This window comes from Malania oleifera, chromosome 5, assembly GCF_029873635.1.
Source record: "Malania oleifera isolate guangnan ecotype guangnan chromosome 5, ASM2987363v1, whole genome shotgun sequence".
Taxonomy (NCBI): domain Eukaryota; kingdom Viridiplantae; phylum Streptophyta; class Magnoliopsida; order Santalales; family Ximeniaceae; genus Malania; species Malania oleifera.
Window position 1 is genome coordinate 4519796 of NC_080421.1, and position 72089 is coordinate 4591884.

Here is a 72089-nt window from a genome sequence, read left to right on the forward strand (position 1 = left end):
TCTTCACTAACCACAAGAGCCTCAGGTATTTCTTCACACAGAAGGAGTTGAATATGAGGTAGAGACGGTGGCTTGAATTGATTAAGGACTACGATTGCACGATCGATTATCACCCAGGGAAAGCTAATGTGGTAGCTGATGCGTCGAGTCGGAAGTTAGAACCTGCGGTTGTGTCGGTAGTTGTAGCTCAGCATCATATCAGACGGGATCTGGAGAGTTCAGGTATAGAGTTGGTGCATGGTGATCATCAGGCTTTCTTTGCTAGTTTGGTGGTCCAGCTGACTTTATTTGAGCGTATAAAAGTCGCGCATGCTAGTGATGCAGAGTTGGCAGAGGTTATGGAAAAGGTACGACAGGGACTAGCTAGAGAATTCAACATCTCTGCAGAGGTGTGTTGAGGTTTGGGACTAGGTTGTGTGTTCCAAATGATGATGAGATCATAAGGACGATTCTAGAGGAGGCACATCATTCTTTGTATACGGTACATCCTAGTAGCACAAAGATGTATCGGGACTTGCGCGATACCTTCTGGTGGTCGGGTATGAAGAGGCAGAATTCTTAGTTCATGGAGCAGTGTCTGACGTGTCAACAGGTGAAAGCTAAACATCAGAGGCTGGCAAGGCCGTTGTAGCCTTTGCCTATTCCAGTGTAGAAATGGGAGCATATTTCCATGGATTTCGTAACCGGGTTGCCGCCAGCACTTCACGGGTAGAATGTTATTTAGGTGATCGTGGACAAATTGATGAAATCTGCACATTTCATATCGATGAAGATTAGTTATCCTTTGAGTAGGCTAGCAGATACGTATGTGCATGAGATTGTGAGAATGCACGGGGTACCGATGTCCATTGTGTCAGATCGAGATCCGAGGTTTACTTCTCGATTATGTGCGAGCTTACAGAAAATATTGGGGATGAAGCTTACTTTCAATACAGCGTTCCACCCCCAAACTGATGGACAGTCGGAGAGGACGATTCAAATCTTGGAAAATATGTTGTGAGCTTGTGTGTTAGACTTTGGTGGTAGCTAGATACAATTTATGTCACTAGTAGAGTTCGCTTATAATAACAGCTTTCAGACTAGTATCGGGATGACACCATTCGAGGCTTTGTATGGTCGGAGGTGTCGATCTCCTTTATGTTGGGATGAGGTTGGTAAACATCAGGTGTTAGAGTCGGTAGAAGAGTTATGCAGATGTTCGCCGCCATGATTTAGAGTTTGAGGTGGGGGTAAGGTATTTTTGCGTATCGCTCCGATGAAATGGGTGATGAGGTTTGGAAGGAAGGGCAAGCTGAGCCCGAGATATATCGGACCATTCGAGATTCTTGAGCGAGTGGGTTCGGTAGCCTACAGAATTGCATTACCCCCAACACTCTTGAGGGTCCATGATGTGTTTCACGTATCCATGTTGAGAAAGTACGTGCTGGATCCATCACATGTTATCAGCTATGATGAGTTGGAAATTGGGGATACTTTAGCGTATGAGGAGATACCTGTGCAGGTTCTAGACCGTAAAGTTCAAAAGCTTCGTACCAAAGAGATACCGTTAGTGAAGGTATTGTGGCGAGACCACGAGGTTGAGGAAGCTTCTTAGAAACTGGAAACGGAAATACGCCAGAAGTATCCATAGTTGTTTTGAGTACTTGTTTGTTATCTTACTTTGGGTTGGGATAGGTGGTTAATCGTCAGGAGTGTGTGTATTGTGAACTCTTGAGACGGTTGTATATGAACCACGATATTCCTTCGCCATAAGTGAGGGTATGTATGTGTATGTGTATGATAGGGCTACGCTGTAGTAGTCGCCAGTTATCTTTGGAGTTGTATGTATGAGTTTGTGAATGAGAGATGGCAAATTTTTAGGATGAAATTTTTGTAAGGAGGGGAGATTGTAAGAACCCGAACATGATATATGGGTTTAAATAAATAAGAGAGGGGCAAATGGGGAATTTAGCAGGATTCGTCAACGAAGCCTGTGTAAGCCTCATCAACGAAGTTCAAAGGCTCGTCGACGAGGAGAAGCCGAGGGGTTTCAAAAAAATCGGAGTTCCTAGACTCGTCGACGAGGTCTTGGTCTCGTCGACGAGAAGACTATAGAGCCTCGTCGACGAGGACGCAATTCGACGACGAGAAGTGTCTGGGTCAAAGGGCTATAAATAGAAGTTTTCATTACTTCCAAGCTAAGAAAATTAAATCATATCTCTCTCTCTCTCTAGAACTCTCCCTACTCTCTATCTCTCTAGATTCCTTCGTCGTTCGTCGCGAGAATCGTGAATCTGAAGTTACCACGAGGATCGTGAAAGGATTCTCTACAAGTTCTATGGATCGGAATCCCGTTCCGGAGATTTTCAGGTTTTGGCGTAAAATCAAGGTAAGACTCAGTTTTCAATTATAATCCAGTAGTTTTGTAGAGAATAGTGTTGTGAGTATCTTCTGTACTGTTGATTGTAGGTTTTGGAACTCGGTTACCTTTTTAGGGGCCTTAGAGTTCGGGATTGGCTATTCAGGGAAAAGGTAAGGGGAATTATGTTTATATCGATTATTTTTGAAATTGGACTCTGTAGAACTGAAGTCACGGTCCTGTGTGTGTTTTAGCTACTCATTTGGGGAGATCTAACGAGGGAAAACTATGGGTTTTTCATGATTACAGTTTTGGGAAAGAGGGGGGCGACGGGCTGCATCCATGGTTGTGTTGAAAACCGAATGTATATGTCGATTTATACTGTGTTATAGGGATGGTCGTGCCTTGACTTGTTTTAAACTGTATGTGTTTGAAAAACCATGATTTTAGATTACCAAATGAGTGTGATTTGTTAAGTTATATAAGCATGCATGTGTGTGTGATTGGTTTAAATGCTAGTAGGAACGCGATTTTGAATTGTTCCAGGTACTGAGAGTGTACGGCTCTATATTCGAGGGCATATGGAATCGCTGGCCATAGGTCAGCATAGGTTCGGCTCTATATTCGAGGGCATGAGCCTATTCCGGCAGATCAGGCCGAAGGGTGTAGATCCACCAGTTTAGCGCCGGTACAATGCCATAGGAGTCGGGGACTAGCCATGTGTCAGTAGCGCCGTGTTACGCGGGTTAGCTACAGGCCAACGCCTTATGTCACAGGCCGACTTCAGGCCGATGGGTGTGACGACACCGAGATTGCTGATCATGTGTTTGTGTGCTTGTATGCACTGTGTAAAATTAGTACTGGAATTGCTTTTAACTGCGTGTATGTTGCATTATGATAACACTCAAATGCCACACACTGATATAACTTGTGTTCTTCCTTACTGAGAGGTGTCTCACCCCTACTGTACGTACATTTTTATTGGTCCTTCGAGTAACCAGAACTAGCGTCCTGGTGTAGGGAGCGTAGTGGCTGATGTACTGTGGTTAGCGCTTGGGTAAGCACTAGGACTATATTTTGATGGGTTGTCATTTTGGGATGTGTTGGACACCCAGTTGTACATTGTATGATAGAGCCTGTTCTACTCTTGTATAGACTCTGGTATGGTACTGCATGTATGTATATAGAATTACAGTATTTTCGCTGCGTATATGATTGTGTTTGGATGTGTTTAGGGTGCCTAGGAACCCCACGGGGCCGGACCCTCATCCTTTGTATTGTATCTTTGGATGTTTTATTGGATACAGGGACAAGTTAGATTACATTTTCACCCTTGGGTCCCATTTCCAGGTTCGGTACGTGACAAAAACATGCTTTATACGTAAAATAACCATAACATAATATTTTTCATGTAAAATAATATTCATGCCACGCAATGCTGAATACACCGTACATTCCATTCTAAAATTATAATTTCTAGCATTTAATACATATATATGTACATTTATACATCATAATAGTATTTTTCCAAATCTGCATTTTCTCAATAATACACAAAAATAATACATGCTTTCCTAAACATAATTCTTCTAATTAATAATAATTTTCATTGAAAATGATTGCTTTAGTTTATTCCCTTACCTGTCACTGAGAAGAAACCCACTAAAATACCGATCCTGCACTCGCAAGGTTCCCCGAGTAACACCCTGAAACCAACAATTCTCATAACTAAACTTCGGTATTTTTCCGTGTATAACATTTCCTATAACTATGGAAAACCCAAATTCTGAATAAAATGTCTTACCTTAAACTAGGGATGAACTTCAACTCAAACCCACCAACGATCTGCTCCGATAGTTATGCAGATAACTTTTCAGGAGCATCGTGGTGGCTTCAGATCATCGAACCGGCGTAAATCTGGCTCGAGATCATAAAGAGAACGTAGGAGGGACGTAGAGGAGAGAGAGAGAGAGAGAGAGAGAGAGAGAGAGAGGAGTGTTTGCGCAAGAATTCGGCCAAAAATAAAGTTTTTACCTATTTATACACTGGCCTTCGTTGACGAGCCACGTCACTTCGTCGACAAGGTCAAGAAGGAACTTCGTCGATGAGTGCTCTTCTTCGTCGACGAAATTCAGAGCTATACAAAATGGCCTCTCGGTATTTTCTCGTCGACAAGACACACCCTCGTCGACGAGCCCTATATACAACGTCGTCGACGAACGCGAAGGCTGCTGCCTCCTTCAGTTACTGTTTCTATTTTCCCCTTTCTCTATTATTTAAATATCTTTATTCTTCGGGTCATTACATTCACCCTGTGCTTGAAATTTGAAAGTCAAAATTGCATATGGATCACTCTCGTCTGTCACAGGCAAAGGAAATATCCGACTCTCTGACTCTATCGCACTAGAGTCTGTTCTTCATGTTCCTAATTTATCATGCAACTTACTATCCATTAGCTAGTTGACTAAAAATTCCAATTTTTATGCTAAATTTCTTCCCTCTCATTGTGTTTTTCAGGACCTATCATCGAGAAGACGATTGGCAATGCTAAAGAGTGTGAGGGACTCTACTACTTTAAGGAGGTTAATGTGGGTGGACAATGTAAAACTACTATTTGTGATTCTGCAGCTATTTCTAGTGATAGTGAATTTTTTTTATGGCATTCTAGGATGGGACATCCAAATTTTAAATATTTAAGACATTTATTTCCATCCATTTTTTCAAATAAAACGTTTTCTTAATTTTAGTGTGAGATTTGTGAACTTGCAAAATACCAGCGTAATTTCTTTCCAAAATCCACATACAAATCATCCAAACCCTTTACTTTGATTCACAGTGATTTATGGGGGCCCTCACACTCTCTGAATCGCACTCACACGAGATGATTTGTTACTTTTATTGATGATCATACTCATATTTGTTGGGTTTACTTGTTGAAAGATAAATTTCCATGATTCAAACACAATTCCAAACTCACATCCAAATTTTGCGTACTAATAATGGTATGGAATATTTCAATGCCATCTTGGGACATTATCTTCAAGAAAATGGAATTGTTTATCAAATCTCGTTTGTGGATACCCCTTAACAAAATGGGGTTACTGAACGTAAAAACAGACATACACTTGAAGTAGTTTGAGCATTGATGTTCACTACAAATATGAAAAACTATTTTTGGGGCGATGCCATTTTAAAACCTACATATCTCATTAATTGAATGTCGAGTCGAGTCCTTTCTTTTGCGACTCCTCACTAGAAATTCCAAGAATATTTCCCCAACTCTCGACTCCACTCCAATCTCGCTTTGAAAATCTTTGGCTGTAATGCATTTATTCATGTTCATGCTCACAATAGGGATAAATTGGAACCTCGTGCCATTAAATGTGCCTTTATTGGTTACTCTCCTACTCAAAAAGGCTAAAAATGTTATAACCCTGACTCCCAAAGAATGTTTGTTAGCCTTGATGTCACGTTCTTTGAAACCACTCCTTATTTCCAAAAGCCCTCTCTTCAGGGGGGGACGTGGAGTGAAGATCGGTTCTTTGATTTCTCTACTACTGAATTTGTGACATCTACTGAGTCTCCCACTACATCATTCACTGACCCATCTTCTAAGTCTCCCATTGCATCATTTCCTAACCTGTCATATGCAAATGATCACTTATCAAGAGGAGATGCGAAAAACAAACTAATAAGGAAACACTTGTTTACTCAAGAAAGCCAAAAACAAAGAATAAGGAGAATCTCATACCCGAGGCACCAAAAGAGTTGGAACCGGTGATAGCTCCGATCAACCATGAGTCCACACCCAGTCCCAGTCAGGTAATCAATGGCCATGAGCTTTCTTCTGATGAGTCTACACCTGATTTAGCTCCGAACAACCATGAGTCCACACCTAGTCCCAGTCAGGTAATCAATGGCCATGAGCTTTCTTCTTACAAGTCTACACCTGATGACATAAATTTACCCATTGCAGTTAGAAAATAAACTAGGTCGTGTACTCTTTATCTCTAGTCAATACATGTCTTATAAAAGCCTGTCTATAGGATATCATGCTTTTACCCCTAACCTTGATAGGATGAAAATTCCAAAGAATTTTTAAGAAGCCTTGAAAATTCTTGAATGGAGAGAGGCTGTCATGGAGAAAATGTGGGCCCTAGAGAAAAATGAAACTTGGGACGTTATGAATTTTTCGAGAGAGAAGAAGCCAGTTGGTTGTAAATGGATCTTCACAGTGAAATATAAAACTGATGGGACAATTGAATGATATAAAACCAGACTCATTGCAAAAAGATTTACACAAACTTATGGCATTGACTACACGAAGGCATTTGCACCAGTAGCAAAATTGAATATAGTTTGGGTCCCTTTGTCCTTAGCAGCTAACTTAGATTGGCCACTATAGCAACTCGACATTAAGAATGCATTTCTAAATGACAAGTTAGAAGAAGAAGTCTACATGACGATACCACCAGGTTTCAGTAAGAAAGGTAAAGAAAACAAAGTATGTAAACTCAAGAAGTGCTTGTAAGGACTCAAGCAATCTCCTAGAGCATGGTTCGACAAATTTGCAAAAGTGATTAAAAATCAGGGATATTAACAAGGGCAATCAGATCACACTATGTTCTTCCATTAGTCTGAAAGTGGTAAGAAAACAATTCTGATAGTATATGTTGATGATATAATCCTAACATGAGATGATATAGTGGAGATGTAAAGGTTAAAGAAAGTCCTAGCTGCTGAGTTTGAAGTTAGAGACCTGCGAAAAATACGGTACTTCTTGGGAATGGAAATTGTTAGATCAAAAAAAGGTATCAATGTCTCTCGGCGAAAGTATATCCTTGATCTCCTAACCGAAACTGGCATGCTTAGTTGCAAACCTAATAAAACTCCGATTGAAGCCGTGAAAAGGATTGAAGAATGTGGAATACCAGTTGAAAAAGAAAGGTATCAAAGATTGGTTGGTAAACTAATCTACCTATCGCATACCAGACCCAACATTGCATTTGCGATAAGTGTGGTAAGTCAACACATGCATTCACCGAAAAAAACTCACCTAGATGTTGTGTATAAGATCCTCAGGTACCTCAAGGGTTCTCTGGGCAAAGGACTTTTCTTCAAGAAATGTGAAAGCAAGGAAGTAAAGATCTTCACAGATGCGGATTGGGCAGGATCAGCGGAAGACGGAAGGTCTACCATTGGATATTGTACCTTTGTATGGGGAAATTTGGTAACTTGGAGGAGCAAAAAACAGAATGTAGTGGTTCGAAGCAGCGCTGAAGCTAAATTCAAGACAATTGCACAAGGAATATGTGAAGGACATATTATGGTTACAGAAACTCTTGGAAGAATTACAAATTCTGGTGAAATTCCCTATCAAACTCTACTGTGACAACAAAGCAGCCATAAGTATCTCTCTTAATCCAATTCAACATGACAGGACTAAGCATGTGGAAGTGGACCGACATTTTATCAAAGAGAAGATTAAAGAAGGAATCATTTATATGACTTATGTACCTACCAAGGAACAAACTCCAGACATCTTTACTAAAGGGTTAGCATGGCAGAATTTTGATGATTTCATTGGCAAGTTGGATATGATCAATATCTATGATCTAATTTGAGGGGGAGTGTTGAAATCCAGAGTATCATTGGGTACATTGAGTAAATTAGGAGAGTAGGTAAATATAGAAGATTACATTATTGAGAGTGATTCTGTGGGGAGATTGCTTCCATATTTAGAACCTTCGATTGTATTATATATTGTAAATTGGGATGTAAAAAATATTGAATTCAAGAAATACAGAAATTACATTCTATTTTCACCAAACACCCTAATCTTGGACATAACAACTCCCTTCATTGACCCTAAAATAACTTGGATTATGACTTTTATAATGCTTGGAAGATTCTAAGCTAACTCTTTGAATGTTATTGAATCGGCAATTTTGGGTGATACTCAAAAGTTGCTTCATCTTAATTCGATTTCAATCTCTACATGTAGAGGTATATTCGAATTGAGTCAAGTCGACACAGTAAAATACTCAAATTTCACTTGACTCAAAAATGTTAAGCTTGAAACTCGACTTAAACTCGATCGATCTCAAATTGTTAAATTTGAACTCGACTCAACGACAAGTTCATAAAACTTGTACTCAACTTGATTAAGTTCGACTAGATTATAAATTAGTATTAAATATATATGAAAAAATATATTTTGTAAATATTATATATATATATATATATATATATATAATATTATATGACATATATAATATAAAAATAATAAAATTAAAAAAGCTCAATTAGGCTTACTAAACTTAAACCCGACTCATTAAAATACTCAAGTAATTTAAATTCAACTCAACTCAAGTAGAATCAAGTTGAGTCGAATTAGGAGGTGAGTAATCTTGACTCACACTGCATGTTTAGCTAATACAATTGAGAATATGTTCACATATTCTTTAAGGATAAAATTCCCAATATGGTTTTACCCTCTCCAATTATAAAGTTGGGATTCTATGCACTTGTGTGTTGTTGTTAGATGCATTTCGTAATTAAAATAGTGTTCTTTAAACTGTGTTTGAGCATCTTTTCAGCAGGGAACAAAACACAAAAAGAAGAGGAAAAAGAAAAAGCAAACAAGTAGGAATGATTTTGAACCATTTTGATGTAACCCTACACGCATCTATGGATCCACAAAAGTAAGCCCTAAAACGGCTACTTCACTTTCATAATTATCTCCAGATTTCTATCAATTTCTAATTTATATTACCAAAGAACACACAACAGCCTAGTTGTGCGTGTATACTCCAAATAAAAAAATACAATTTAAATAAATAACGAAGCCTTAACCTCACGGTAAGAATTGAAGTTGTGATATCATAAAAGGTAGACCAAACGTGACTCGCTACATATGTTTCTTTGAACTTATGGGCAGGTTTATATCCATATAAAGTTGAAAGGTTTACGAAACATACGGAATCGTTTTCCAAACAGCTAGTGAAATTATTATATCATAATTCAGGAAAATTTTGAACAAACAAACAGGAGAGGCTTTGGTCAGGATGAACAGGCTCCTGCAGATGCATGCACAAACAGAACTATGGGTGCAACAAAAGGAAGTATGGTAATAAAGTTAGTGTAAGATTTGAAAAATGGCATAAAATATCGGGACCAAACTAGTAGATAAAATTGCTATGCTTGCCACAGTGACCTCAACCAGATTAATCGGCGAGCACCTCTGATTGTCATAAAAGCAATTGCATTCTTATCGTCTTTGAGGACATTAACAGCCTTCACAAACTCTGAGTCATCCAACTCCTCGATTTTCTGCAGCTCCTCCAAGCACTTTTGGTACAATGTTTTCTCATTTAATCCATTGTTTTGCACAGCTTTGAACTTGGCTGATGAGAATATCTCGTGCAGGGCATGCTCTATTTTGTCTCCGATTTCGTAAGCCCTTCTCTTGTGATCAAAAGTGGTTGGAGCAATAGATTTGCGCTTCTTAGGTTGCATGTCATTTGTATGGAATATTGAATCGGAATCAAGGGCACCGTCAACTACTTGAGTTGGTAGGTTGGTGGGTTCTGAAGATCGCACCGTTTCTGTGTTGCTATTTCCCTCTTCGGGTGCTATAAGCACTCCACTTGGAAATTGGTATTTGCCGGTAGCTCTTTCTCCTACAACAAACATTTTACCAATTGCTACAAAAAATTTAAAAAGAAACACCCACTGGGAAAAAAAAATCACCAAAAAACTGCAAAAGAACCACTCAAGAAAAAAGAAGTAAAATTACCTTCAAATATAATGGACATCTGCTTATAAAGAGGAAAACTCTTGCGTCGGAATGGTCTTGCTTCGCATCTTACCTACAATGACACATTTTAAGCTTCTTCCAATGTATTTGAAACAGAAGTGATACAAGAATTATACATACCGCAATATAGCTGTCCCAAACTTTATCGTCAGCTGCAACCATCTGTCGAGTTTCATCCCAGCGGAAACCAGTGTGGCTGAGTAGGGTTTTAACAACACCATAATCTTTCTTCATCACATTATAGCGGTTTTTTATTTGGTTCTCTTCCAGATTCATACCAAACTTCTTATTAAAATCGCGCGTAACAGATCTATATACTTCATTTTTAAATTCATTATATGCAGTTCTTCCACAATTGTGTTGCTCAATAAAAAGTTCAACCAAATAAGCATCACGAGTTGGCGTCCATTCTGCCTTGTGTCGACCATGGTGTCCTTCTTGTGCAGCAGACATTTGCCTTTTGCTCCCTGATTAGGATAAACAAATTTCAAAAACAAAGGCATTATTTTTAGACCATAAAATGACCAACTCCAAAACATCATACACAAGAAGTAAATAAAATAGGATATGAGCATAAAGAGATCCATTCATCATTATATATTGCTTAAGAATCCAATTCTTCCTCCAACATCACTAACCAAGAAACAAGATATATGCCCGAATTTTTCTTGTTATTGAATTCTCGACTCTTGTTTCATTATCCACTTTTGTGTCCTAGTACATATAGTTTGCAGATTAACCACTTATTTGCGCTGATTTAGATTTGAAGAAAACAGTACCATACCACAATGGTCAGTGCCCACATCCACAGGGGAGTGGGACATAAACTGATTAAAGCAGTATGCCAAAGACCCTCCAAAGTGCTAAACAATAGCCTAAATCACATGCCCATGTTCAACACGCAATGCAAGCAAACAACCAATTCCAACCCATTCATTAGAATATCCATCCATATTTTCATCACAAGTGATGAACCATAAAACTAGATATAACATTTCAACCAAATCAATGAGCATTACCAACAAAGATGAGATATATACGATAACAAAAAATTCTAGCCGCTGATAAAGCATTAGTCAGTGAGGTGTACTCAGTAACCATTAAACTAGTTTCAGTGTTGGGCTCAGGACCACCCAACTGCCAGAACACAAAAACAAGGAACTGCAAGAAAGTATTAAAAACTGCCCAAAAAACAAAAAAGGAACACTCACCTCCAACTTGTTAAACCCATAGAACACTTTCCCATCAAGACAATAAATCCATGCTACTTTCAATGTCAAAAGCCAGAAGGCAACTATGGAACCAAGTCATATAAGTGTTGAGAGAAATTTGAGAAGACACAAAGTAAACACCTCGATCCCCAGACTCAACATTTAGTTTTCTCACTTCTTGTGAAAAACAAATTGCACAGCGGAATATATAGGATCAAACACACACAGCACTAAATGATAAAAATACAGAAACAATCCACAACAATTATATGAAAACAATAACAAGAGATACAAGAAATTACGTGGTTCGACAATACCTACATCCTCGAGAGCAAACAGCAACAATTTCACTATCTTCTTGTCCAAAAGACATAAACAATACATCAACCATTTTTTTTTTTAACATATACATCACAATCAACGTATATAAAAAGTTCCCGAAGGTTTTCCCTCCAAACCCCAACCAACTTAATGTCCCTCATTCAAAATTCAAAATCTGCGCTCGGTTTCCTGAGCCAAACCATCGAGGGTTTCAAACAAAATGTAAATTCTCTCAGACACTGCCCCAAATCGTTGACGGTTAGAGCCTTACTACAGACGATTTCCCCTACTACTACTTGATTTCCTTCATTTTTTCCCTTTGTGCATGCTTTCCACTCAGTATGTGAGTCATATATCACAACAATCTCCACCTTAGCGAACATACGCCCCTTAGAAGAAACTGAAAACATAAAACCGTTGCTCCACCTTGACCTTGGGACATTAGGTTGGGACCATCTCCCTTCTAGCATTTGGAAACAAAAACCAAGTCCAAGCAAGGCTTCAGCTTGCCTGTGGCAACTTCAGTTTCTACCATAAACCTCGATTCAGTTGGAGATGTAACAACCTGAAACTGCGCCCTAGGCTTCCAACAAGTAGGCCTTCCCACAACAGTAAACACAAAACTTGCGGTAAACCTTCTATCATCAAAGCCCCCCTGCATGGTCTGCATCAACATACCTCACAACTGACGGACTACTCTGTTGCCTGCTGAAACACCCCATTGCACCAGCATAGGGAACCTTTGACATATCCCTAACATCACCATCCATCCTTGGTTACTGAGTGGTAGACAATTTACATTGATTCTCCACAAAACCACCTTGAGATGACAAACAAATTCTCCCTGCAGTTCTGTCCACAAAGTCACCCTGAGATAACACCAATCTCCTTGCAGCTTCCTCCTTGCGAATCTTCAAACCAAGACTCTTCTTGGTTGTACCGAAAATTTTCATGTTAAAACCTTTCAACAAAGATCTCAACTGATTAGCCTTAGTCAAAGTCTTTCCAACCAATAACATGTTATCCACAAACAACGAAAACATCACCCCTTTGCATCCTATCACCTTCTTCCCCACTGGAAGCTCCACCAACTCTCACATCTGGTTCATATACAATGACTTCATTTCCTCCACCATAACACTCATCCATTTATTTTTCCCTTTGCTATATATTGCAACTTGAAAAATAGTAGGAACCTTGCTGCTGGTAGTAATGAATGCATAGAACACCAGAACATCAAATGTCTACCTAAATGGTGGCCTGATAATGCATCTGGACCCGTTGCTTTCTTGCTGATCTCCTGAATTAAAACTCCCTGCAATATGAACCATGTCATCTCTGCCCTAAGTTTCTAACTCCGCCTGCATCACATGTTCATTGTTGTTGCAGTTTTCTAACATCTGCTTCTCTTCCTTTACCTAAGTACGCTACACCATGGCTTTTACACCAAAAACCATATCTCCACTAATCACCACCTTGTTTGTCATTGGATCACCCAACTTGAACCCACCTTTCTTATACCCCAGAAAGATGTACTGTCCGAACATAACACCAAACCTAAATCTCACCTCACTAGAAACGTGCACCTATGGACATCCACTCAAACCAGAGTCGTCTACCGCAAAACTTGCCCACAATTCTCCTGCAACTCTCCCATCTAGTGATACCTTTGGCAATCAGTTAAACGAGAAACACGTCATACTCACTGACTTAACCAAGAAGTTCCTTGCAAGCCCTGCATACAACCTGCCCTACTCACAAAACTCCTTGAACAAAACCAGTGTACTCAATACCAATGTCAAACCTAAAGATCCCTCTCTCGGTCTGGTTTTCCACCTCAGCCACAAGTTAAATCTGGCAAACACCTCTGACTTGTGTCGCATGAGAACCAAGACACTTCGTGATAAACCCAAAAAATACATACATCTAACCCTCGATGCTACCATCACCGATCCCCAAACATTTAAATATATGTAGTCATCTATATGCCTTAACCACATATGTCACAAAACATCTGACTTAGATTCTACAGCTGCAGCTCCACCCACAACTGTGATACCCTGCAGTGCATAGATATTTCTCGCTACCTTTTGTCCTTTCATCACCATCAAGTCGCCTTCACATACTTTCATTATCCCACTTTCAAACTTGTAACTATACCCGTTAAAAATCTAAAGTGCCCAATGAAATCACATTCTTCCTTAAATTTGGTACATGTCTTACATCACATAAATTTCTCACAACACCATCATACATCTTAATTTTGACATTTCCTATTCCAACTATATTGCATACAGCATCATTTTCCGTTAAAACATAACCAGAATTAACTGACCCGTAGATGTTGAACCAATTTCTATTTGGTGTCATGTGATAAGTGCATCCGAAATCTAGGATCCAAGAATTCGTGAGGCATTCTGAACCCGATGAAACAAATAGCATATCTCCATCACTTCTCTCTGAGTCTTTTTCCACTACATTTGCAGATTTTAACGAACCCTCCTAATTTTCAGCATTCTCTTTCTTCCACTCCGGACATTCCGGTCATATGTGCCTAATTTTCCCGCACTTAAAACACTTTATGTCCTTCTTCCCGAACTACGACCGAAACTTATTACCACTTGATCCATTCCTGAATTTTCCTCTGCCACGTTCATGGTTACTCTTCACTACAAGCCCTTCACCATGGGAAATTTCATCCCTGACCATTTTTCTTTGATGAAAATCGAGCAATGCACTTGTTACCTCTTCCAAATTCAGGCTTTCTTTACCCCGTGTCAGAGTCGTAACCAAGTTCTCATACGTGTGAGACGCAGGTAAGGAATTTAATAGCATCAGCGCCTTGTCCTCCTCATCGAACTTCACATCAACACGCATCAAATCACTTACAATTTGATCGAATGCATTGATGTGTTGGTTCAAATCTAAACCCTCCACATCTTAAGCAAATACATCTTTTGCTTAAGAAACAATTTGTTCGATAAAGACTTAGACATATATCGACTTTCCAGTTTTCACCAAACTGCTGCCGAAGAATCCTCATCCATGACGTAATACAACACATCATCGGCCAAAAAAAGTCGGATGGTTGATACTACATTTGCCTCCAATTCATTCCAATTTGCCTCATCCATGCCTTTCGGTTGAACTCCGTATAAGGCCTTCACCATTCTTTGCTTTTCTAATAGATCCTTCACCCTTCTCTACCATAAACCAAAATTTCCGGTTCCATCAATCTTAACAACGTCAAAGTTTGCAGAAGAAATTCCAGAGACCATTACAACAATGCTCTGATACCAATTTGTTGTGAAAAACGAATTGCACAACGGAATATAGAGGATCAAACACACACAACACTTGGTGATGAAAATATAGAAACAATCCACAGCAATTATATGAAAGCAATAACAAGAGACATAAGGAATTACGTGGTTCAGCAATGCCTACATCCACTGGAGCAAACGGTAACAATTTCACTATCTTCTTGTCCAAAGGACACGAATAATGCATCAATCAATTATTTTTTTTTACATATACATCACAATCAACGTATATATAAAGTTCTTGGAGGTTTTCCCTCCAAACCCCAACCAACTTAATGTCTCTCATTCAAAATTCAAAATATGCACTGGGTTTCTTGAACCAAACCGTCTACAGTTTCAAACACAATGTAAATTCTCTCAGACATTGCCTTAAATTGTCGACGGTTAGAGTCTTACCGTCGATGGTTTCCCCTGCTGCTACTTGATTTCCTTCATGTTTTCCCTTTTGTGCATGCTTTCCACTCAGTATGTGAGCCACATATCACAACATCACTCATTCCATACACTTCGCATACACCAGTTATTTAACATACAAGAACTCGTGAGACATCTCTTCCAACTTTTCAAGGAAGAGTATAACTATCAATTAATGTATTGGCCCTTTTCAACCTTCCAAGAAAATGCAAAATTAACAGGACGTGAGTTGGAAACACAAATCAAACAAGTTAGCATGTACACCGAGCCTAAAGAGTAAAGAACTTTCCTCCTTTATCCTTTCTTTTAATATTTAAACACGGTGACTGATATATCACCAAACCTAACAATCTCAACCTTAATGGCAAAAACATGACTTTGTCGTCTTGCCTTACCACCAAATTTACCTTTGCTTGTTACATAGAGAAGTTGGATGTGTCCCATATTCTCTATTGTAAACACCATATAACTTTCCTTTTGTTGGATCTTTAGCACATTACTTCCATCTACATATACCTTTTTCATGGAAAGCTCTTTCTTCCATGCACGTGAACAACTCATGTGGTTTAGCATTGTAGTACCTACAAACTTGTACAAAATTCAAATTCATACTCCCTTTTTTACCAGAAATTACCACTTTGAAACCTTGATACCCCCATGTCTTGGCGGGTGAAATCAAAAGTTTTCTTTCAAGTCAAGTACTGTGGATCACATTTTAAAGAGTTCTCACAATCTCATCATGCAGTTTTATCCAAACATTACCAACCCACATGCTTTAGCTCTTTGTCATCACTAATAGTGGCAATGGACTCTTCAATTTGATAAGTTTGACCTCCAAGCTTGTTGTTTGCAATCTCTTTACCATCATTCTTTCAACGCCAGAATCGCTCTTCGCATGTCCTTTCTTATCACAACACCAACAAACAATTCTATTATTCTGAATTTTTAAATGATTTCTTGATAATGAACCATACTAACTTTCCGAATCTGTAATACAAAAAGTTGTTGATATTAATGTTGGAGATGTTTCAAATCATATATATATATATATATATATATATATATAGATAGATAGATATTTTTAATAAATATTATATAATAGTCATCAACTTTATTATTAAGTATATGTTAAATTTAAAAATATTAGTTTTAACGTTTTTAAAATATAAACTACTACTTTAACGATTTCGTATTTATGATGGTGGAAGTTACACTTAATTTTACCTATATACGTTGTGATCCATTTTCATTACAAGATATGTTTTTTCTTCTTCAAAACAACTCTACCTTCTATTCTTTCTTGAGATTATATTCTGTTGGGTAACAAAAAGTCACTACATCTCCTATAGTTTGTGTTTGTGAGTGCACACAAAACTAAGCCAGCTCAGTAATCTTGAAGGTCATGTACACAGTGACTATATGCACCAAGAAAAAAATATTCTTCGTAGGTGTGAAATCGACTTTAAGGATAGTGGTCCTTCCACGCCTCAGCTTCTAATAAGTATTTATATTTTTATTTAATATTAATTTTATTAGTAAATATTTTTCCTTCTATTATAATTCCAAGAATCTTAAAGCCAAACGCTATTATCTATTTTATAAGGAAAAATAAATAAATTACAAGCATGGGTATTTTTCAAAAAAAAAAAAAAATTTGTGGCTTAAGCAATTTAATTAGAAGGTATTTTCCCTCCTTTTGGTCTTGACTTATTTATTTAAATGGGAGATGCATATGTGCATAAATGAGACAGTACAATTAATTTCTATTGTTTTCCAATTGATAATATTTTAATATTTTATTTCATTTCACTACGTATATGGAAAAAGAATTATTGCCTATTTTTCCCCAATTATATGATAACATGTTTTTTGTAAGTTACGTAAATTTATTATCTTTGATTTTGGGGGTTAAAGAGTTTTGATATTCTATTCATATATGAAATTGACGATGATGCATAAATATGCAATTAAATTAATATGCTCAACAATTCTTATTAATGTGTTTTTGCGAAACAAGATGAGTGTAATGAGGCACAGTATTTGCATGAAAACAATAGCGTGATGATGGAGCCGCCTAAATTTACAAGCCCAAAATGGCACATGAAAATTAATTCGAGTATGATAATAATACACATAGATGTTTAATTTTACAATGCATTGTCCAAGTGGATAATAGGCACATAGTCATAGTATTGGCTTTGGTTAATGTATCTGTGAGCTAAGTTGAACTAATTGAATAGTTAAATTTGGACTATTATTAGTGTCATCACAAAAATGTAGGGGTACCTATTACCAAAATGATAGAAATATGATAATTGAGAAACACTTGTTGATAAATGAGTTCCTTAACTAAAGCACTAGCTAAAAAGCTAATAGAAAATAAATATCAAGCAGAATGTGTCTTAAGCCTTTAATATAAACTACTAATGATGGCAACCCAACTTATGTGATTGGAGATCCCATGAATTAGGTTTAATGGATAATAACAAGTTATTGAGTAGTTTGGTGAGTACTATTACTTATTTTGATCATCCCTATGGTGTTAAAATAGTGCAATTACAATGATTATGAGGTTGAGTTTATCTCTTAATAAATTCATATCCTTTGTTAGGTCGTGCGCTTAGTTGCAGTTACACACTTGATGGATTTACCTATATGAGTGTAGAAGTGGGGTTGCTTCTTATGAAAGTTTAGTAGGCTAAAATTTTCTAGAGCACTCATGAATATCCAAGTATGGTACATGGCCTATTTGTACCAACCCGCAAGAGTTTTGTGTCTAGAAATGTTATGTGAATGATATGTTTATAGTATTACGCTCAAAGAATTTGGTTCAAGAATTTAATATTCACCAAGTTCTTGTAACTCATAGCATGTTTTCTCTAAATGCAATTCAAACCGAAAGGTATTGTCATCCAATACATTACATCTTGTGGTTACCCAACACTGATTTTTATCTTTCATCATTTTTCTTAATTTGATCCATGTGGGGGATTGTTGATATTAATGTTGGATGTTTCAAATTAAAAATATATATATTTTTTTAGTAAATATAATATAATAGTCATCAGTTTTGTTTTAATTAAGCATGCATTAAATTTAATATATTAGTTTTAACGTTTTTAAAATATTAACTACTACTTTAACGGTTTCGTATTTATGATACTGGAAGTTATACTTAATTTTACCTATATAAACTGTGATCCAACTTCATTACAAGATATGTTTTTCTTCTTCAAAACAACTTTATCTTCTACTCTTTCTTAAGATTTATATTATGTTGGATAATAAAATTACACTACATCTCCTATAGCTTTGGTGTTTATGAGTGCACACAAAACCGAGCCAACTGAGTAATCTTGGAGGTCATGATGCGCACCGTGACTATATGCACTGAGAAATAATCTCCATAGGCCTGAAATAGGCTTTAAGGACAGTGGACCTTCCACGCCTCAACTTCTAATATGGATCTATATTTTTATTTAATATTGTATTAGTAAATATTTTTCCTTCTATTATATTTCCAACAAAAGGATCGTTTTCTCTCAATCCTGAACTATAAAAGAGTTTCTTACCTTTGAAGTTCACTGGTGAATAATGCAGCTGTCATGTCATCCAATTTGAGCTTGTTTTCCTTAAGCAGCTAAAGGCAATGACTATATCACAACCATCTAGCAATGTACATAGCAAAGTGGGTGCTTTATCTTCCATCCTCAAACCAATACTCTTGACTTGACTTTGCCGCCAAAAGCATTTCGGTGGTTTAAGACGACGCCCTATTTCATCTTCAAAGTGTAGTCAATTGGGAAGAGGCTTGGCTTGATATAAGCTTTCCAACCATACCATTTCGTATGCATCACATTCTCTGCCTTATTTTGAAGGCAATATCATCCTATGATCCATTATCATGAAACTACAACAAGAGATCTTGAACACTGACTTCCCTAAAACTTGTGAGATCCACAAACACTCACCAATCTAAAGATTCTAAGCCAAGATTCGAAAACTCAAATTAGCTTCAATATCCAAAAGCACTACAAGAACAAGTCCTTAGAGATTGATTAAGAAAGAAATAGTGAAGAAGACCCAAGTTAAACACCTAGGCCACAAGAATCTCCTACATGTTTGTTTCTCTCTTATTCCACAGTCCATATTCTCACGTATACCCCTTATTTAAAAGTCAAGACCTTGTGAGATACGCCTTCCAACATCTAATTTATGTCAATTGGATTAATGCTTCTCTCTGTGAGGGTTCTCATATTATATAGCAAATAGAAACATCAGTTACAAGGCTAAAAATCAGCAATTACAGCCATCTAGGAGACTAATTAAGGCAATTTCAATCAGCCTATTAATTACAGAATATCAACTACAATCAGCCTATTGATCACAGAATATCTACAGCAATAATATAAAATCATGCCATAATTAGAGAGACTAATTATGGCACCGTATCTGACTCTGACATCCCCCCCTCAAATTGATGTTGGCTGATCAAGAAGCATCAATTTGCCCACAAGGAACTAATGACGCTATCGTGTCATAGCCTTCGTGAAGACGTCAGCTATCTGGAGGTGAATAGAAACATGAGGCAGAGATATAATCCGAGTGTCCAAGAGAAAAAACAAGCTTAGCTAGAGGCCCACAAAGCCAGACAATCTCAGAATATGCAGCAGACATTGTCCAGTATTCAGATTCAGTAGAGGATTTAGAAACACGAGCTTATTTCTTACTTTTCCAAGAGATCAAGGAATCACCAAGAAACATGCACCGACCCATGACAGACTGCCGAGTATCAGGACATCCGGCCCAATCCGCATCACTATAAGCAACAAGGCGAAGCGGAGAGCTAGTTGGAAAGAACAACCCAAGGCTAGGTGACCCCCGAAGATATCGAATAATAAGGCGAACAGCAGCTAAATGAAGGTGGCAGGGAGTTTGCATAAACTAACTAACCTACTAGACAGCGAAGCAAATATCAGGCCGAGTAATAGTCAAATAGTTCAAGCTCCCGACCAACTGTTGGAACACAGTGGGATCAGAATGAATATCACCCTCCTCACTTCGATATTTCACATTGACTTCCATAAGAGCATCCACCGGAGGTGAATCCTGAAGATTGGCTAGCCCAATCAAATCCTAGGTATATATGCGTTGATAGAATATACCTGAAGAAACCGTGTGCACATCCAAACCCAAAAAATGCGTAAGAGGACCAAGATTTTTCATACGAAAAGAAGCTTGAAGATTCTGCTTAAGATGATCAATCAAGTTGGAGTCGGTGCCAATAATGACAATATCATCCACATATACAAGTAAGAGAACGAGAACAGTCGGAGTCTTGCACAGAAACAAAGAAGAGTCATATTGGCTTTGAACAAAGGAGAGACAAAGGAAAGTTGACCTAAATTATTCAAACCACGCTCGGGGACCCTATTTTAAGCCATAGAGAGATCGCATTAACTTACATACCGTGGAAGACGGAGAAGAAAACAAACCTAAAGGAGGACTTAAATATCCACTTTGAGATCACCATGAAGAAAAGCATTTTTTACATCCATCTGGTGAAGTGGCCAACCTTGGGAGGCGGAAATCGAAAGAATTGTATGCACTGTAGTCATCTTCGCCATAGGAGCAAATGTCTCCCCATAGTCCACCCCATATTCTTGCTCGTTCCCAAATGCAACTAAGCGTGCCTTGTACCGGTCTAGAGTCCCATCAAAGCGGAGCTTAACCAAGAAAACCTATTTACAACCAATGGCTTTAACAGTAGAGGGGCAAGGAACGATATCCCACATATGATTGTCCTAGAGAGCTTGAAGTTCCTCATCTATCGCTTTTCGCCAACATTCATGTTTAACAGCCTCTGAAAAGCATGTAGAATGGAAATAGACGACAAAGTAGTGTTAAAAGAAGTGTGGTAATCATCATACCGATCAGGAGGACGTGATACCCGGGTAGAGGATTGTCGAGGACCAGGCTCAGACAGCATGGGAGAACTAACCGGACCTGTCTCGGATGTCATGTCAATCTCAGGAGAAGTCGTAGGAACAGTTTCAGATGAAGGGTCAGTCTCAAGAAGAGGCAGAGTTAGTCGACGTCGAATATACACAAGTCCGGGTTTGAACCGGTCAGGAAGAGATGGCAATTCATCAAAACAAGGTAGAATACTAATCTCAGGCAACGACTCAACAGGTGGAGGAAAGAAACATTGATTCTCAAAGAAAACAACATTACGAGATATACGAAATTTGTTAGCACAAGAATCATAGCAAACATAAACTTTGTGGGAAATACTATAACCCATAAAAGCACATTTAACATACCAAGCAGAGAGTTTGTGACATTCATGATGAGGTAAATGAACAATGCAAACACATCCAAAAGTATGCAGATTAAGATAGCTACGATGCTGATGGTACAAACAGTAATAAGGAGAATCAAAATTCAAGACCTGAGGGGGCAGTCTATTAATTAAGTAAACTGCAGTAGATAATGCCTCAACCCAGAATTTAGACGGGACAGATGATTCAAGCAATACGGTGCGAACAACATCCAAGAGGTGTCGGTTCTTTTCGTTCTGCCACCCCCTTTTGCTGAGGAGTACAAGGACGAGCACGCTGAGAGACAATTCCTTTGTGATGTAAGAAATCATGAAACTCGTGGGACATGTACTCTCCACCAGAATCAGACCTCAACATATTAATACATGTAGAAAATTGGTTCTCAATATATGCGACAAAGTTCTAAAAAACAAATAGGACCTCAGATTTGGCCCAAAGAAAATAGACCCAAGTATACCGACTGAAATCATCTATGAATGTCACAAAATATTTATATCGAGCATGAGAAATTATAGGAGAAATGCCCCACACATCACTATGCACAAAATCAAAGCATTTTGCAGCACGACTACCATGACAAGGAAACGACAGAGTCTTACTCTTACCAAGTTTGCAATAGAACAATCAAATGACAAGTGTTTAGAAACATGTTCTTTATTGCCTAACAAACTAGAATTTAACATACAAGACAACACAACAAAGTTTGGATGACCCAAACATTTATGCCATACTTCACTTAGAGTATTAACTATCATACAAGCCAAAGAAAAACTACTAGGAATAGAAAACTATAGTGGAAAGAGTCTACCAACTTTAGGCCCCGACGCGAGTATCCTCCCCGACACCTGATCCTGCACAAGACAACCATTACGAGAAAATGGACATCACAGTTTTTCTCAACTAATTGGCCAACCGAAATAAGATTATTAGACAACCCAGGAGATACATAAACATCTTTGAATGAAGGATTGATATCTCCTATTTCATTAATAGCTAAATGACTCCCATTGGCTACCTGAATTTTGCAACAAACCATGATATGGACGAACATTGCACAGTGCATCAGATGATTTGGTCATATGATTGGATGCAGCAGAATCAATAAGCCAAGTCTAATGCAAAGTATTACCTTGAAGCCCCAAGGCGGGAAAAGCTGACATAACCATTTGCTGGACCATTTCAGGGGTAAGACTAAAGGATCGAGCGGCAGACGAAGAAGCTGAGGACATCCCTGGATTAGAAGAAGTGTTCACTATAGCCTGATAAGCAGTGGCGTGACGATTTGGAGGCCGAGTGGGACATTCTCTGATGAAGTGACCTTGTTTCTTACAATAGTTGCACACTTTCTTTGCACAGTTGGCGGCAATATGACCATACTCCTTGCAGCCGAAACACTGGACCTTGCGCATATCCTTACCCTTCCCTCTCCCGTAGGCTGCATAGGCAACGAGATTCGGGTTAGCATCCTACTGGAACTCAGCCTGTGGAAGAAGATGCTGCTCCTCGTGAAGTAATTCTCCAAAACAAACATCCAAAGATGGTGAAGGGTTTCAGTTCATTAAATTTGAGCGAGTAGCCTCAAATCAAGGCGCAATTTCATCAGAAATTGATCTCTCTTGCTCTGCTCGTAACAGCTTGAACAACAGAGATAGATGCAGCAGGTACCTTTGCATAAACCACATCATAAAAAATCTCCCCATAAATTCTAAAAACCAGAAAAAATACTACTGAATAGAGAGATTGCCTTGAGTGTAACTAGCTATCTCATATTCCAACTGAAATCGACGTGTAGTATTATCCTGGTGATAAACCTTCAACAAGTACTCCCACATAGCTTTTGCAGTCTTATAGGCCCTTAAATTGAGAACACTAAGAGGATCAACCGGCCCTAAAATCTAGGACAACACACGTGCATCTTTGACCTTCCACCTGGCCAACTCCTTAGGCTCCATAGTAGTTGGATCACTACCATCAATCTGGGCCCACAATTCTTTCCCCGTAACAAATAAACGAAACTAGAATTCCCAGGAAGAGTAATTTTTTCCAGTAAAACGCACCCCAAAGGAATCACTAGAAGACCTGCTTAAACCTCCAAAGGAATCACTAGAAGACATGATGAAACCCAACAAAAAATTGAATTACAAAAAATGAAATCTGATTCACGTGTCAATAGCCTTCGTTGGGACCTCCAGAAACTTGAATTGGCAAAGATATGCACCAGAAACTCTCCTAGATCAACACCACCAAAGATTTGTGACGAAACAGAATCACCTGCCCAATCCCAAACCAACAGAAACTGCCAAATAGCAGTTTAACACCCACCGGAAACCCAACAAAAAACTGCCGACAATCAGAAAATGCCGACGACACAAAAATTGCCGCTACCCACAGAAAAGAACCAAAAAAAATAATTAGAACAACCCTAATTGAGATAACGCTCTGATACCATGTCAATTGCATTGAATGCCTCTCTCTATGAGGGTTCTCGTATTATATAGCAAATAGAAACATTAGTTACAAGGCTAAAAATCAGCAATTACAGCCATCTAGGGACACTAATTAAGGCAATTACAATCAGCCTATTAATTACAGAATATCAATTACAATCAGTCTACTAATCACAGAATATCTACAGCAACAATATTAAATCATGCCACAATTAGAGAGACTAATCATGGCACCGTATCTGACTGACAATTTAAAAGTCAAGACCTTGTAAAATATGCCTTCCAACTTTCCATAAAAGAATACAACTATCAAGTAATGATTTGGCCCCTTTCAACCTTCTATGCAAGGACACAAGCAACAAGACATGATTTGGAAACCAAGTCAAACAAGTTGGCTAGTACACAAAAGCTTAGAGACCTTTCCTCTTCTCTCTCTCTTTAAAGAAAAATACATTCACCATCCCTAAGGATTCTAAAAAATAGACCTCCCCTAACATTTGAAAATGACATTTATACCCTCTACATTACTCGATCCCCTGCTCGTTATATACTAGTCTTAAAGAAGAGCTTGACCCTAGCTTCAATGTCTCAATTTCCAAAAACGAGAACAAGCTCACCCCATCAAAATATGGCACCAAAAGCAAGTGGCGAGTGCACAAAATCATCAAACACATATTGTTACCCTTCAATCCGCTGTGCACATGCAGCACAGTCAATCCTTCCAACCATGCAACTCAATTATGACTAGGGTTTGAGCCAGAAAATTGCGAAGCTTTCCATTTAACTTGCCTTCATGTTTCTATGAATCACAACTAGCTCAAACCCCTAATGTAGATATAAAAACTTTATGGCAACACCCATTTTGATCATGAACCTTTGCCAACAACTCAAGATTGTTCTCAGTTCATCAAATAAAAATTTCTCTAAGATCATGTTTGCTATACCAAAAGAAGGTTTCCCCACCAGCAATCCCAACAATTGCAGCTAGTTTCACTGATGGGACCAACCAATGGTGACAGCTCTGGAGACGGTGATCTGTTGAGGCTTGTAACAAGAAGAAAAAAAGAAGAAAAGTAAATATTTCTTAGAACATTTTGAGTGTAAAAAAGGAATGTTGAAAAACTAGACAATGATATCATCCAATTTTTTTATATAATTAACGGATGCCTAATGAAATGGGTTTTAAGTGTCATTATGTTCAAATGTCAACGAAAGCTTATGCCATTTTTTAAATGTCAAGTGCGGTTTGTGTCTTTTGGACAAACCTCAAGTAAGGTCCGTGTATTTTACACTTCTTCTCTAGTCTTTAACCATGGTGATTTTGGCATCATGGAACTCAACATGCAATAGTGTAAAAATGTTATAGCTGAAAATGACACAATGCAATTAAAGCAAAGAATAAAGGATATAACCCAGAGATGTTTACCTGCAGAAGTCTTTCAGCGTCGATGATAGTTTCTAGGGGCTAATGCTGGCACTTGCAACGTGGGAAACAACTTAGTTTTCCTGACAAGAGGAAGGTTTCTACCTACAACCAAATGAAAGACAAAATTTATCCACTCAAGATTATCAAACTAACAAAGCTAAGTGTTCTTTTTCAGCAAATATCCCACTCAAAACCAACCAGTGGATGGGGTAACAAAAAGAATCAGAAGCAATATGTACCAGTAAGCATAGAAAAAGCAACCTCAATCAAAACAACAGGTCCAATGGGAACAGATTTTTTTCTCATCCAAAAGAGCAGTTGCTGAAAACTTTTACTTGTGCATCCCTAAACCTAAATGCAGAAAACAGAGTAAACATCAGTCTATTGATGTGAAATGATATCAATTAGAAGAAAAAAAAAAGACATAACTAAGACGGCTGATCAGCTCATTGCATTGTTCTCAATCTGTAAGGAGACAATAACAAACAAAACAAACAAAACCAAGCCTTAGTCCCACTAAGTGGGGTCGGCTATATGAATCCTTTTCCGCCAATTTATGCGATCATGGACCATTTCTTTTGATAGATTCAAAGATATTAAATCCTTACTCACTATCTTTTAAAATTCCTTAGTTTTAATATCTTTTACCTATGGTGGACTAGAAACTTTGTAATTAGAATAATCTATTTTAAAATTTTTCACTATTATATTGAAGTTGGGCGCAGAATTATGACAAAATATGAGTTCAGAATACTACTCCTGTAAAACTGGAAGTCGGTTCTACAAAAGTCTTAAAAAAATGGAAGACATTGTTTCTTTCCACAGTTACTATATTGAGTTATAATCATCATTCATCACTGCATTTTTAATTGGGAGTAAGAATTATAGTCTAAATTTAGAATCCTCTAAAGCTTGAACAACAAGCATTATTGTCCCTTAAGATTTAAAAAGCAAGAGATTTTCCAAGCCTCTTTATACAAAGTCTAGCTTGTAAGCATATCAATTAATAAATAGAATTTGTTCTATCCTCAATTCACTGCAGGTGGACCATTTAAAAAGTTCCTCTCTTCCTCACATTTCAAGTTTCAGAGGATGAGAAAAACACAGTTCACAACACTGTTTCACCTAGAGAGTGGCAGCACTGTCATGTGCCAGCACTGTTCAGGCTTCCCCTTCCCTGTCCTCATTCCTTTCATGAACCAAACAAAGAGTACATGAACATTCATTAGAGATATCAAACTTAGAACTTGTATAAAAACACACTAACGGGGAATAGATATTTATAAAGTAATTGATCTGAAATTTTCGGTCATTATCACTTTGAAAGAAAATTTAACAAAAAGAATATGACATACGTACATTGAATGAAGTTATACATATCTCACTATGACTTTAGAATCAAATTTATCTTGCCACAAGCAACGGGATGGAAGGAGAAAATGATGAACATTAAGAGAAATGTTCAACAACAGAACATTTACTAAAAGTAGAATTAAATAAATTACTGTTTTGAAAAAAGCCATGAAAAACACAACAACAGCTATCAATTTAGCTGCAACAAGAACAAGGCAAATATTTGCTGTCTTGCACAAGTAATTGAGTTATGAAACAGTGTGAAAATCCATGAAGGTACCAATTATCACTAGTGAAAAGACAATCTCTACACCAGCCTATAGCAAAGCATTAGGCTTATTTTCAAATGCCAATCTCTTTTATTGTACAAAGATCAATTTACTCTCAGTACCTGCAGACTGGTTTAAGTTTGTTATGGTTCGATGGTGGATGATGGATCATCTATAGATAGTGACAGAAAGTCAGAGATCTATGCCGGAGAGGGGTACTCAAGACCGAGTGGACTGCATTGGTCAGCCTCAGAGAGATGAGAATTGAGAGAGGGTGGACAGGGGGGATGAAAGTGTGCTGCACAGGAGCACAGTTGTAACAAATGACGGGATCTGGCTTGCTACTCTCAAGATGGATTGATTACAATGATCTTGACCATTAAAAGGTTGAACTTTGTCACAGTCAACACGGATGTGTCATCTATTATTTACAGGTTTCCTTTTGTATTTTTTTAAGGACAGTTATCTTCCCTGAAATTTTTCAGAACAGTGCAAATCTCTTCTAAAGTTTCAAAAAAATTTCAGCAATATTGCATGAGGTTTGACAAAAAGAGATCCTCTTGGGGTTTCTAAAATACCAAGGACATCCCTGAAGCTTGGCAAAAAGACGCCCTCCCTTGAGGTTCCTAAAATCCCATGGACTTTCATGAGATTTGGCAAAAAACGCAGATCTCCCCTGTTTTTTGGCAAAAGGACAAATGCCCCAAAAATCAAGGGAGTCTGTGGGATTTTTGAAACCTTGGGCAAGGTGTATGTCTTTTTACCAAACTATAAAGGAGCCCTGAGGAGGTATGTGGAATTTTTTATACCTAAGGTCCACATCTTTTTGCCAAACTCCGGGGAGGTCCATGTATTTTGTCCGAAAATATGACACAAGTCACAAGGTATTACATCTTGGAGTTGGCCTTGGTTTGGATAACTGACCAAAACTGGGTCTAACTAGACGCCCAGGCCCCCAACCCTCTCTAACAGTAAGAGAGATGAAGGAAATTAAAAAATAAAATAAAATAGTATAAATATTAAAATGTAGAAAAATGTTCAGTATCACGAGCTCATGTGGCAATCTAAGAGAGGAGAGACATGTTCCTTGCTGCTGTCCTCCTCTCACTGCTTGACACAGACGTGTGATGCATGGCATTACTTTAAAATTTAGTATATGGTTTGAACACTATTCCCACCATGTAATGATGCACCTAGATGTCATATTCTTGATTCTTCCAATAATTTGTATAAAAAAAACAGAACTATAATTAAAACAAGCAGTCGTTTAGATCACCCAAAAATCAAACCAAATTGTCTAAAAAAAATTGATTTGGAAAATTCTCGTTTCATTTTGACAATTTCTAGCCCTATCTAAAATGTTGAGCATGTATAGGATTCTTACACCTCAAGCCCACTTATATGGGCATACATACACATTTAATATGTTTGTAAGGTTTGACAAATTACAGTCTCTGCATCAATGTATGATATTATCTATATGTGGGGTTAAGGTTTGAGCATATTTGATTTTTACATTATAGTGAGGATTATTTCCTTCCTCACCTACATGAGAACATAGATTTTACAACAAGTTTGGTTAACATAATGAATGAAGTATAAAATTGAAAAAAAATATGCAAAAATCAAGTGATAAAATAGATTCTATTCCATCCGATTTCATTCCAATCCTATGTATTTATTCCAATCCTACAAACTTTTACACATGTGAAAATTTCAGGATCTCCAATTTATCCAAATATAGCCTGTAAAATCTTCTTCTACATTGGTTTAATCATAAAATAAAATATTAATTGCAGCCTGCAATCAAACATTAATTTTTTTCCTTTTAAATTTTAATCTCATAATTTTTGCAATAAACCAAATACTTCACACCCATGGCCATGATTGATCATTAGACAAATGGTGGGTCTCTCATCAATCCTAGGTCCTGAAATGTTGTAAAGAGATTTGGCGCTTGGTGGGCACAAATTGAGATCCATGAAGGTTGGCCCAATCCCCTTAGCTCTTCCTTAGCTATCTCATTTCCTTGTTGTTTCTATTTAGCTATATGTTGTTAGCATTACACAACTGGATAACTCAAATTCTTTATCTTCATCAACTAAAACCTTAATTAGAACCATGATCCTCCTTTTTGGCTGATAGTCTCATATCCCTAATTAGCACTATAAATACCACCTTTCTCACTCCATTTGCGCATCTTTTGCCCCTCATTTCTTATTAAAGATTCTCTCACTAACCCACAGATTCTTTCTCTAAAACCATTGTCATTTCTACATAATCATCCTCCCATTTGACAATTGAGCTCTTAATGATTGCCTGGTATTCCTCTTGGCAGTTTCCACCACATCCTGTTACTTGTATGCAATATCGCCTCCCATCCACATCCAAGATCCTGCAGCTACATAATCCTAATATTTTTTAGAACAGCCCCTCCCATTTTTTTCTTTTTGGGGAAAAAAAGAGTTTCCTTCTCTTTTAGCCAGTATAAAGTTCCAATAATAATTATTATCAAATGTGACTGTCATTACTAATATTATTTTCAAATTCAAGTTTTTTATTTTTGGATTTGAATTTTTGTGGATTTGAACAAAACACAATATAAAATTGTATTCATCTTCATCCAAATACCCACAGATTCTCAATCAAAGGCCTGACAAGTAAAATCCATGTTTCTAAACATGGTTAATAGACTTTCAACTAATTGCTTACAACTACATATCAATCTTACAGTGAATGCACTGTTGAACCTTACCAAAGTCTTTAGTTTATTATGTTTACATTTTAATTTTTATTTTGGTTTGATGACAAGATAAAATTCATTTGAAGATTTTTAAGACAAGATTTAATAAAGTCTACCTTAAAAAACATTCTATTTTTTTTTTTTTTAAATCAAATCAAATAAAATTTTACAAAAGGAAATGAATATATAAATACGTGACATTAAAACAAATTGAACTAAAAATAAAATCCCAAATAGTCAAACCAAAAAAAAACAAATTGGTAGAGGGCTGTAGGCACATTCATTTCATCCTCCTACTAGTTAATTTCACTTTGAACTTGTATATTCAAGTAGGCTGCAGGCATCAAGGAATTTTCTTTTTCATCTATATATATGCACACACAACAACAACAAAAAAAAATCAGGCCATAAGTCCCGCTAAGCTTGGTTTGTTTGTTTGTTTGTTGTTGTTGTTGTTGAGTATTGATGTTACATTTATGTCATATGAGTAGCAACTCACTGTGCTTAGTTACTTGAAATTTAAGACAAGTGTTAGGGTGTTTTCAGTGATTTGAATTCACTGTGCTCAAAGCATTTTAGTGATTCAAGACTTCGGCACCTTCTTTCATTTTCAAAGAGTAAATTCATCTAAGAAGAGACTTGGCTTAATACAAGCTTTCCAACCATTCCCGTATGCTGACACCATCTTCTCTCCCATTAGGTTGAACACCGTATCATCCTATAATCCATTATCATGAAACTACAACAAAAGATCTTCAACACTGACTTCCCTATAATTTGTGCGACCCACAAACACTTTCCTGTCAATCTAAACCAAGGTTCAAAAAATTCACATTACCTTCAATATCCAGAGGCAACATGGGAACAAGCGCTACAAGATTGATGAAGAATGAAATTCTAGAGGAGACCCAAGGTAAAACCCTTGGCTCCAAGAATCTCATGCACTTGGTTTTCTCCCTCATTCCATGGTCCATACTTTCACACACAAACCTTACTTAAAAGTCAAGACCTTGTGGGATAAGCCTTCCAACTTTCAATAAAAGAATGCAACTATCAAGTAATGTTTAGGCCCTTTTCAACCTTCCACACAAGGGCACAACAAACAAGACATGAATTAAATGGAGCCAAATAAGTTGTTCCTCTTCTCGCTCTTTTTTAGGGTAGAATACACTTACCTTAAGGATTTTAAAAAGATATAGACCCTCTCCTAACATTTAAAATATGACGCTGAGCTCCCTCAACATTTAAAGATAATGGCATTTATACCTCTACATTACTTGAACGCTTGCTCATTACACACTCGTCTTAATGATCAGTTTGACCCAAGCTTCAATGTCTCAATTACAATAAGAACAAGCTCGCCCTGTTAAATGACAGCATTAAATAGGAGTGCACAAAATCATCAAACCCATATTGTCAACCTTCACTCCACTATACGCATGCAGTGCACTCAATACCTCCAACAATGCAACTTGATTACAACTTGAGCTTGAAGCTTGTTCTTGTAGACAGGCCCAAAATTGTCAAGATTCCCACTCAACTTGCATCATGTAGGATGTTCCTCGCCTTTGATGTTTCTGCGAATCACCACTATCTCAAACCCTTCAAGTAGATATAAAAGCTTTAGGGCAACAAATCATGAACCTCTGCTCCCAACTGAAGATTGTTTGGGGTTCATCAAATAAGAATCTATCTCAGATTGTGTTTGCTATTATGCTATACCAAAAGAAGCTTGCCCCACCAGCAGTCCTAACAAATGAACCCAATTCCACTGACAAAGCCAACCAATGGTGGTGGTTTCAGAGACAATGATTTGTTGAGGCTAGGGACAACCAATGGGTATAAGTGTCATTACATTTAAACGTCAAGGGAGGCTTTTATCATTTTTCAAATGTCAAGTGAGGTCTGCCTGTTTTGGACAAACCTCAAGTGAGGTTTAACCATGGTGATTGGGTTTATGTCATTTTTCATATATTTTGCTCTTTTTCTTTAGTATTTAACTGTTGTGATTTTGGCATCACCAAACCCTTCATTAAACAATGTGAGAGTATTATAGCTGAAAAAGATTGAAGAATAGAATAAAGAACACATCCCAGAGACGGTTATCTGCAGAAGTATTTAGCATAGATTATAGTTACTAGGGGCTAATGCTGGCACTTACAAGGGAAACAAGTAAGATTTCTCAAAGAAGGAGGTTCTACCTACAGAAAATGAAAGACTAAATTTTATCCACTCCAGATCATCAAACTAACAAATCTGAGAGCACATTTTCAGCAGACATCACACTTAGAACCAATGCACCAGTGGCTAAGGTGAACAAAAAGAATTAGAACCAGTATGTATCACCAGACATAATATATATATATATATATATATATATATAAACAATCTCAGGCAAAACAAGGGGTCCAATGGAAGCAGAGATTTCCTTGTCCAAAAGAGCAGCATCTGCTAAAAAAACTGTACTCATGCATCCCTAAATGTGAAAAAAAAAAATGTAAAAAATCATATTGGAATAATTTCAATCAGAAGAAAAAAATGATATGATTAAGAAGGCTCATCAGGAAATTGCATATTTTCAATCTCTCGGGAGCTAATATGTTTTTCAAATTTCTTAGTTTTATTATCATTTGCCTAAGACAGACTTGAAACTTCATAATAACAATTCCATATTTTAAAAAACATTTCAATATTATTGAGAAGTTGGGTGCAGAATTATGATAAATTCTGAGTCCAGAATATTATTCCTGCAAAACTAGAATTCTGTTCTACACCAGTCCTGATTGAAATCCAAGAAATTGTTTCCTTCCAAAGTTTCTACACTTGTCATAATCACTACTATATTTTTAATTGGGAGTAGGAATTAGAGTCTAAATTTAGAATCCTTTAAAGCTTGAACAACAAGCATTATTCTCCCTTACGATTTAAAGAGCAATAGATTTTCCAAGCCTCTTTATCTAAAGACTTGCTTGTAAGTATATCATAAATAAATAGAATTTGTTTTATCCTCAATCCCCTGTAGGTGGACCATTTAAAAAGTTCCATTTCTTCCTTACATTTCAAGTTTCTGAGGATGAGAAACACAGTTCACAGCACTATTTCACCCATAGAGTGGCAGCACCACCATGTGCCAGCACTGTTCAGGCTTTCCCCTCCCTATCCTCATTCCCTCCATGAACCAAAGGGTAAATGAATAAGCATCAAAACTTAGAACTAATGTAAAAATACATTAATCGGCAATAAATGACAACGCATTTATGAAGTAATTGATCTGAAATTTTCGGTCATTATCACTTTGGAAGCAAACTTAACGAAAAGAATATGGCACAAATACGTCGAATGAAGTTCTGCATATCTAATTATGACTTGGAATCAAAATGGAAGGAGATAAAGGGAAATGTTCAACAACAGAAAAACATAACTAAAACTACCAATTTAGCCGCAACAAGAACAAGAACAAAAATTTGCAGTCATGCACAGGTACTTGAGCAATGAAACAGTGAGAAAATCCACGACGGAGCAATAATCACTAGTGAAGAGACAATATTTATAACAGCATATAGCTCATGGCTAATTTCATTTAAATGCCGAATTGTTTTTTATTATTATGTATAGAGATCGATTTAGTCGCCGTACCTGAGGACTGGTTAAGCTTGTTATGGTTCCACGGTGGGTGATTTGTCTCGAACAGACGTCGCAGCGAGTCGACGATCTACACTGGAGAGGTCGGAGATCGGCGCTCCGGTAGCCGGCGAGGGGTGCTCAGGGCTCAGTGGACTTTGCGTTGGTTAGCCCCAGGGAGCTGAGAATTGAGAGAGGGAGGACGGGAGGGAATGAAAGTGTGTCTCGCGGGAGCACGGTTATAATAGATAACGGGATCTGGCTCGCTGTTCTCGAGACAGGTCGATTGCCATGATCTCGACCGTTGAAAGGTTGGACTTTGTGACTTTTGTCCAATTCCCTACTCTTGGGCTTGGAATTATGGATGGGTTTTTTGAATTATAGATTTAAAATAAATTTTAATATAATTTTATATTATATTTTATTTAAATTTAGTATAAATTCAAATTTAAAATCTCTTTAAAATAGGTAAAAATAATTAAAAATTAAGCTCTCATAACTTCTTTTTTTTTGTTTTAAAATCTCCATGGCCCATTTTTTAACTTTGAGAAAATGACATTCTCTTGAGTTTTTTTAGCAAAAGAATAACATAAATGTCTCAAAAATTAATACGAATAATGATTCATAAAAATTTTAAAATCATAAAAGAAGTTCGATAATATTTAAGAACATAAAATTTCGAACCTTAAAATTGATTTTAAATGGATTTTAGATTTTAGGACATTTCCTCTCATTTTTTGAAGGAAGAATGGATTTAGGCCTTTGGCGTATTGCGGGTATCGAGCGACTGTCTTTATCTTTTTTATTAAAAAAAATATTGATTCTACCCGTAATTTGAATCGAACCAAACTATTTAGATAAAAACAAAAAATGATAGTTTGGTCCACCCAAAAAACCAAATCAGATAAATTTGAAAAATTCTTTGGACAATTTATAGCCCCAACTAAAATGATCACGACGATTATATACAAATCTGATAACTTGTAAAAGAAAATATGTTGTCATTAAAAAATAAAATCATAATGTACAAATTTTGTGAACATATAATATAAAATAGACAATCAATGATTATTTCCAAATTTAACCATAAGAATCTTTATTTTTATCTTATACTATATTAGAATAGCATAAACTTTTAGGCATGTAATTATTTTTTTCTAAATTATTATATCTTAAGAAATTCTTATTTTATTTTCACCTTATTATATTTCTTGAGTCACATATAACCTAACATCCAAGGCATAAAATTTAGGACAGTGCAAGTCAATAGGGAAAGCGAAGAATAGTAAGAACGAGGTTGAGGCGTGAATAATCATTATCTTTATGGTGATATTTGTTTTCAGTTAAATGTGTTTGTTTAAAAAAGAATGATACAAATTACTTTCGTAATACAACAAACCCTATTAGAAATTTGTAGACAACAATTAATGTAAATTAAAAGATGATTTTTTGCTAATCTTCAGAGTATTTGCCAATAGAAGAAATAAGAAAAGGAGGAGAACAAATTCAATACTACCAATTTTTTCTTTTCTTCTTTTGATGATTTATCCAACCATCAAGTCCTTTTATGTATAAACGACAAGGGTTACAAAGTATACCCCTTGTTCTAAAAATTATGTCTCCTCAAAAAGACATGACATAAAATTCAAATTGTATTTTATAATAATAATTAATTTTAATAATTGACATCTGTCTTCAATAATTGTCTCATATAAAATCGTGTTATTTAATTTCAAAAAAAAGAAAGAGTATCAGTTCTTAATTATCTCGTTTAGTACTAGTAAAGAGGGTCGGAGGCTAAGCTACTAGAAAGACCTAGTTTTAATTAGCAAATGTAAACAAAACCTAACTTCAAACCAAAGCATCTCGGCAACATGTGTCCTTTTTTTCTCAAGAGGCATAACCTATCATGAGTTTTAATATTTAAATAAAAAAAAAAAAAAAAACACACACACACACACACTAAGGTAGCATTTGGAGCATGGATTTTGGACCTTAAAATTAGATTTGAGTGAATTTGGATAAATTTCAATACAATTTTATATTACATTTTATCTAAATTCAATACAACTCCAAATCCAAGATTTTTCCCAATATATGGTAATTTTTTTTTATGATTCCAAAATTTTTATGAATCACAAAACACTTACCCAAATTCAAATTCAAAGTTCGAAATTTAGAATTATATTGAATTTAAATGAAATGTAATATAAAATTATATTTAACTTTGTTTAAATTCATCCAAGTCTAAATCTAAAATTGAAAATTCATGTTCCCAAATGCTATGTAATTTCTTTTATGATTTCAAAATTTGTATGAATCATTTTTCATGTTTAATTTTTGAAACACCTATACTCCTTAATTTGTTCTTTTGCTACAAAAAATAAGAGAGAATATGTTCATAATAAATAATAAATAAGAAATAATATTCTTAAATTTTATCACCGGGATACTCTTTTTTTATTATATCTTAAATGAAATAATTAGAAATAAATAAGAAATAACTATATACATAAAATTTAAACTATACTTCATCTTATTCTAATAAATAATTATTTTGAATTTCTTATTATTCTTTGTTGAAACTAGATTCTCGAAACCAATGCACATTGCACGATATTGACCATGAGACAAAGAAGATTTCTCGATTGACCATGAAACCCCAAGGCCCGAGATGTTATATGTTATGTGGAGACTTGGAATTTTGGCTTGCTGGGTTCAAACCGAAATCGTCAAAATCAGCCCAATCTCCTTTGACTCCTCCTTCAACTAAGTGTCACACATAAGACATGACATTTCCTTATTTATTTTATTTTATTTGTGATAATTTGGGAACTCTAGCCACCATAGTGTCACATTGGACACTATGGTACGACACCAAACTCGAGGGGTAAAAGTCGCTAACCTATCGTCGCACCTCTAATAATTTACTGGGATAATGCCTCCGTCATTTATATTTTCTACACAATCATCCTATCACTTTTTTTTTTCTTTTTTCTTTTTAATAAAAGAGGATGATACCTTAATTTATTTATTAATATACTCTCACTTTTGACTAAAGAATATCATGGTTACAAGATAAAATAAAAGGGATTACAGAAAAACTCTTCCAAAAAAACCAACACCGGCAACCAACCAAAGTAAGACAACAACAACTAAACACAACAAATAAAGAAAATAAAAATATAAACACAACTAAAATAAAAACGAAATATACTAAACAAAACTCTAGAATTGAACTAACGACGAATGGAACCGAAACCCCACCTATTTTATCCGAAGAATACCTTTCAGATAACGTGATAGAAAGTGTTATTTTTCGTAAATTATATTATTTCTCATTTCTCCTTTTTTTAACAAGAAAATCAATCGTACTATTGCACGGTCCATTTTTGACAATATCACTGCATCCAATTGCTTGCGAACAACATCGCCTCCTACTCACATCCAAGACCCTTATCATCTTAAAATTCTTAATAAAAAAATTCAATCCCTCAATATATATTTTTATTTGAGGGAAACCCTTTTATTTAAGCCAATACAAAGTTGCAACCATAATTATTATCATATAGAACTATCACTACTAATTTTGTTTCTAACCGTATGTTTGGAAAAGTTTTGAATTTGGAGTTGCATTAGGTTTTGATAAAATGTAATATAAATTATATTAAAATTTGTTCAAATTCATCCAAAATCCAAATCTAAGGTACAAAATTCATGCTCCCAAACGCAGCATAAGATTTTTTTTTTTTCTATTAGTATTGTGGAATTACAAAATAAAGCTAACAAAGAAAAATAATTCTAAACTTGTAGATTACAAAAAAAAAAACTTAGGAAATACAATATAAAAAAAGATTTAAAAGATATAATTTAACCTAGGATTTTTTGAAAAAATAATAAAATTAAAGTAACAAAAGGAAATTAATGTATAAGTACATAAACCCAATTAGTCAAACCAAAATATAAAAGATAAAAAAAAATATTTGGTAAAGGGTTGTAGGCATATTCATTTCATCCTCCAACTAGTTATTTAATCTCACTTTGAACTTGTATATTCAAGTGGGCTGTAGGCATCATGAAATTTCCTTTTCCATTTATATATATATATATATATATATATATATATAAATATATGTTACATTCATTTCATATGAGTATAAACTCACTGTGCTTGGTTGCTTGAAATTTAAGATTAGTGTTAGGGTGTGTTTGGATACAGGGGTCATGGCGATTTGAATTTTGAATCAGTTCAAAAGACCAGCCCTTCAGGCTTTCACACAGAACCACAGCTGTACAAATAAAATACTGGAAGTGGTCCACTTGAGTAGGGAAACAAACAAATGAGAGTCAATTCAAATGCTGTGAAAAAACAGAGCATCTGATTCTGGAAATTATGCAAAACATAATGGCATGTCTTTACTTTCCCTGTTTTTGTTTTTCTCTTGAGATGTTTAACTCATGGAAACGCAGCCAGCGGAAAGACAAATACTTTGTCAAGATAAGGATTCCTTCCTTCGGTCACAGAAATGACTCCAAGTGTGGAAGCCATAAAGAACGCGAGCATGATTGTGTTTGTTGATAAAAATGACTCACTCTGTTTCAATTAAAGGCAGCCCCATTGCCTCGTTAATGGAGTTGACCATCATGGAATTGATAGGAACCCAAAAGACCCACTTTGTGGAATTCCCCCCGAGTCAATCCCTGCTCCCGAATCCATTCTCTCTCACTGCCAAAAAAGCAGAGCTCCCCTGCCCCTCCCCTGTTCTAATCATTGCAGGTTATGTACCATTTACAAACTCGAGCTCTAATCGCGAATTACCAACCAAATTTAGCAAAGAATTACTGTTAAGATACGCATATAAGAGAGGAATTAGATCCTCCAAAGCATTTGTATGAATATAAAATTGATGTCAATGCAGTTCAGAGTTTGGGTGTGGGGGTGAAACAGGGGATGGGTTAATAATTGCTAGGATTGTGTATCCATGAATGGGTTGACTCAGTGCCCTGTATGATGTGTGTAGATCTGGACCTAAAACTCTAAAATGCTTTCGCGTGCTCATTTTCCATCTCACGCCAGATCAATTGTTGCTTGGCTCTGTGATCAGTAGTGTAAGCATGACGCAGAGCGCATGAGATTTGGGATTTGCCAAATTGGAATTGGATGGGAACTGTTCCGATCTTAAATCACAAATTCACAATCAAACCCAAACATGAAATCCCAATGTCTCCCTAACTTTTGTGTTGAATGTTTCCCCAACATAATAAATCCCAAATCTATACCAGTGTTTGTCTACTTACACCTTTTTGCTTTCTAACTTATTTTTTCTTCCTTGTTTTCTACCCTGTCAAAAAGAGTAGGCCTGCACAACTAGAGAACGTGAATCATATTAATTGAGTGTCATGCACATGGCAAAACTCAATTTGAGAAAGCATTAAATGGTTCAAAGCTGCTTGATACCAATGTTCGACAGTTTAAGGTCTTATCTTAGCTAATGGGTGAGCCTTTCTTTCACACTTAATTAGGGGCTATCATCTCTTCTACAACTACTTATGTGAGATAATTTCAACAATTATTTTGCAACTTCGAAAAAGGTTATGATAAAATTCTATCTAAGAAAAAAAAAATTTAAGTGGATGTGATATATATATATATATATATATATATATATATTTTTCTTCCTAATTCATTCAATATGTAATAAAAAAAGAAAATAAGAATTTTTAAGATGAAATTTGAGAACAATTTATTTCTTAATATGAATCCATAAATTAATTTATATTATTGTTTGCTTTATAGTAATAAAATATTTTTATTATATAAACTATTAAACTATTCAATCCTTATATTGTAATTACCCTATTCATGTAAATAGAGATTCCAGGTAATGTTATTCTCTCTCTTGAAGGGAAGAGCAAGCAACATTGACAGAGACAAAAAAAATGGGTCAAACGTATAGGGACAAAAATGAGTCGGGCCTAATGTTCCCTCCAAAATGGGTCGGCCCAAATGGGTCCTCCAACTCAGTATCTTCCTTCCCCCTCTAGAAAGATTAAAATACAACTAGCAACTTCTAAAAGGATCAAAATATTAAAAATTAAAACTTGAATAATTTTTTTATTAACATGGATATAATATAATTTAAACTTTAAAAGATAAATTAAAAAATAAACATATTTGATGAAATTAGACGCATGGTTTGAGCAGGTACAACGTAGGTCACATAGTGTATGAGTGAGGAATAGTGAATTAGCTATTGTGAAGGGGTGGAAGAAGGGATAGGACTAGACCTAAAATTACTTAAAATGAGATAGCGAGTAATGATTTAATAGTTTTGAATTTGTCGAAAAAATTTGTTCATTATCACATAAATTGGCAAAAGAAAAAATTCATGTAACCGATCTCACATAGTGGGACTTAATGCTTGATTTATTATTACTATTGCGTACAATATGATTTAACAGTTAAAATTAATCGAAGTTGTGTTTGAAAACATGCATTTTAAATTTTGAATTTTAACTTGTGTAGATTTAGAGCAAGCTTCGTACAATTTTATATTCGATAATTACAGTCTTCTCAACTGATTTGTTTTAAAAATATCGTGGACAAATACAAAATTGAAGCGAAGCATGCATATGCTCAATCAAAAAGTCTAATTTTTCCTTTTTATATTACACTTTATTTAATTGTACAAAAAATTTAAATTTAAAGATCAAATTCTTATGAGTCCTTTGGTATCACTCTTAAAACTTAGAAAAATAAAAAACAAAAACAAATTAAAAATTAGAAACTAGTAACTTAACATTTATAAAATTAATATAAATTAAAATTTTAATTAAAAAATACTCTTTTTATCTTTAAATTAAAAATATTATTAAAATAATAAAATTACAAATAATACACATTAAAAAATTATTATAATTGTTTTATTTTCAAATTTCACTTTACAATAAATATTTATTATACATGATAATTGAAAAATAGTAAAAGTATTTTATAATTGACTTTATTATTATTTTTAAAATTGATGTATAGTTTTATTTTAATTATACTTAAATTCATACGCTCATTAAATTTTCATTTTAATTTAAAAGTGTATAAAATGAATAATTTAATCAAAAAAACTATTTTTGGATATTAAAATTTCAAGCTACAGGTCGTTAAAATAACTAAAAATCTTAAATTTTGATTTTTAATTTTTTAGCAAATAACTAAAATCAGCAGCAAAAAAAAATTGAAAGCATAAACAATGTATTTTTATAATATATTTTTTCACTATAGAGAAATAGAAATTGTTGCGGGATAAAATTGGTGATAACCTGCGACCGTCGCTTTCTAATTTTCAATGACTTGAAAAGGATGGAAACACAGCAGGCTTTGAGGACCCGGGGTGTACTCTAGGGGATCACTCCGATGCCTAAGTAAGGAAATACTTCAAAGAGGTTGAATGCAACAGTAAAGTGAGTTAAGAGTGAGTTACCTTGGTTTGTTTGCATCACCCTTCTTGATGGTGGCAAGGTTTGACCCTTGGGTTGATCCGTCATTATGATGCGGGCCGGAGGTTTAAAGCGCCAGTGTGGATCTCTCCCTTCATTATTGGATTAGAGTTAATTGCTCTTAATAGAGGATTTAACTTGGGTAGTATTGCTGGATTTTGACTTCCTTTTATAGGCTAATATATTTAGAGCATATCAGTTGTCCCTCCCTTAGTTTCGAAGTTTTGAACCATGTTCCTAAAGTTTGAAAGTTGTTCTTGTTGGGTTTTTGTTGAGCCTAATTGTGTTTGATTTGGGTCATGACCAGATCCAAGGTAATGATGCGTGATTTCTTAATGGAAGATTTCTTACTTGGGCTTAGTCCATGGAGTGAGGGCTTGGGCCAATAATTTTTTTTAACACTCTCTTCAGTTACTTCTTTATCTACAACTTGCTGAGCCGGATTTGGGGCGTGCTCAGCTTACCCGAGCCGATCTTGTGGCACTTCTGGCTTTGCCGAGCCGAACTCGAGGGGTCATTGGTTAGTCTGAGACGAGGTGGAGGTAAACACGGCTTTGCTGAGCCGGATTTTCATTGAGTATCTGTGTCGAGCTGCTCTTGCCAAGCTGTTCTCGCCAAGCTGTTTTCGCCGAGCTGTCCTTCGTGGGCAACTTCTGCCAAGCTGCTCTTTAAGGCACTTCTTGTCAAGCTATTTTAGTCGAGCTGCTCTTCGTTTGCAAATTCTACCGAATTGCTCTTCAAGGCACTTTTTACCGAACTATTTTTACCAAGCTGCTCTTCGTGGGCATCTTTTGTCAAACTGCTCTTCAAGGCACTTCTTGCCAAGCTGCTTTTTGTGGGCATCTTCTGCTGAGCTGCTCTTCAAGACACTTTTTGCCGAGCTATTTTTCCGAGCTGCTCTTCGTAGGCATCTTCTGCCGAGTTGCTTTTCAAGGCACTTCTTGTCGAGTTATTCTTCGTGGGCATCTTTTATCGAGCTGTTCTTTAAGATAATTCTTACCGAGTTGTTTTGCCGAGCTACTCTTCGTGGGCATCTTCTGCCGAGGTATTTTTGTCGAGCAGCTCTTCGTGGGCATTTTCTGTCAAGTTGCCCTTCAAGGAAAATTTTGCCGAGCTGTTTCTACCGACTTACTCGTCGTTGGGTCTTTTTTGTTTAGTGAGTCATGCTCACTTGTTGGCAGTCGAGCTGTGCTCGTCAGTTGGGCGTTCTTTGCCTAATGAGCTGTGTTCATTTGTTAGGCATTCTTCTTATCTCACGAGCTTTGCTCGTCAGTTGGGGACCTTGCCTAATAAGCTATGCCCATTTGTTGGGCAGTCTTCTGGTCTCACGAGCTTTGCTCATCAGTTAGGCCGTTCTCGCCTAATGAGTTATGCTCATTTGTTGGGCAGTCTTCTGGCCTCAAGAGCTTTGCTCGTTAGTTAGGCAGTTCTCGCCTAATGAGCTATGCTCATTTGTTAGGCAATCTTCTAGTCTCAGGAGCTTTGCTCGTCAATTGAGCCGATCTCGCCTAATGAATTATGCTCATTTGTTGGGCAATCTTCTGGCCTCACGAGCTTTATTCGTCAATTGGACCGATCTCGCCTAATGAGTTATGCTCATTTGTTGGACAATCTTTTGGCCTCACGAACTTTGCTCGTCAGTTGGGCCGATCTCGCCTAATGAGCTATGCTCATTTGTTAAGCAGTCTTCTGGCCTTACGAGCTTTACTTGTTAGTTGGGCCGATCTTGCCTAATGAGCTATACTTATTTGTTAGGCAGTCTTCTAGCCTCACGAGCTTTACTTGTCAGTTGGACCGATCTTTCCTAATGAGCTATGCTCATTTGTTGGGCAGTCTTCTGGCCTCACGAGCTTTACTCGTCAGTTGGGCCGATCTCTCCTAATGAGCTATGCTCATTTGTTGAGCAGTCTTCTGGCCTCACGAGCTTTACTCGTCAGTTGGGCCGATTCTTCTTTGAGTTGTGCTCATTTATTGGGAAATCTTTTGGCCTCACGAGCTTTACTCGTCAGTTGGGCCGATCTTGCCTAATGAGCTATTCTCATTTGTTAGGCAGTCTTCTAGCCTCACGAGATTTACTCGTTAGTTGGGCTGATTCTTCTTTGCCTAATGAGATGTACTCATTTTTTGGGCTGAAATTGAATAGCATGAGAGACAATGCAGTTATAGGTATGTATGCAAAATTTGATAATTTAATAAAGGCACACAAAATGTTCGAGTACATGACTGACAGAGATGCAATTTTATAGAACAATTTTCTTAGCCATGCTAGATTAGGTCAGAACCCCGTAGGGCATTAGTATGCAAGATATTTAGGGGGTGTAGGACCAAAACTTACTTGTATGTCCTAACCCCCTAGGGATGCTATGCAACTTGTTACTCTCTTGCCCCTTCCCTATTTTAAAGGCCTCCCCCATATCCTTCGAACTATTTCTCTTCAGATAGGTTTGCTCTCTTCTTGTGTCCATTACCTCTTCCAGATTAATATACTTCTGCACTCTTGCCATCAGTTCCCTCATGTCAGCTGGGGGTCTATTTCCTAGAGAAGACAAAAAGTTTCCTGGCTGAAGGGTTGTGGTCAGGGCTGCCAACACCACTTCAATGTCCAGGTTGCGAATCTCCACGATCGTGGTGATGAAGCGGTGCATGAACTTTTTAATGTCTCATTTTCTCCATGAACCATGCTCATCATATGAGATGACGTTTTGATGATTCTCCGATTACTGAGGAAATAGTTGGTGAAACGCTGCTCCATCTCCAAGAAAGAACTGATTGATCCAAGTCGCAGGGTTCGGTACGAATCTTTGGCACTACCTTTAAGGGTCATAGCAAATGTCCGATACATGATGGCACCAGGTGCGCTCTGCAATTGCATCAATACCTTGAAGGTGTCTAGATGATCGACCGGGTCAGACAAACCCTCATACCTTTCAAAGGTTGACATTTTGAATTTGCTGGGCAACAAGACCTCCATCACTTCTTTAGTGAATGGTGGCTCTGAGGATCTTAGAGAGGCTTCCCCGTAGAAGGGGTTGGTCCGACTTTCTTTCATCATCTTCTTAATTTGGTATATTTTATTAATCCTTTCCTCCAACTCGGTCGATCTTTGCTCCTTAACTCCTATGCTATTCGCGTCTTCCACCTTCTTAGTGAGGCTAGTTTTTTCATCACTCTCTTTTAGTTCTTCTGCTTTCTTAGGTAGGTTAGGGCTAACTTGTTGTTGGTGGGGGACATACTCTTCCTGACTCTTTTGTTGCAATAGTAGGTTGAACATATTTTCCATCTTCTCTTGGAAGGCAAGAAATTCCTCCCTGGTGACTCCTGAATGTTTTGCGGGTGTGGAGTGGATGGACTGAGGTAATTCTTTTCCAGCAGTAGGGCCAGAGTTAGAGCCGTGAGGGGTTGACATTACTTGAATGTCGGAGGTTAAGAGCGATATGAGTACCTCTCAGAAGCAAGTTCACACAGACGGCACCAACTGTTGCGGAATAAAATTGGTGATGACCTGTGACCGTTGCTCTTTGACTTTCGATGACCTGAAAAGAATGGAAACACAGCAAGCTTGGAGGACCCAAGGGATCACTCTGATGTCTAAGTAAGGGAACACTTCAAAGAAATTGAATGTAACAGTAAAGTAGGTTAAGAGTGAGTTACCTTGACTTGTTTGCATCGTCATTTTTTATAGTGATGAGGTTTGACTCTTGGGGTGATCCGTCATTATGACGCGGTCCGGAGGTTTAAAGCGCTTGCGTGGATCTCTCCTTTCATGATTGGCTTAAAGTTAATTACTCTTAATAGAGGATTTGACTTAGGTAGTGATTGTTGGGTTTTGACTTCCTTTCATAAGATAATATATTTAGGACATATCAAAAATAAAAAATAAAAAACCAAACATATTTTTAGTTTTCAAACATGGAACAAACTTATACAAAAAACACATAAATATAAAAAGCAAAAAAAAAAAAAAAAAACAAACTTATTTACAATCATTTATATAATTATATTAAATATAAAAAGCCCAATACATTATGGAAAGGTCGTAGGGCTGTCTGACACGTAATTCCTTAGTCATGTCAATATCACAATCAACCATGTCTCCCCCTCTCGATATGGGTGTCACATCAATTTTTTTTAAAAATATATATATATATATATATATATATATATCGATCTTCATATAATTAATATTAACTATTAATGGTGATAATTACGAAGAGTAATTAATCAACTAAATAATCAATTAAACGTGCAGCAGCCAGCCGTGGGCAGGGTCACATGCAGGGCACGCCTGTTTTTTGGTCTCAAATGAAGATGAAAAAAATCAAAGGAAGGAATTAGTGGGTTGTGCTTGTGCAGGTCTCCAGCCCACCCTCCTCATAATCAGCATGCCCAAATTTTAATTAATTAATTAAACCTTAAATATTAATTTTGTCTTCTATTAATAAATTAATTATATGCTTTTTTTATTAAATTAAAAACCAAAAAAGAGATTTTTTTGAAATTTTGGTGGATAATAATAAGATTATTTTGGGATGTTAAAAACCATATCAAAAAGGGGAATCCCCTTTCTAATTGTATAGATGTACACAAGAAACTATAAAGATCTAAAGATGATTTTACTAAGGGTGTGTTTGGATCCAAGACTTACTTGGGAAAAGGAAATGAAAGGAAAAGAGGGAAGAAACTCATTTTACATTGTACTTTCCTTCTATATTAAATACTATTGAAAGTAAATAATTATTTTAATATAATTAAAATTTGAAAATTCAAATATTAAAGATGTATAGAATCAAAATATTGTTCATTGATTTGTTGTATTTTTTATTTTCTTTTTTATTTTTCTTAATAATTAAACATAAAAATATGAATTCTTTGATATTTTTCTTTACTCTCCTTAGTATTTTCCGAATTCTAAACATAGCTTAAGGGTCTGTTTGGATCAATGATTTTTCTTGGAGAAAGGAAAGAAAAATATGGAAGAAACTCTCCTTTGTATTTTCCTTTTCCATTAAATACTATATAAAATGAAAGTTTATTTTAATATAACTAAGAATTAGAAAAATATAAAATTTAATAGTGTAAAATAAAATTTTTGCTTATATATTTGAAAGATTTTTTGTTTTCTTTCTCACTTTTTGATAATCAAATATAAAATTATAAATTTTTTGACTTTTTTTTCTTTTTTCTTTTTTTTTAATATTTTCTTTAGTTTCAAATAGAGCTTAGATGAAAATGTAAGTAAATGTGGAGAAGCTCATCATGGGTTATCATCATTTATGTAAAAGATGTAATCAATGATCTCCATCTTTGAAGTACCTTGCACACTAGTAGGCTTTGAATTATTTAATTAAAAGGGATTCCTCAGTTTTTGTTGACCTCTTCCCTATTTAATGTGTTCTTGTATATAATATATATTACAACAGCATCTTGGAATTATTATATCATGAGTTGGATCAAACAATTTAAGTGAAATCTAATTTATTCATCAAGATGGAGATTGTTGGGGATTTGAGTCATATTTTAAGTGGAACGCATGTACCGAAGAAAGCACCGTGACGCGAGGGACCAAGAAAAAGAGGCAAGGTACAACCGTGGATGGTAAACCATTGACGATTTCAGGCAATAGCTGCAAGATGTTTCATTCTATTCCAAACTATTGACGGCTTGGTCAAATCGTCGACGGTTTCAGTCAGCGCAGGTTATGAATTTTCAAATCCGAGATCAATAGATTGGGCTAATCGGAGGGATTTTCTCTGGGGATTGCTACAGAAGTATTTTATATCAACTATAGGTTTTCTGTACACATTAGATTGTTATATAAATATTATTATGTAACCCTATAAGAGATTAAGCTATAAGCTTCATCATTGATAGTGAAAATAGTTGCTACTTTCGTGGACATAGGTAAATTGTCGAACCACATAAATTCTTGTGTTTTAATTGTTGCTTTCATTGATTATTATTGTTGAATTATTGTTAGGTTCGTATAATTCATCATCGAGTGTTTGCATTACTTGTTTGTTTGATTCGTGAGTGTGTGAGAGTATGCTTCCGTTGCGCATCCGCGAATATCAACAAGTGGTTTCAGGTTCTAGTTGCTTGTCATAGCAATTAATATTTGAACCGGGTACTTGTTGGTGGACATCGAATCACAGCATAAACATCCTTATTAGGTTATTTCTATATGTTTGGGAGTCAATTTATTAGTAAGCCCATACATAGGTAGATAGGGACAATGAACTAAAGAGGGGATGCAAAAGATATCTTAAAAAAATGGAAGATGAGTTTTAATGACCCTGGAAAGCATTTGAAAGGGCCTGAATAACTAAGGAGACATTCTCCTCTAGGATGCTTTATTACAAATATTATAAGGCCAATAGTTATATTATTAAGAAAGATTCAAACCTCATACTTTCAAATGCTAAGTGACTAATATGTAAATTAACAAACTCACTTAACTATAAATTGTCATCCTCTACAAGGATGCATAAAAAAGAAGCATGCCCAATAATCAAGAGGAGAAGAATCTATAGGACACAAATGAAACAAGAAAATGAAAAGCTAGGATAATCATAAATAAGAAAGAAAAGAAGGGCATGAAGGCAATTAAAGGAAAATGTGGGAGAGGCTTAATAATATAGAAAAGGGGATGCTGTTTCCAAGGGCACATGATTTAACAAGTCTACCCAAAAGGGCTTTTGCAATATATATGCATGTCTCCATAGTCCATATGCATGAGTAGGGAGCTTTTGGGGTTTTGGGAGAGTGGGAGAGAGTCCATGTGAGAAAAGCAGCTTTCTCCTTCTTGCAAAGCGACCACGCCCGTTTGGCTGCAATCATTCGGTCTACCCTGTTATAATTCCTTCTTCCCCATTCCCCCTCACCCCCTTAATATTTGTGCCTTTTTACTTCTACCAACATATTTGTTTTGTAAAACCCATTGGTCATGAATTCCCAAAATCATGACCAATAAATTTATTATGAGCTAGCTGAAATAATTCCGTGTTTGTGAGCTTAAATTTTTAGTCCAAAAATTAATTATATATATATTTTAACAAAATATATTATAAAATTTTATTTAATTCTTATAAATTATACATAATATAAAAAATCCATACTTTTTGCACTATCATACTATATTTAGAAACTAAAATTTAGATGGTCTCAATTTTTTATTTGAATTTCTAAATATTTTGACATAACTCAATTTAAATTATATTTTAATTTACTTAAGTACACGTAAATTTAAATATAATACATGTGTAAACTTAGTTTATGTGAATATGAAAAATGTTAGATTACCACTTTACCTAAAAGCTTTCATTGAATCATTAGGGTTTTACAAGAGATAAAAATGACTTATATAGCCTACAAGAATAAAAGGGAAAAGACTATTCTACCATGATATAATGCAAATAATTATTATCACTAGCATCCCCCTTAAACTCATGATGTGCCAGCAAGAAGTATCGAGAGTTTGTCAACCAAAAAATGGAGGCGCTGGATAGTGTGGGACTTCGTAAAGAAGTCAGCAACCTGGCTGGAAGAGGGAACAAAAGGCAAAGTAATAGTCCCTTGCTGAAAGTAGTGTTTGGTGACATGACAATTAATTAATTAAATGTATTTGGTCCGTTCGTGAAACACCGAATTCCTTACAATCTTGATAGCACTCCTATTGTCACAATACAGAGGAGTAGGAGAAGGTAGAAATTAAATCAATTAAAAGCTACCCAATTTCAAGATTAATATATATATATATATATATATATATATTAATAAATTATTATTTCACTGACAATTATTGAGTGAGATTAGTACATAATGTTGTGTAGTTGGAGCCAGGAGATGCATGTTAGCTGTGATCTGTAGAACTGCAAGTTGGAGACGTGTTCGCAGCATAGCTATAATCCGCAGCTATTGATTGAAGATGATTTACTGTAATTCATCAATTTCATTTATTGTAATTTACTCCAGCTATCTATAAATAGAGAAGAGCTGTTGAGAGGTTAATGTACAGAGAAGGAGAGAGTGTAGAGGAGTGAGGAAGAGAGAAGAGGAGAGAGCTATCTAAGAGATTGTATTCTTTCCCAGTTGTATAGTAGATTGTGGTGTGCTCTGTGGACGTGGGTCGATTTAGGCCGAACTACGTAAATTTCTGGTGTCTCTTAATTTTCTGGTGTTTGTTTATTACTCACAGGGTCCTAATACATAAACTACTTATGCTATGTTTCCGAGTGAATGTAAATTTTTTATTATACAACAACAATAACAACAAACCTTTAGTCCTAGAATCCTTTTATGCCAATTCACTCTATCAAAAGCATTTTACTCTATTAGATTAAGGGTCATTAAATCTTTTCTCATTACCTCATTTTAAGATATGTTAGACCTATCCCTACTCATTTTTATGTCAAAAATAAATTACTAACTCATTTCCCTTCACAAGTACTCTATTAGGTTTGCATTTCAAATGTCTAAACTATCTAAGCTGCCTCCCTTGTCTCTGATTAGTGCGAAACTTAAATATTTTTGTCAAACGTATTTTTACAAATTCATTCAACATCAAATTTAAATTTTTCAATTTTTTTGAAGCACAAGGTTAGAGATTTTTAGTTGAGTCATTACCAACATTATAGATAATGTTTATATCTTATTTATTTATTCTAATAAACGTAAAAGCAAGAAATTGAGGTGCAAAAGACACTGCCAAAGGGCAGTGGCGTGTTAGCAATTAACAGGAACAATTAAGGTTAAATTAAGAATTGAGAAACAAAATCATAATTTTATAGTTAATAATTTTTCTGGTGATTAATTAGAGTTTAAAAATGGGATTAGGAGCTCGGGAAGCGTGGAGACCCGCTCGTGCGGACAAGGCCACTCACGCTCCCTTGTGTATTGATAATTCCTTTCACAAAACTAAATATAATTAATTAATTACATGCTTTTGGTTAATAACTTAATAATACACTAAAAAACAAAACATTCACTAATGGGTATTATTATAATCAATTATTTGATTAAAATAGAAAGGTGGGTTTTTCAAGAATTACAAATTTATTTGGTCAAAATTTAAATTTTAGTCCATGTTTATTTTACCTACATCCCGATCTTGTACAGCAAATTCATGGTTTAAGTATAAGGCTAGTAATGTACAACAATCTCAAATCATCCAAATAAAGAAAACTTTCTTCTACATACTTAATAGGGTAAAAGACACTTATTTCTTCTAGAATTTGGCAAAAGGACACACTTTTTTTGAAATTTCAAAAATCTTAAAAACCTCCTCTAAGGTTTTAAAATTTTCATAAACTATTCTTAAAATTTGCCAAAAGAACACATACCTCCCTTATATTTGTATTTTTATTTTAGACATCATTAATATTTAGTTTTTCAAAGTTTTTTAATCATATTAAAATGAATTTTTATTTTTTATAGTATTTAATGAAGAAGAAAAATATAAGAGAAAATAATTTTTCTTCTTATTTTCCTTTCATTTTCTTTCCCAAAGTAAAATATTTTATCCAAACATACCCTAATATTTGCCAAAAAACACATACCTCTCTTATATTTGTTAAAAGGACAAATATTTACTTTTTTTTTAGGGGCATAGATTGTTAAATCTTGATATACATTGTTGGCTCACAACCTAGCAGTTTAAACTTTTAGATAAAGTGGTAATCTAACTTGGTATCGGAGTTGGGCCTTGGGTTACTTGGCTCCTCCGTGGATTGGACTTCTCCTCACCTCATTTCCCCCTATGAGCTCTTCTCGCCTCATTTCCCTCATGGGCTCGAGGGGGAGTATTAGTGTGCGTCTAGTCTCACATCGTCTTTGTAAGTAGTTCCAAAACTAGTATAAGATCCTCTTAACTCTTTCTCATTGACACCTAAGTTTTGAGGATGAATTCTCTAACATGGTATTAGAGCTGGTTACCAGGAGGTCCTGAGTTCGAGTCTTGTTACCCAAAATTTAAAAACAAAAATATTGCATTCCTTATTATGGGTGCTATTTATTATGTGTTTATCTCTCCACGTGTTGTCAGGTTGTACGTGCGGGGGAATGTTAAAGCTTGATATACATTGTTGGCCCACAACCTAACAGTTTAAACTTTTAGATAAAGTGGTAATCTAACATGGTATTAGAGTTTTGGTTACTAGGAGGTCTTGGCTTCTAATCTTGTCGCTTGCCTTTATTCTATGATATTTTTTGTCATTTGTTTGTCTCTCCACGTGCTATCGAGCTGCACGTGCAGAGAATTGTTAAAGCTTGATATAGATTGTTGACCCACAACTTAACAGTTTAAGCTTTTAGGTAAAGTAGTAATCTAACATGGTATCAGAATTTATTACCAGGAGGTCTTGAATTCAAAGCTTAAACTTTTAGGTAAAGTGCTAATCTAGCATGGTATCTGAGCTGATGGTTCATAACTCTAGGTGTGGTAGTAGGATTGGTTTGGAGGCGCCATTTGGAATACAATCCGAGACACGTAAGATGGCCCACTTGAGCAAACTGTTGGAGAATTTGTTACGTAAGGGAGAAGATGACTTCTGTTCAAGGGGGAGCAATTGGAATTTACATGTGGTTGAACTTTCGTTCAAGGGGGAGCAATTGTGAATTCCACTTGTGAAGTTCGTCTCACATTAGAAAAATGAGTATTTGATGGGTACTTATATACACGATGTAGCCCAAGACTCAATAAGTTTAACCTTTTGGGTCAAGTTGGTACTTACCCATGTGTATTAAGCAAACCTTTGGACTCCTCCTGTTTTAGCATGTGGTATCCGAGCTGGGCCTTGGGCTACTTAGCTCTTACGTGTGTTCGACTTCTCCTCACCTCATTTCCTCCTATGGGTCCTTCTTGCCTCATTTCCTTCATGGGCTTGACGAAGAGTATTAGTATGCATTCAGTCTCACATCATCTCTATGAGTAGTTTCAAAGCCAGTATAAGATCCTTTTAACTCTCTCTTCTTTACACTTGAGTTTTAAGGATGAATTCTTCAAAACATCAAATGGTAGGAAGTCCGTAAAATTTTTAAAATTTTAATATAGATTTATAAATTTTTAAGTTTTATAAAAAGAATTTTTTTTCTTTGCCAAATTTTGGGAGGTCACTCTCCAATATGCTTAATTAAGAAAAATATATCCAATTAAATTTAAAGAAAAAAAAAAGTGCAATTGAGCGGGTAATGCCCACCCGCTTTTCCGAAAACCCAATTCTCCTCTTTCACACCTTTCAAGCACAGCCTTTCCCAACCTTCCAGAACTCAGCCATCCTCCCCCACCCCCTTGTATAAATACCCACTCCCATCTCTCCCCACTCTCCTTCATTTCCTATCTTCAACCTGATGAGCTAACCCACCCTAAGCTGCCTCTCTATATAATTAATCGATCTCCTTCCATTTTCCTATCTTCATCGATCTGCTTAATTACACACATTCAAATCAGAAACAGAGAGAGAGAGAGAGAGAGAGAGAGAGAGAGAGAGAGAGAGAGAGAGAGAGAGAGAGAGAGAGAGAGAGAGAGAGAGGGATGGCGACGGATAAGGTGGTGGAGACGGTGATAGTGGGGAATTATGTAGAGATGGAGACTGAAGGGAAGCCCAAGAACGTTAAGACTAAGATCTCTCAGTTCTTCTGGCACGGCGGCTCTGCTTATGACGCCTGGTTCAGCTGCGCCTCCAACCAGGTTCGTAGATTTCCCACCAAAATCAATCCAGCTAGCTACCTCGTCTAATTTTATTAATTCCGAAAATTTTGGGTTTTTGATTAATACTTTTTTGGGGGGGGCGGGGGGGGGGATATGAATATGTTATTATGTATATGCAGGTGGCTCAAGTTCTGCTGACACTGCCATACTCCTTCTCCCAGCTGGGAATGCTGTCTGGGATCATCTTCCAGCTCTTCTATGGCTTGTTGGGCAGCTGGACTGCGTACCTCATCAGCATCCTTTACGTCGAATACCGCACCCGCAAAGAACGAGAAAAAGTCGATTTCCGAAACCATGTCATTCAGGTTCATTCCCTCTTCATCCCCTGCAATCTTCATTAGCTTCTACTCTTATTCGCTCGATCTCTTACATGGATGTAATTTGCTTTTTAACAATGTTTAACGATTAAAGTGGTTCGAAGTTCTGGACGGGCTCCTGGGGAAGCACTGGAGGAACGTGGGCTTGGCCTTCAATTGCACCTTCCTCCTCTTCGGTTCCGTCATTCAGCTCATCGCTTGTGCAAGGTAATACATACACAGAGTTCTTGCTATCTTTCTTTACTTGAAAACCTAAAAGTAGGTACTGAATCAGAATCATGTGATGGCGTCTGCAACTGGGGAGGGTTGGTAATGGCGGGTGCATCTTTTAATGCACATATTAATTAATATTATATATACAATCTATATAACATGTTTGATGTATATATGTGCAGTAACATATATTATATAAATGATAATCTGGACAAGAGAACATGGACGTACATATTCGGAGCCTGCTGCGCCACCACGGTGTTCATCCCCTCCTTCCACAACTACAGAATCTGGTCTTTCCTTGGTCTCATCATGACCACTTACACCGCTTGGTTCCTCACCATAGCTTCCCTCCTCCATGGTCAGGTACATTAATTAATTAACGCCTAATTAATTAGCTTTAATTCATTAGTAATTACTATACAGAGACATAATTAATTACATCCATTGCATTGATTAATGGTGGCAGGTGGAAGGAGTAAAGCATACTGGCCCGACCAAGCTGGTCCTCTACTTCACCGGGGCCACAAACATTCTCTACACGTTCGGGGGACATGCTGTCACCGTGTATGCCTATTGCTTCCCTTCTACTCTCTCTCTCTCTCTTAATTATTTATGTACAACAAAACAAGCTAGCAGTACCCAATATTCAACTTTTCATTTTATAAGTTAAAAAAAGTTGCATATATGTCGAGGCCCTGAGCGTCTTTTTGAAAGTGACCAAACATTCCCTTCTGTTGGCATGCATGCATGCACACAACATCTGACCGTCCGATCTGATCTGATCTGATCTATATCTATTGACCCATCTTTTTCCGAAACCATGCATTATATATCCTTTATTAATATTATTAATATAGGCCCAGAAAAAATGAACATATAATTATTTATTCCGAAAATGACCTTTCAGGCGTGGGAAGCAGGAAGCCCTTTTTATTCTTCCTTGGAAGGGGCCTTGTCTTCCTTTTCAATTCAGAAAGCCAGCCTTCTTTGGCTCAGTGCTTTTGCTTTTTTCTATTTTAATCATGAGATGGATGTGAGGGCCGGACGGGCCGGCCGGCCGGTCCGCTTCTTCAACTCCTATATGCATCTACGTGCGCATGCTCGACTTGAGGTTCTTCAGTCTGCGTTGACTGATGGTGTGCCTCCCAATTTTGACTTCATGTTTACGTAAAACTTAAGTTAAATTATTTGGAATAATCAATTAAGCTATTGCTATAATCATTGATTAATTAAAGTAGCGTTGAAATTAATTAATGGCAGGGAAATCATGCACGCGATGTGGAAACCTCAGAAGTTCAAGGCGATCTACCTGTTCGCCACCCTGTACGTGCTCACGCTGACGCTGCCATCGGCGGCTGCTGTGTACTGGGCGTTCGGCGACATGCTCCTCAACCACTCCAACGCCTTCGCCCTCCTACCCCGCTCCCCCTTCCGCGACTTCGCCGTCGTCTTGATGCTCATCCACCAGTTCATAACGTTTGGGTTCGCATGCACGCCGTTGTACTTCGTGTGGGAGAAGCTGATCGGGATGCACGAGTGCCGGAGCCTCTGCAAGAGGGCGGCGGCGAGACTGCCGGTGGTCATCCCCATCTGGTTCCTCGCCATCATCTTCCCCTTCTTCGGCCCCATCAACTCCACCGTCGGCTCTCTCCTCGTCAGCTTCACCGTCTACATCATCCCCGCCCTCGCCCACATCTTCACCTTCCGCTCCGCCGCCTCCCGTGAGGTACGTTTTTTTTTTCCCGAGCGGCCATTCCCAGTGGGTCAAATTTTGACCGAGCTTTTAAAAAATTATAATTCTTTTTTAAATTATAAATTCGTAAATCATAACAAATATTCTTTTTTTGTTTCAAAAAATTCGGAAAAATGATAATAAAATGGTAGCGTGCGGTCACAGTCTAGCAGACCAGTCCGGATTCACGGTCCGGGTTTTGGAAATTCAGCTGTGGAAATAATATTATTTTTATATTTAAATTCCATGCCACGAGGCACGTGAAAAGCATGTGCAGAAGCACGCGATACTTGCTGCTCTGGCCAGCTAGAATATCGGTTCGTACGCGATTCCCTGTATCTCGGGAGTGCCCAACGATATGGCCCACAAGAAACCCGTCCTTTCGCCTGGGCTCCACAGGATACAGATCGTTAATTTTACGCCGTCGATTAATTTCTGATTGGGTGTTTCATGGCTTGCAGAGTGCGGTGGAGCAACCGCCGAAGTTCGTGGGAGGATGGGCGGGCACGTGTACGATCAACGTGTTCGTGGTCGGGTGGGTACTGGTTGTCGGGTTCGGGTTTGGGGGGTGGGCCAGCGTAATCAACTTCATCCACCAGATCGACACCTTCGGACTGTTCACCAAGTGTTACCAGTGCCCTCCGCCTGCGGCGGCGGGGACGGCGGCTCCGCCCCACCTCTTTAACGCCACGGCGCCGTCTCCAGTGGGGCTCCGCCACCCGTACAACGGCACCACTCACCGCCCTTGATTCGTCCGCCGTCGTACTCCCCGTTTGGTTGGTGGGAATTCATGGACGGAGAGGAAAAGCTGGGAGAAGTAAAGAGTGGAGTGATGAAGAAGTGGTTTTGGTTGTGATTAAATGTTAATTTCAAATCGGCCATGGAGATGGACAAATTAGGCACAGAGACATTAATTGTTCTTCTGAGAGCATCTCTCTTTCTCTCCCTTTCACTGCCTTTCTTTCTCTTAGAGAATTTGGTCAATTAATCTAGGGATTTTTGGTATGAGTTTTTTTTTTATTTAAATTTGAAAAATGAAAAAAAAAAAGGAAAAATATGTATGAAATATTTAAGAAATTGTACTGTAGGTATGATGGTAAATGATTAGAGGATTTTTACCCTCTCTCTCTCTGGTTTGCAAGATGAAATATTTGAGTTGTGCTTGATCTAAAATTATTAAATTTGAACTCGATTTGAATTCGGTTAATTTCATAATTGTTAAATTTAAATTCGACTTTACTATAAATTCATAAAATTTGAATTTAACTCGATAAAGTTGATTAGATTTTAATTTAATATTAAATACATATATAAATAAATATATTATTAAATATATTTATAAAATATATTATATGTAACATAAAAATAATAGATTTTAAAATTCGATTAGATTATTAAGTTTGAACTCGATTTGTTAAAATATTTGAATAGTTTGAATTTGAATAAAAACAAGTCGAATCGAGTTAGGGGAAAGTCAAGTTTGAATGGTTCGTGAGTAAACTTCACTCACTTTTACACAACCTCGCTGATGCAAAGTTGGATATATATATATATATATATATATATATATATATATATATATATATATATCAGGTGTGTTGTGTATATTATATTCAATTTTTTTTTTAAATGAAAGCTTGTTTTAATGTGATTATTTTTTTAAAAAATTAAATATTAATCGCAAGATAAAAATTTTGTTCAAAGATCTAATATATATTTTTTATTTTTTTTCACTTTTCTTATTAGACAAACATGAAAATTTTGAATTCCTTAATATATTTTTTTTAGTAATTTATAAGTTCCAAACAAGTTATAAAAGAATTGATCTTCATGTCTAAGGTTTGTTTTTTTTTTTTTTTTTTTCAGAGGGTGTAAACATGAAAACTTCCTATGAGGTCACCCATCTTATTATTACTCTCGCCTAAGCACGCTTAGTTACAGAGTTCTGATGGGATCCGATCTTTTAATTCAAAAATCAACCATCTTCATGAATATAATATTTATTGGGTTTAAATTTACATTGGTGAACCCCAATTCATTGCTCAAGGGGACCATCTCTTTAAAGTTGTTAAATTAATATTCAAGATTAATATAAAATTTGTATAGCACACGAGTTGGAGCATCACTGGTTTTAAAAATTGTGGAACATTTTTTGCCAATTATATTTCAATGTGATGCTCCTTAAACAACTTGTATTGAACAATTGTTGGAGACGAGTTCAAATTATTGTTTCTTAAGTTGAATTTCGTTTACGTCTGTTTGAAATTTGAAAAATACTTAAACAAATAAAAAGAATTTTACTATAAAAAGAATTTCACTTTTATATATTTGGTTATCAAGAAAATTGAGAAATAAAATAAAAAATATACTAAATCAACGAAAAAAATTATTTTACACACCTTTAATGAATGGATTTTTTTAAAAAAATTTTTAGTCATGCTAAATAATTTTTTATTTTAAATGGTATTTGTTATAGAGAGAAAATATAGTGGAAATGAATTCCCTTTTAATTTTTTTTTCTCAAACAAAATTCTTAATCCAAACTAGTCCTTAATAGTCTCATATAAAATTGTTATAATCATATTTGAAATTAGGCAATACACACAATATTTTACTACAAAAGCACAGTAGAATTTATATGGCATATTTTTAAAACTTGTACTCACAAATAAGAGAGGAGGGAATTTTTTTTTTTTGCTATGAATCAATTGAGCAAGTGAGAAATTTTTAGATAGTTTAAGATTACCAACTCGTCTAGCGATTATACAGTGATATGTGGACCTTGGGCCCCATATCTTTGAACTTGGGCTCACTTCTTTTTTTATTTTTTTTATTTTTTTCACAACTGTTTTGATATACAGGGTTCAAGATCCGTGTGTTAGCATCTGAGTGGAGCGAGACTACCAGTACGCTTGTGAGTTGATAGTTTAAGGTTACTAGAAGTGTATTAGTGTTGAGTAATAGTACAGTAAACTCGGCTTGCAAATGTTAAGTTCAAAACTCGACTCTAATTCAATCGATTTTATAATTATTAAGGTTGAATTTAAACTTAACTCAACCACAAGTTCATAATAATCGAGTTTAACTCATTAAAATACACGAGTAGTTTGTACTCGATTTGATCAATTCAAATTCAAGTAAAATCAAGTCTAATTGAGTTAGAAAAAGAGTCAAATTTGAGTTGCTACATATATATACTACTATTGTAAATGCACCATTTCCATCAAAATTTAATAAAGCATTTGGCGAAAACAAGAAGAAGACAGATGCATGTTTGCTTACCCATATATATAGTCTCTCTCTCTCTCTCTATATATATATATATATGAATTTAGTCAATTAGTTTATCAATAAATTTATGTAGAAGATTTTTAGAGTATAAATTTCAAACCTTAAATTTGAATATGAATAGATTCAGACAAATTTTAATACAATTTTACATTACATCTTATGTCAGATGGATATTAAAGTTTAAATCCAAATTTTCAAAATATGGGGGCAAAGAATAAAGTTTTAAAAGATTTATCTTTTTATTTAATCGAATTGTTGGACGTTTATTGAAAGATTAGAGGCAATTAATGAATGCGTGAAAGTTGAAACATAGCCTCAAGCCATTAAGCAACTTCAGTTTAGAATTTAAGCTTCGTGAATTTAGTATTTATTGAGTTTGAAAAGGATATATCCCCTGAATTGCTAACGAAATTGAGTATATCAGCTCCTCGTCTTTTTGGATCTCGCAAATTGTCTGTTTGGATCTCGGGAAAAAAAGAAAAAGAAAAGAAAGAAAACGGGTACTGCATGCAGCAGAGGGGAGAGAATATATCGTGAGCATCTTTTGCTTTCTATAAATTCTACAGAGTACTCGCAGAGCCATTCCATGATTGCAGAGACTGAGAGGTGAGAGGTGAATTCATGATGAAAGGCCAAGCAGACAAAAACCCAATTATTAAAGGACGAGGCAAAGATCTTACCAAACACAATAATTGGATTCCTGCTTGGGGAAGAGAAGGCTGGCACACATGGAATCTGCAAGCCCATCGAAATGAAGTGTAAACTTGTGTTGTTTGGCAACAAGATTTGGGAATTTGAATTTAAATTTGTGTAAATTTAAATAAAATATAATATAAAACTTTATTAATTTTTATTTAAATTTATATAAATATAAATCTAAGACTCGAAATTTATGCTATCAAATACTACCTTACAATATAAAATCCCCAAATGTCTTCCCTTTTTGTTCGAGACAACAAATTTCTTTGGTCCTATTTGGAATTCAAAAAATATTATGAAAAAAAATATATCAAGAAATCTATATTTACATGTTTGGTTATTAAAAAAGTAAGGAAAATAAAAAAAAAAATCAAATTTATAACCAAAATCTTGATTTCACACATAATTAATGTTTGATTTTTCCTAAAACAAAATTTCATTTAACAGAGAAGAAAAATAAGTTTTCTCTTTATTTTTCTTTCATTTCCTTTCCTTTCCTTAAGGGTCCTTTGGATCAAGGATTTTATGTGAGAAAATTAAAAAAAAAAAAGAAAAATAAGGAGTAAACTCATTTTCTCTTATATTTCCCTTTTCTATTAAATATTGTCGAAAATAAAAGTTTATTTTAATATGACTAAAAGTTTAATATATATATATATATATATATATATATTATTTCTCATTTTTCTTGATAATTACTGTTGAGAATTTCACTTGTAAGCTTGTCCCACATTGGAAAATTGAAGTGGATGATGGGTGCTTATATACATGGTCGGGTATAAGACCCAATAGGCTTAAACTTTTGGGTCAAGTTGGTGTTCACACATGTGTATCAAGTCCACCCATGGGTTCCTCCAATCCCAACAAGTGGTATCAAAGCCTGACTTTGTGATGTGGACCGCTAAGTTTGAAATAGAAAAATTCATCGGAAAAAATGACTTCGGTTTATGGAGGATTAAGATGCGTGCCATCTTGGTACAATAGGGGCTTGAGGAGGCTTTTCTTGAAGAAAAGAAGGAGGCTTCCACTTCACAAGAGGGGAAACCAAGTTTACCCTCTACCAAAAAAGTGAAGCCCGAAATCCTCCAGAAGGCACATAATGCCATAATCTTGTCTCTAGGAGACAAAGTGCTTATGGAAGTTGTCAATGAGGATATAGCAGCTGGAGTTTGGCTAAAGATAGAAAGCTTGTACATGACAAAATCCCTAACGAACAAACTCCATAAGAAGACTAGACTCTATACCTTTAGGATGACCCCTCGAACATCTATTGATGAACATTTAGATGAATTTAATAAAATTCTTTTGAATCTTGCTAATATTGATATTAGTATAGATGAAGAAGATCAGACAATTCTTTTATTGAGTTATTTTGAATCTACATATGATAATTGTAAAAACTCTAAAAAGAGATATAAAAGATTAGTGGATTGATTTCAAAAAAAAAAAATTTAATTAATTAATTGGATTTAAAAGAAAAAGAAAAAAATTAATTAAAATTTATTTTTATTTTATTAATAAAATATATTATTAGTATATTACCTTCCCTCTCTCTTCTTCTCTTCCTCTCTCTCTCTCTCTCTCGCTCCCTCTCTCTTTCTCTTCCCCCTCTGCCGCTTCCGGTGCCTCCCTTCTCCTGTTCCCGCCCCCCTCTCTTCTTCTTCTTCTTCTTCCTGTCCTTCCCTTTCTTTTCTTCGCCACGTTCACGCGCAGCCTCTGTAATCTGCTCTGTCTCCTGCTCACTTGCCTCTCTCCCTCGTCTCCCGCTCAATCTCCCTCGTTTCGTGACGAATTTTCGTCCGATCGAAAATCTGAAGATACCATTGGACTCCATTCGCCGGTGCCGTCATTTCTACCGGAGTGGATCGTAGGAGCGGCGTAAGCGTTTTCCCTGGAGTAAGCCATTTTTCCCTTTTTCTTTAATTTCTTACAAAATATAAGTCCAATTGACGAACAGACACTATCATGAGAATCTATGGATGATTTTCTACAAGTCTAGCGGGACGGAATTCTCGTGGGGGTGTCGGGCCAAAATCCCAAATTTGGGGTACGACGATTATTAAAGGACTTATTTTTAATTAATTAGTATTAATTTATAAATGCTAAAATATTGAGCATCTGGGGTTGAAGTAGGATTTCTGAAATTTAGGGTCCGGGTGAGCACTGCGAGTATAATTTTGGGACCCACAGACAAAATTCAGAAAATTAGGTGGGGGTGTTAAATAATAGTTTAAATATTAATTTGAGGTATATGGAGCCTAGGGAAGGCTAGAATGAGTAGTAATTTTGAAGAAATAAGATTAATTAATTCTGGGAAAAATGTAAATTTCAGGAGTTGATTTCGGGCCGCCAAGGGCGTAGGATTTGGGTCCTAACGAATTTCTCATTATCAGGTAAGGGATAAATCGTCAAATAGTTATTTTCCCATGCAAATTATTAATGATGTGTGAGCTAAATCTATTTTTCCAGAAATCATATGTTATATTTGTTTTATTACGAATCGAAATGTAACAATTGGGAATACTGTTATAGATTAAAATACATATGTATGTATGAGATGCTAGAAAGTCACGATTTTTAGAATATAAGTATTCTTTTAACAGCACATGTGTGACATGAATATTATTTTACAAGAATTATATTATGATATGAAAGACTTTACGAGCAAAACATGTATTCAGGTATTATAAAAAGATGAGTTATGTTATGATGATTTTGACGAATATATGATAAATGATTTATTTTCAGAATATATATACCTGAAACGATTTTGGCGTGAGGCCATGTATTTATGTTATCGGCACGAGGCCCTATTTTTATATCGGCGCGAGGTCATATTTATGTATGATTTCGGCACGAGGCCGTAATGATGTTATATATATGATCATGTATTATATGTTATCACAACCAGGATGTTAGTTTAGTTCAGTTTAGAAGCTCGGTACCGTAGCTATATTGTAGATCAGATATCTACGTCAGATTAGTGCTAACGCATCCCACGATGGGATGGGAGAATGGATAGTCGATGTGACTTTTCCGTAGAGTATGGAGGTCCACTGCGGTTGGCAATCCCGGACTCAGGGTGTGGCGGGCTTCATCGTACTTCAGGACAATAGTTTGATTTGGCAGTGTGGGTCAGCATTATCGAGGTCCCCCGCTTCGGGTTGCATCAACCCGTCATGGGGGTAATACAGACAGCCCCAGCTAGCATTCATCTAGGTTATTTTCAGTATTCACAGTTAATAAGGATGGTTTTATGTACGTTATGGTTATTAAGGCAATATGGAAATTATGATTATTCAGTATAATATGATAAAGGTTTTCTTCTGTTTACGAAACAGTGAGTAAACTGATAGTATAATCGCTTAAATATTCCTGTTTCCATACCACGTATTTAGTTTTATTTTCCCTTACGCGAGGTGTCCACCCCCGAACATTAATGATTTTCCAGGAAATCCCGTGGACCTGCGATGTAACGCCCTAGAAAGTGATAAGCTTGGAAGTCAAAAACATGTAAATTAAAATTATTAAATTAATTATTAACTCTATTAATTAAGTTAATTAAGTAATGATTATGATTAATTAAAAATAAGTAATAGAATACATTGGATATATATTCTATATATATTATAAGTAAAAGTTATAAATTAATATATTCTCCTTCCTTTTCCTTCCTCGCCTTCCCCCCCCCCGCCCCCCCATCCTCATTCCCTTCTATTTCTTTTTATTCTATCCTCCCCCTATCATTCTTCCATCTTCCTCCTCTCTCTTCTCTCCTTCTTCTTCGTTCTCCTGCTTCTTCTTCTCTCTCCCTGCCTCCCTCTTGCCCGCTTCATTCGTCCTTCTTCGCTTCTGTCTTCTTCTTCTTTTTTTTCTTTTTTTTTGGTCTGTTTTTTTTTATCCTTTTTCTTCTCTTCTTCTTTCTTCTTCTATCTTCATTGCTTTTCTTTTCTTTTCTCCTATCTTCTTCGTTCCGGTCCTCTCTCTCTCCTCTCATTCTCTATTTTGTGACGGATTTTCGCCCGATCGAAAATCCGAAGATACCACTGGACTCCATTCGCCGCTGCCATCATTTCTACCGGAGCGGATCGGTGGTAGGAACGGCGTAGGCGTATTCCCTTGGGGTAAGCCATTTTTTTTTTTTTTATTTCTTACAAAATATAAGCATAATTGACAAACGGACAACACCACGAGAATCTAGGGATGGTTCTCTACAAGTCTAGCGGGACGAAATTCTCGTGGGGGTATCGGGCCAAAACTTCAAATTTGGGATGCGGGGGTTGTTAAGGGACTTATTTTTAATTAATTAGCATTAATTTAGGAATGCTAAAATATTGAGCATCTGGGGTTGAAGTAGGATTTCTGAAATTTAGGGACCGGGTGAGCGCCGCGGGTGTAATTTTAGGACCTGCAGGTAAAATTCAGAGAATTAAGTGGGGGTATTAAATAATAGTTTAAATATTAATTTGAGGTATATGAAGCCTAGGGAAGGCTAGATGAGTATTATTTTGGAGAAATAGATTAATTAATTTAGGGAGAATGCAAATTGCAGGAGTTAAATTTCAGGCCCCAAGGGTGTAGGATTTGGAATTCTAGCGAGACTCTTAGTAAGCCAGGTAAGGGGAATAAATTATAGCAGTGTTTTTAGAATTACTATTTGAATTAATACGTGAAAATGAGCATATGATATTTTGTCCAAAAATTATTATGATATAAATATTAGATAAATTGTGTGGCATTGTGAGTAATATTAAATTGTGAATATTAAATGAAAATTGTGTGGTATGTGACTTATATTGTAAAATGTGGAATATAACGATGTGTATTTTTTGAGAAAATATTGAAACGAGAATGATTGATGTGACTAGTGAAAAATAATGAAATGTGATATTTATGCGTGAGTAGAGATTATTTGCATGAAAAATGAGTTTGTACAAATTACTGATATGAGTATTTTGGGAAATGTGGAAATATGTGAAATATGATATATATTATTACGAGATAATGAAATGTGCATAGAAAATGATGAGAAAATTTATATTAAATTGAATTAAGATATGCTGAAATATGAGTGATGATATGCCAACATCGCACAATAATTGCGGGTGGGTGATATTTCTTTCCTACTGATGCCGTTGGGGAGGTATGCTCAGTATGAAAATTGTGTTGTGAAGTTCCTACTGATGCCGTTGGGGAGGTATGCTCAGTATGGAAATTGTGTTATAAAGTTCCTACTGATGTCATTGGAAGGGTATGCTCAGTATGGAAATTGTGTATGAAGTTCCTACTGATGTCATTGGGGAGGTATGCTCAGTATGGAAATTGATGTGAAGTCCCTACTGATGTCGTTGGGGAGGTATGCTCAGTATGGAGACTGTGAGTGTGTGTGTGAAGTCCCTATTGATGTCGTTGGGGAGGTATGCTCAGTATGGAGACTGTGTGTGTGTGTGTGTGAAGTTCCTAGTGATGTCATTGGGAAGGTATGCTCAGTATGGAGATTGTGTGTGTGTGTGTGAAGTTCCTACTGATGCCGTTGGGGAGGTATGCTCAGTATGGAGACTGTGTGTGTATGTGAAGTCCCTACTGATGCCGTTGGGGAGGTATGCTCAGTATGGAAATCGTGAATATGTTGAAAATGGAAATTATGTGTTCTAATGTATTATGTAAAGTACATAAATGTGAATTTATGTATACATAGATATGTAATGAGTTAAAATGGGAAATGATTATGAGAAATAAAATAGTTTGTGTTTTATAAAATAAATAATTAAGACAAAGTGAAACTCTCCGCTTGAGGGCTTACTGAGTAAGGTGAGTGCCCTGATAGGTATCAGATGTAGCTATTTTTGGCTGCATAATGTGTTAGGGCAGAGGGAAGCTACCTGTATGGGCGGGTAACCTTCCTTATTCTCAGGAACTTCACGGTAAATATGTATTGGAAATTATTGAATTTAAGAAATGGTTTTAAAGGTTATAAAAGCTTGTGTTATATATCTATATGATTATGAGAATGTGTATATCGGTGTATTTTTTCAAATGAAATGATGATTTGAAAAGTAAGGGGTATTATAATTAAACTCATATTGTCACGCCCCAAACCCGGAAATGGGACCCGGGGGTGAAAATTGTAACCTAACATTTCCCTGTATCATATAAATCATCACAGATACAGTACACTGGATGAGGGTCCGACCTCGTGGGGTTCCCAAGCACCCTAAACACATCCAATCATAATCATATACACAGCAGAAAAAGTCATTATGTATCAACATATGCAGTACCATACCAGAGTCTATACAAGAGCAGAACATGGCTCTAACAAAACAGACAAACTGGGTGCCCAAATACAACTCAAAATGACAACCCAACAAAACTACAGTCCTAGAACTTTCCCAAGCGCTAACGTAGTACATCGGCAACTACGCTCCCTACACCAGGACGCTAGTTCCAGTTACCTGAAGGACTTGTAAAAATGTACGTACAGTAGGGGTGAGACACCTCTCAGTAAGGAAGAACACAGGTTATATCGGTGTGTGGCATTTGAGTGTTATCATGATACAACATACACGCAGTTAAATGCATTCTAGTACTAATTTACACAGTGCATACATGCACACATACGAAGGCCATTTATACGCAGCCCCATCACAATACACACACATGATCAGTAACCCGGTGTCGTCACACCCATCAGCTCAAAGCCGGTTTGGCATTTCGGCGTTGGCCTGTAGCCAACCCACGAAGCACGGTGCCACCGGCACATGGCTAGTCCTCGACTCCCATGGCATTGTACCGGCGCTAACTCGTGGATCCACACCCTTCGGCCTGATCTGCCGGAATAAGCTCACGCCCTCGGATATAGAGCCGACCACTCTTGCCAACGTGGTTGGCGATACACACGCCCTCGGATATAGAGCCGGCCACTCTCAGTACCTGGAACAATTTCGGAACCGTGTTCCTACTAACACTTCAACATATCACACACACATGCATGCTCATATAACCAAACAAACCACACTCATTTGGTAATCTAAATCATGGTTTTCCAAACAAATACAGTTTAAACAAAGTCAAGGCACGGTCATCCCAATATCACAGTATAAATCACACATATACTCGATTTTCAACAAAACCCGGGATTCAGCCCGTCGCCCCCTTTTTTTCAAAACTGTAATAATGAAAAACCTGTAGTTTTCCCCGTTAGATCCCCCTAAATGAGTAGCCAAAACACACACAGGACCGTGGACCACAGTTCCAACGAGTCCGATTTCAAAAATAACTAATATAAACATAGTTCCCCTTACCTTAACCCCGTAAGCAAATCCCAAACTCCAAGGTCCCTAAACAGTGAACCGAGTTTCAAAACCTACAAATCGTAGTATAGAATATACTCACAAAACTGATACCTACAAAACTACTAGATCGGAATTAAAAGCCGAGCCTTACCTCGATTTTACGCGAAACCCAAAAATCTTCGAAACGAGATTTTGATCCGTAGAAGTTGTAGAGAATCCTTCCACGATCTTCGTGGTAGCTTCCGTTTTTCGATTTCGTCAACGATCGGCGAAGAATTCTAGAGAGAAGGAGAGAGTAGAGAGAGTTTAGAGAAAGCGAGAGATAGGATTGAGTTTACTTAATGAAGAAGTAATAGAAATTCCCTTTTATAGCCCTTGACCCAAAAATTTTCAATTTTGCCCCTCTTAATATTTAAACCCATTTTTTTTTCCACATTTTGGGGTTTTACACATATGGCCATACACTGTAAATTATTTATTCCTTCTTACTGAGATGTGTCTCACCCAAATTATCCAAATTTTTCAGGGGATAGAGATAGGCCAGGTGGTAGAGCTCTGTGATCATAGGGAGCTGGGACCCTGATATCCAGGGTGAGTTTGGACTAGGGAGGTGTGATTCCCTAGGGTTGTATTATTTTTGGATATGAGATAGTATTGTGTATTTATGTATGGATACTCTGGGTATTGTATTCTGACTGATATGTATATATTGTCTTCCGCTGTTAGGTTATATAATAAAATAACTTTTTACCCGGTACCCAATGCGGGTCGGGTCGTATGAATGATAGTAGGATTGTTGACGTGGCCGATTTGTGGGTATTGTGGATGACGTGTAATTATTTATTTATTATGAAAAAAAAATTTTGTACGAAAATCAGGGCATCACAGTTTGGCATTAGAGCCTAGGTTGCTAGGTTCTGTAGACTTTAGTAGACAGCGGAATACAATACCAGAGTATAGGAGTGGATTTTGAGAGAAATAGGTGATGAGTAGACTGACATGTGAGTTAATGGTTGTTTGAGGATGAGGTGAGAATTTAGGATTCTATCTTGCGTCCTAGAGACAGGGGTACTAGGGTTGTTTCTGTGTTTTTCCTGGCGTGACGATTTCAGGAAAACCATGGATACTACCGCTGGGTCTTGTTTCTGAGTGGTAAAACTGAATCTTAAATGGGGATTTAGGATGTGGATAGAGGAATAATTTATGAGTTATTGTAGTGTGTGGGTTGCGTGATAGTGATTGTATGTTAAGATTAGTTGTATCCTTTGTGGGATGGATCTGGGGGGGAATAATAACACGAATGCTGGAGGTGATGGAGCAAGACCTTCTAGTATGGGTGGTACAGACCCTGACGCAGTGTTACATATCGTCACTCAGCAGGTGATGACTGAGATGGCTAGGAGCTCAGGGGAGCAGAGCTGCACAATCAAGCAGTTCACACGTATGCGACCCCCATCTTTTACTGGAGGAGCGGACCCACTGGTAGCAGAGAACTGGGTTGAGGACATATTGGCAGTCTTCTCATGTACAGATGAGCATAAGGTATTATTTGCCACATTTAAATTGACCGGGGAGGCAAAGCACTGGTGGAGGTCAGTGAGAGTATTGGAGAAGCAGAGGCCTGACCCTGTAGCGATGATATGGAGTCGCTTCAGGGAGATTTTCTTCGAGCAGTACTTTTCCGCTACAGTCAGGAGTGCGAAGGCGTCGAAATTTCTGTATCTGACACAGGGGTTTATGACGGTGTAGCAGTATGCAGCGAGGTTTGTTGAGCTGTCCCGGTTCGGCCCGTTTATGGTACCAGATGAGGAGAGGAAGGCGAGGAAGTTTAAGGAGGTCTTGAGGCAGAACCTGTATGAGCAGGTGGTAGGTTTCTGAGTTCAGACCTTCTCGGAGATAGTAGACAGAGCTATGGTGATTGAGAGTAGCATACAGAGAGGCGCAGTAGCCCAGAGCCAGAGAAAGAGGCCCATGCCTTCTGACTTTCAGGCAATGCCTAGTCGAGGGCCGTGGAGGAGATATGATACCGGAGGAGGACAACGACAGGGAGGAGGAGATCGAGCAGTACATGGCAGACAGACACTCCCTCCTTGTCCCATATGTTTGAAAAGGCGCCCAGGAGAGTGCCGAGCGAGGGAGATTGTCTGTTATAAGTGCCACCAGCTTAGGCATTTTGAGAGGAACTGCCAGGCACCACCGGCGGTAGCGGCTGCTCCTCGACCATACAGAGGAGGCTATCAGGCACCTCAAGGTGGACAGCAGAGGAATACTACCCCGGCACGAGTTTATGCACTGACGCCGAGAGATGCTGAGGCGGCGGGAGATGTGGTGACAGGTACTGTTTCAATACGTGTCATTTAAAGCTATTGTCTTATTTGATTCTGGGGCGACTCATTCTTTTGTTGCCTGGGATTATGTTAAGTTGTGTGGGTTTGAGCCTCAGCAGTTTGATATTAGTTTGTCTGTTACTACGCCGATTGGGGATGTAGGGATATGTTGGAAGGTATTTAGAGACTATCCAGTGGGTATTCAGGGGAGGTCTTTGTTAGCTAATCTGGTAATTTTAGACATGCATGGATTCGAGGTAATCTTGGGTATGGATTAGCTAGCTCCCCACTATGCCAGTATTGACTGCCATCAGATAGTGGTAGTATTCAGACCTCCAGATGGACAAAAGTACAGATTCGTGGGATCACGTGTGCGCACGCCTCCTCAGTTACTGTCTGCTATTCAGGCCCATAGATTGTTATAAGAAGGCTGTTAGGGATATTTATCCTGTGTGAAGGCAGTATCAGAAAGGGAGCTGAGGGTGGAGGATATTCCAGTGGTGAGGGATTTTCCTAATGTATTTCCTGAGGATTTGCCGAGACAACCTCTTGATCGTGAGGTAGAGTTTATTATTGATCTGGTTCCGGGGACAGTGCCGATTTTCAAGGCGCTGTATAGAATGGCATCGTCACAGCTGAAAGAATTGAAAGAACAATTGCAATAATTATTAGATAAGGGGTTCATTCAGCCCAGTGTGTCGCCCTGCGGAGCACCGATTTTATTTGTGAGGAAGAAGGATGGGTCAATGAGGTTGTGCATCAACTACCGGGAAATAAACAAAGTGACTACCACGAATAAATACCACTCCCGCGTATCGATGATTTGTTTGACTAATTATAGAGGACACAGATCTGTTCGAAAATAGACTTATGCTCCAGGCACCATCAGCTGAAAGTCAAGTCGGAAGATGTTTCGAAGATGGCATTTAGAACACGGTATGGCCATTATGAATTTCTAGTTATGCCGTTTGGTTTGACGAATGCTCCTGTAGTGTTTATGGATTTGATGAACAGGTTTTTTCACCAGTATTTGGATCAGTTTGTGATAGTGTTTATTGATGATATACTAGTGTTTTTGAAGAGCCCAATGGAGCATGTGAGCATAGTTCTACAAGTGTTGCGAGAAAAGAAGCTATATGCGAAGCTCAAGAAGTGCGAGTTAGGGTTGGAACAGGTTACCTTCCTTGGACACGTTATATCTAGGGGTGGTATTTCTGTTGATTCGAGAAAGATTGAGGCGGTAGTAGACTGGGTACGACCAAAGAATGTGCATGAGATCAAGAGTTTCTTGGGATTGGCTGGGTACTCCCGCAGGTTTTTTGAGGGTTTCTCTAGACTGTCAGGCCCATTGACTAGATTGACCAGGAAAGGAGTGAAGTTTGAGTGGTCTGAATAATGTGACAGAGCTTCCAGGAATTGAAGCAGCAACTCATCACTACGTCTGTGTTGATGATTCCTTCAGGAGAAGAGGGGTTAGTAATTTACAGTGATGCGTCTCATAAAGGGCTCGGATATGTGTTGATGCCGTGAGGGAGAGTGATAACCTATGTCTCATGACAGTTGAAAGAATATAAGAAGAATTACCTTACCCATGATCTGTAATTGGCAGCGGTAGTTTACGCGTTGAAGATCTGGAAGCACTATCTATATGGGGGTAGGTGTGAGATATTTACGGACCATAAGAGTATAAAATATTTCTTCACACTGAAGGAACAAAATATGAGGCAAAGGAGATGGTTGGAACTAATAAACGATTACGACTGCACTATTAGCTACCACCTAGGAAAGGCTAATGTGGTCGCTGATGCTTTGAGTCGGAAATCAATGGGTTCATCTGTGTCTACAATGGAGATTCAGCATTTGATCCAGATGGACCTAGAGAGGCTCGGTGTGGATCTGGTAGAGGGTGATCACTAGGCGTTCATTGCTGACTTGGTTTTGCAGCCGACTCTACCAGAGAAGACAATACAGATTCTAGAGGACATGCTACGAGCATGTGTGTTGGACTTTAGAAGTTGTTGGTTGCAATATTTGCCACTAGTCGAGTTTGCGTATAACAACAGCTACCAAGCCAGCATTGGGATGGCACTGTATGAGGTGTTGTATGACAGGAGGTGCCGATCCCCATTGTACTGGGATGAGATCGGGGAGAGACAGATATTAAGGTCAAAGCTGATATAGCAGACTCAGGATAAAGTCAGACTCATCAGAGACAGGATCCAAACAGTATAGAGCCAGCAGAAGAATTCTGCTGATACTTGTCGGCGAGAATTGGAGTTTGACGCAGGATATCACGTATTCTTGAAAATATTTTCTCTAAGAAGGGGAAACAGACGAATAACAAATTTCGAGGACTAAATTTTTATAAGGAGGGAAGAATGTAACGCCCTAGAAAGTGATAAGCTTGGAAATAAAAAAAATGTAAATTAAATTATTAACTAATTAATTAAGTTAATTAAGTAATGATTATTATTAATTAAAAAAGTAATATAACATACATTGGATATATATATGTGTGTGTGTGTGTATATATATATATAAGTAAAAGTTATAATATTAACATATATATAATTAATTAATTAATCGGATTTAAAAAATAATAATAATTAAAATTTATTTATTTTTTATTAATAAAATATATTATTAATTAAATATATTATTATTATTATTATTATTATTATTATTATTATTATTATATCCTCCTGAAGCTTGAAGCTTCAAGAGGCTTCTTCTTCTTCTTTCTTTCTTCTTTCCTTTTTCTTTTCTCCTGCAGCGCAGGTCCTCTCTCTCTCCTCTCATTCTCTCTCCCTCTTTTCTCTATTTCGTGATGGATTTTCGCCCGATCGAAAATCCGAAGATACCACTGGACTCCATTCGCTGCTGTCATCATTTCTACCGAAGCGGATCGGTGGTAGGAACGGCGTAGGCGTATTCCCTTGGGGTAAGACATTTTTCCCTTTTTCTTTAATTTCTTGCAAAATATAAGCCTAATTGATGAACGGACACCACCAGGAGAATCTAGGGATGATTCTCTACAAGTCTAGTGGAACGGAATTCTCGTGGGGGTATAGAGCCAAAACCCCAAATTTGGGATGCGGGGGTTATTAAGAGACTTATTTTTAATTAATTAGCATTAATTTAGGAATGCTAAAATATTGAGCATCTAGGGCTGAAATAGGATTTCTGAAATTTAGGACCCGAGTGAGCGCCGCGGGTGTAATTTTGGGATTCGCAGGTAAAATTCAGAGAATTAAGTAGGGGTATTAAATAATAGTTTAAATATTAATTTGATGTATATGAAACCTAGGGAAGGCTAGATGAGTATTATTTTGGAGAAATAGATTAATTAATCTAGGGAAAATGTAAATTGCAGGAGTTAAATTTCAGG

At 36.7% G+C, this 72089-nt stretch overlaps 2 protein-coding genes across 9 annotated transcripts; one reads left to right on the forward strand and one right to left on the reverse strand.

Moving 5' to 3' along the window:
* Positions 1-9325: 9325 nt before the first annotated feature.
* Positions 9326-33849, reverse strand: LOC131156359 (uncharacterized protein At2g29880-like). 7 transcript variants are annotated; one of them, XM_058109981.1, is made up of 7 exons: positions 33642-33843; positions 25902-25991; positions 25641-25742; positions 22580-22618; positions 10278-10624; positions 10137-10209; positions 9326-10020 (listed from the first exon to the last, which is right to left on the reverse strand). In XM_058109981.1, exons 5-7 carry the CDS (start codon positions 10608-10610, stop codon positions 9536-9538), a joined length of 891 nt encoding a protein of 296 aa, XP_057965964.1. In that variant the 5' UTR covers positions 10611-10624; positions 22580-22618; positions 25641-25742; positions 25902-25991; positions 33642-33843; the 3' UTR covers positions 9326-9535. The 7 variants fall into 7 exon arrangements, with proteins under 7 accessions (XP_057965964.1, XP_057965965.1, XP_057965966.1 ...); XM_058109982.1 differs by having other exon boundaries at positions 22576-22618; XM_058109983.1 differs by having other exon boundaries at positions 25880-25991.
* An 18529-nt stretch (positions 33850-52378) lies between these two features.
* On the forward strand, positions 52379-56237 carry LOC131155369 (auxin transporter-like protein 5). 2 transcript variants are annotated; one of them, XM_058108443.1, is made up of 7 exons: positions 52379-52803; positions 52944-53129; positions 53236-53348; positions 53537-53720; positions 53824-53921; positions 54618-55083; positions 55551-56237. In XM_058108443.1, the coding sequence occupies exons 1-7, from the start codon at positions 52648-52650 to the stop codon at positions 55836-55838; spliced, it is 1491 nt and encodes a 496-aa protein (XP_057964426.1). In that variant the 5' UTR covers positions 52379-52647; the 3' UTR covers positions 55839-56237. The 2 variants fall into 2 exon arrangements, with proteins under 2 accessions (XP_057964426.1, XP_057964427.1); XM_058108444.1 differs by having other exon boundaries at positions 52465-52803; positions 52986-53129.
* Positions 56238-72089: the final 15852 nt, after the last annotated feature.

Excerpts from the sequence above, each read along its gene's own strand:
- LOC131156359 (XM_058109979.1), bottom strand. The coding sequence starts at position 10,610 with ATGTCTGCTGCACAAGAAGGACACCATGGTCGACACAAGGCAGAATGG. Across the intron at positions 10,210-10,277 it reads TTTGGGACAGCTATATTGCG|GTAAGATGCGAAGCAAGACC; the intron begins GTATGTATAATT and ends GTGTCATTGTAG. Across the intron at positions 10,021-10,136 it reads GATGTCCATTATATTTGAAG|GAGAAAGAGCTACCGGCAAA; the intron begins GTAATTTTACTT and ends TGTTTGTTGTAG.
- LOC131155369 (XM_058108443.1), top strand. The coding sequence starts at position 52,648 with ATGGCGACGGATAAGGTGGTGGAGACGGTGATAGTGGGGAATTATGTA. Across the intron at positions 53,922-54,617 it reads GGGGGACATGCTGTCACCGT|GGAAATCATGCACGCGATGT; the intron begins GTATGCCTATTG and ends AATTAATGGCAG. Across the intron at positions 55,084-55,550 it reads GCTCCGCCGCCTCCCGTGAG|AGTGCGGTGGAGCAACCGCC; the intron begins GTACGTTTTTTT and ends CATGGCTTGCAG.